The 72089-nt window shown below is 34.4% G+C and overlaps 3 protein-coding genes across 5 annotated transcripts; 1 reads left to right on the top strand and 2 right to left on the bottom strand.

The window, feature by feature from the left end:
• Positions 1–22285: 22285 nt before the first annotated feature.
• Positions 22286–23514, bottom strand: LOC126712995 (EG45-like domain containing protein). 2 transcript variants are annotated; one of them, XM_050412580.1, is made up of 4 exons: positions 23364–23514; positions 23117–23242; positions 22725–23025; positions 22286–22611 (listed from the first exon to the last, which is right to left on the bottom strand). In XM_050412580.1, the coding sequence occupies exons 2-4, from the start codon at positions 23238–23240 to the stop codon at positions 22605–22607; spliced, it is 432 nt and encodes a 143-aa protein (XP_050268537.1). In that variant the 5' UTR covers positions 23241–23242; positions 23364–23514; the 3' UTR covers positions 22286–22604. The 2 variants fall into 2 exon arrangements, with proteins under 2 accessions (XP_050268537.1, XP_050268538.1); XM_050412581.1 differs by having other exon boundaries at positions 23386–23514.
• A 19390-nt stretch (positions 23515–42904) lies between these two features.
• On the top strand, positions 42905–48868 carry LOC126712994 (probable boron transporter 7). Of its 2 annotated transcripts, none has more exons than XM_050412578.1 (14): positions 42905–43084; positions 44296–44408; positions 44712–44794; positions 44906–45098; positions 45200–45338; positions 45422–45587; positions 45690–45856; positions 46261–46434; positions 46548–46643; positions 46724–46840; positions 46957–47264; positions 47640–47919; positions 48073–48208; positions 48302–48868. In XM_050412578.1, exons 1-14 carry the CDS (start codon positions 43070–43072, stop codon positions 48313–48315), a joined length of 2001 nt encoding a protein of 666 aa, XP_050268535.1. In that variant the 5' UTR covers positions 42905–43069; the 3' UTR covers positions 48316–48868. The 2 variants fall into 2 exon arrangements, with proteins under 2 accessions (XP_050268535.1, XP_050268536.1); XM_050412579.1 differs by having other exon boundaries at positions 42909–43084; positions 44309–44408.
• A 1407-nt stretch (positions 48869–50275) lies between these two features.
• LOC126712993 (potassium channel AKT1-like) lies at positions 50276–61003 on the bottom strand. The gene is made up of 12 exons (XM_050412577.1): positions 60471–61003; positions 59882–60250; positions 59315–59372; positions 58903–59220; positions 58133–58378; positions 57605–57703; positions 57375–57407; positions 57075–57260; positions 54158–54352; positions 53988–54063; positions 51857–52438; positions 50276–51027 (listed from the first exon to the last, which is right to left on the bottom strand). The coding sequence occupies exons 1-12, from the start codon at positions 60719–60721 to the stop codon at positions 50744–50746; spliced, it is 2697 nt and encodes an 898-aa protein (XP_050268534.1). The 5' UTR covers positions 60722–61003; the 3' UTR covers positions 50276–50743.
• Positions 61004–72089: the final 11086 nt, after the last annotated feature.

Raw genomic sequence — 72089 nt, 5'->3', positions numbered from 1 at the left:
CTGTTTGAGCCAAGAAAGGGCATGTAGGGCATGAGAGGTATAAGGTTGGTTAGGGTATGTGTTATGAAATGCAACGGTTGTGAGAAAAACATGATAACTGAGTGTTGAACCTAGGATAGTATGGATAGGTTGTGGAGATCCAACTCCACTATCAGCTCCAGGACTAGTTGTCCTCCTGATATTGTAAATGAAGAAGATCACACAATTGATGATAATGAGTTGATCCCTAATTTTCGTAATTGGAATATTCCTAAAATTGATACTAAAACTGTTTATAAAACTAGTTTGGTTGAAAGTACTTTTTATTCTGCTTACAGAGCCAGAACTGTTGAACAAATATTCTCTATTTCTAAAGTTCATGAAAAATGCTGCTTGTTTACTAAAAGAAATATTAATGAATTCCTTGCTGCTAAAAAATTCAGTTATTTGCATATTGGTATGGTTCAAGTTGCTATTAAACCACTTACCCAAAAAGGTATTAATGCTTATGTTCTCATGTGTTTAAGAGATGCTAGATTTAAGATCTTTAAAGATAGCATTCTTGGTATGATTATTGCTTCTATGTATGATGGTCCTGTTTATTTTAACTGTTATCCTGATCTTACTCTTGCTTTGGATGATCCTAATATTGTTAAAGCTTTGACATTGAACATTGCTTCATCTGGTTATCATATGGAAGAAGGTAGTAAGCCTTTTGCTTTGATTTATCGCATTTATTATAGAGGCGAAAAGCACATTTTAGTCCCTACATTTTCAGGCAATTCCCATTTTAGTCCCTACATTTTATTTTTACCGCTTTTAGTCCCTATCCTGAAAAACGCTTTTTATTTTGGTCCCCGCCATTACATCAGAAACGGAAAAGGCTGATGTGGCAAACGGTATGAATAAATAATATTAAATTAATGTCCACGTGGCCTAAATTAATAATAAAAAATGTTTTTTGGCATTAAAAAATGCCACGTCAGGATTTAAATTAAAAAAATTAATTTATTAATTTTAACTAAATAAAAAAAAATTAAAAACAAAAAATCACATTGATTAAGATCTGAGTGGATTTTGAACCTAAAAAATTTGAAACCCAAAAAATTATCATTATTTTTTTCTCTTTTTTGGGAAGAATACAAAGAACTCTGAACAAAACATGAATTCATGTTCTTCAAGCTCTGGATAGCCCCAAATGGAAAAAATAAACAAAGCAAATATTATGTTGAAGAGCCCCATACTATCTCACCCGATTCAAACACAAACCAAATTTAAAGCCTCTCTCTCTCAGATCAAGACCCATGGCCTCCTCAAAGCCCCTCTCTCTTTAGATCAAGACCCAATCATCACCTTCATGGCCATGGTTTTCAGATCTCGTCTTTTCTTATCTCAAGCTCTCTTCTCACACAAACCCTCGGCTCTTTCTCTCTCTCTCTCTCTCTAGATTGATCTAAACCCTCGGCCACTGTTGTATGGTGTTTGGATTTGAAAACCATAAACCAAACCCAGAAAGGATCCACTGCCGTTTGTGGCTGTGGTGGTCAACAGTGAAGGATTAAAGCTTGAGGAGCTTCGGCCTGGGTTCCTCACGGTGAAACAAAAGTAGAAGATCGGATGGTTGTGATTGGTTTGAAGATCGGTGAAGGATTAAAGCTTGTGGATGTGGATGTGGTGGGTTTGAAGATTTTGGATCATTGGTTTGAGTTTAGTTTTGGATCGTTGGGTTTCAAATCACGGATCGTTGTGATTTTGTGTTTGGATTGTTGGGTTGTTGCTGAAGATGGATTGATGGGTTTGTGTTTGTATTTGTATTTGTTTTCTTGTTGATTTTTGGGTATGTGTTTTCTTTTTTGTGTTTGGTTGACAAGAGAGATTTACTGCTGGGTTTGTGTTTGTGTTCTTGCTTGAGACCAGTTTGTGTTTTTGTGTTTGGCTGACAAGAGAGATCTACTGCTGGGTTTGTGTTTGTGTTCTTGCTAGAGATCGGTTTGTCTTTTTGTGTTTGGTTGACAAGAAAGGGTAAGAAAATACTAGAAAATCTGGACATGTGTTCTTATATTTAAAATCTGGGTTTGTGGCCTTTAGTGTTCTTGTTAAAGATGAAAACAGATCTATGTTTATTTATTTATTTATTTAAATTTCTGGGTTTGTGTTCTTGGATCTAGGTTTGTATTCTTGTTGTTCTTGTTCAAGACACACTTAGATTTCAATTCATATGATTTTTAATTTTAATTTTTTTTATTTAGTTAAAATTAATAAATTAATTTTTTTTAATTTAAATGCTGACGTGGCATTTTTTAATATCAAAAAATATTTTTTATTATTAATTTAAGCCACGTGGACATTAATTTAATATTATTTATTCATGCCGTTTGTCACGTCAGCCTTTTCCGTTTCTGATGTAACGGCAGGGACCAAAATGGGAAGCGTTTTTCAGGATAGGGACTAAAAGTAGTAAAAATAAAATGTACGGACTAAAATGGGAATCGCCTGAAAATGTAGGGACTAAAATGTGCTTTTCGCTTATTATAGACTGTTGGGTACTCAAATAAACCCATGTGCTAAGATTCCTAGAGAACCTTCTGGTAAAACCATGTTAATTCCATGTTTAACTCCTAATGCTAAAATTCAAGTTCCAAAAATGATTCAATGGCAAGATGTTAAGCTTCCTAATGATTGGTTGTTGGAACAAGAATCCCCTCCTGCCAAACCTGTTTTTGGTGAACTTGATCTCACCCATATTCAATAATATCTTGATGGTACTGTTAAAATAAGTTTTTAAAACAATCCACCTTTGAGGATCAACGAAGGAAGACATTCCTTTGCTGGATCTGAAAGTATTTCAAAAAGAGATCAAGAGATCAATGATTTTTTGAAAAAGAATTTGGAAAAACCCTCTGATTTAAAGCTAAAAGGAGTTTCCAGTGGTAATTCACAAGTTAGCACTCCTTTCTATTCTACTAAAGCTGAATCTTCCTCTCCTTATGGCAATGTTGCTGTTAATGATGAAGAAGACTCTGTATCTGTTACTCCATCAGACTTTAATTCTCCTCCTATTGAAAATCCTCCTGTTTACCAAAATCAATTAAGAGTTTTGACTATTTTAAATGATGATTTTGAGATTGATTGGGATTCTTTATACAATGAGTTTATGCTTTCAAAAAACAGACCTAAAAGAAAATATTTCCAAAATAATTTTGCTTAGTCTGAAAAAGACCATGTTAAGAGAAAATGGTTGGAAAAGATGAATCAATTGAAAAGACATATTTTGTTTTTTGATTTTCTTGAAAACCATTATGTCTCAGAAGATGAAGTTTCAAAACAACATTTAAATGTAATAAAAAAAATCAAATTTTGTTAAAATAGATAAAACCATTATTAGGTCTATTCATCCTCCTCTTGAACCAATTTTGATAACTACTAAGAAGCATGAAGTGACAAAAGAGGAAGTAAAGGCCTCCCTTTTCAAAATTGCTGATGATCAAACTCTCATTGTTAGTCTTATTGAACAAAACAATTTTACTAATCAATCTTCGCATATTATTGGTCAACAGCTTGACCGTATTGAAGAAAAAATTGTTGAAAAACGTGTTTCTGAAAAATCTGTTTCTGTTAAAACTGAGAAACCTTTGATTGATTTATCCAGTCAAAGAGAAAAAGTTATGTTTAAAACTTCTCAGTCCAAGACTCTTGAAATTGTTGAAAAAATGCTTTCTAATTTAAAAGTTAAAATTGAGGGTACTTCTACAAGTACTCCAGCTGCTCGAACCACTACGAGTACTCCAGTTGCTCGAAATATTTCTAAAAAAGAAATTGTTTCTGAAGAAAATACAGATTCTGATACTGTTTCTTCTGTTTTTGCAAAAAGAATCTTTGATGATGATTTACCAGAAATTAAAAGATTTGTTGGAAACTCCAAACCCATGTCTTTCACTAAAAACTGGTATTCAAAACCCACTCCTCCTAATATGCAGTTTGAAGAGAGATCTTTTCAAACACAGTTTTCTGTTTCTGCTGATAAGCTTTATGAATGGAATATTGATGGTTTTTCTGAACAAGAAATCATTAATAAAATGAGTCATATGTCTATGGTTGGTATTGCTTATCAAAATAACCATGATCTTGATCAACCTGAAATTGTTAATTTACTTGTTACTGGTTTTTCTAGTACTCTTCGTGGATGGTGGGATTCATATACCACTGAAGAATCCAGAGAGTCTATTAAACATGCTATTAAAAAGAATGATGAAGGTTTGCCTATTTTTTATGAAAGTATTGGTCGTGGTATTCCTGATGGTGTTAATACCTTGATCTATACTATTCTCAAACATTTTGTTGTTACTCCATCCAATATTTCATCCAGTGTTTCTGATTATTTGAATAATTTGGGTTGTCCTACTATGTCTGATTACAGATGGTATCAAGATTTTTTTACTTCCAGAGTAATGCTCCGGAAAGATTGTCATAAGCCTTATTGGAAAGAAAAGTTTATTGACAGTCCGCCCCTTATCTTTGCTCATAAGGTAAAACAAGAATTAATGGGAAAAAATGATTCTATTGATTATGATAATTTAACCTATGGTGATATTTTCAGTACTATTAAAAAACTTGGTATCAATATGTGTAATGATGAAAAATTGTTATAACACCAATTAAAGAATAAAAAGAAAGCTAAATATATGAAATGGGAAAATTTTGTGAACAATATGGTTTGCCTCCTATCGCTCCTTCTAGGAAAAAAAGTAAAAAACATGATAAAAGCTATAAAAAAATATAAAAAAAATACAGAAATAACTTTGTTAAACCTAATGATTTCTATGCTAAGAAGGAAAATGTTTCTAAAAAATATGTTAAACAAAGATCAGGAAAGGGTAAATGCTTTAACTATGGTGAACCTGGACACTTCAGTAAAGACTGTAAAGAAAAACCTGGTAAGTGAAAAAACAAATTCAACATGTTAAATATTGATGATAAAGAGCAAGAAGAATTATTCAGAATCCTTGAATCAAACAACTCGTCTGATTCTTTGGAAAATGATTTTTCTTCTTTATCTGATTCTTGCTATCAATTTGCTGATGATTTTTCTGATTCTCCTAATATTAAAATTGGTTGTAGAGATTCTTGTTGTAATGTTGTTAAAACTATTAATGCTCTCACCAAGAGTGAAGAAGATGAAAAATTAATAATTCAACTTGTAAGGTTGAATTTATTCAACCATCTAATTGGCTTTATTCCGTGCCAAATTTGCTTGTAATTCAGCATTTAGTAACCCTGTATTTAGGTGGGATTGTTGTAAGGGTAGTGAGTGAGATAGTGTGAAGATTGTTCAAGAGTGTGCAAGAAAACAGAGTGTCGCGGCTGGGACTCGCGACTGGACTCGCGGCTTCAACCCGCCAGAAGATGCACACGTGCCAAGCATGCTGGAAGATGAACAGTCATGCTAGCTGGAGCACTACAGGACAAAACAGGACAACTGGCCATACGGTTAACTCGCGACTGGAACTCGCGACTTAGTCAAGCCGCGAGGTCAAGCCGCGAGCCACCCCTGTTTTGGAAAAACCTGACGTTTCGCATTCCACTCCTCTTCAGTATAAATACCCTTTTAACCCACGATTGAAAGAGAGCTTCCAGAGAGAATTTTGAGAGAGAAACCCTAAAGAAAAACCAGATTGTTTCACCCACAATCTCTACCTTAGAGTCTCATCAAATTCCCTCACTCTCTTCCTCTCCATTGTCAAATCCTTGAGAGGCCTTTATACCAAACCTGGTTCTCACCATTATCATCTCTGTGAGACAGTTGTTTGGAGTTCTGGGAAGCAGTTAGGAAGGAGCCAATATTCATTGGTTGATGCTACGGTGTAGTAGCGGAATCCGGAAAGCTAGAAAAGAAAAAGGTTCGGCGCAACCTCGTTGGAGCAAGAAGCTTGGAGGGCTTAGGTGCATTGGGTAGATTAGGCTTGGAGGGTCTATTGCTGTCCTTGTATCCCAACTGTATTTTCTAGTGGATTGATTACCGCTTGGAGGGCGGCGGAGAGGTTTTTCGCCGAGGTCTTCGGTTTCCTCTTCGATAACATATCTGGTGTTATCGCTGTGTTTGCATCTTCCTTCCTCTCTATCTCTGCCTTTACATTATCTGCTGTGGTTTATTTTGTTGTGGCTTAGATAGTTGTTTAATCAATTCCATGTTATAGCATATGTTAAGTTTCCGCACACTAGTTGTTTAACATATTGCTTGTGTTGATTAAATTGGTTTTTGGGGGTCTAAACGTTCAAAAGTGTTTTTGTACACGTTTTTGAACTTTCACAACTGATAAACCAAATTCAAAATCCTGAATTACAAAAAGAATATTTGGATAAGTTTAAGAAAAACTTGATAAAAGATGAAACTGGTAAAAAACTAAAATCAACTATAAGCTTTGAAGAAACATTGGAAAGATTTAATAAAAAGAAATCCAAAGAATTAACTGTTAATGATCTCCAACATGAAATTAATATTGTTAAACAAGAGATAAATGAATTAAAACATGATTTTAAAAGCATAAAAAGTGATAACAATAATCTCAAACAAGAATTGATAATGTTAAAAATCGATAAAAATCTTAATAAACAAGATGAGCACAACGATGGAGCTAAATCCAGTCAATAGGCTCTTCTTTCTGATAAAGATTTTGTTGATGATCCTCAACTTGCTCTTGTTAATAAAATAATTCCTCCAAAATGGTTTACAAAAGTTAAAATTGTTGTTTCTCCTGATTATCATTTTACTGTTGTTGCTATGATTGATTCTGGTGCGGATATGAACTGTATCCAAGAAAGATTGATTCCTTCAAAAAATTTTGAAAAATCCATTGAAAAATTGGTTTCTGCTAATGGTTCCCAAATGAAGATCAAATATGAATTGAATAATGCTCATGTTTGCCATGATAATGTCTGTTTCAAGATTCCTTCTGTTCTTGTTAAAAATATGACTGATAAAGTGATTCTTGGTCTACCATTTATTAATGCTTTGTATCCCTTTCTTGTTGAACATGATGGAATTACTACTGATCCATTTGGACAGAAAGTAAAATTCAAATTTGCTTCAAAGTTTGAAATTGATGTTGATACTTTAACTTTGATTCATACTAAAATCAAACATCTCAATTTCCTTCAACAAGAAGTAAAATACAAAAAAATAGCTGAACAAATTTCTGATAAACTGTTGCAATCCAAAATTGATAATTTTCAGAAAATGTTGATTGATGATGTTTGCTCTGATGTTCCTAATGCTTTTTGGCATAGGAAGAAGCATATTATTGACTTGCCTTATGTTAAAGATTTGATGAGAAAAACATCCCCACTAAAGCTTGTCCTATTCAAATGAATGCTGAAACTATTGAATTTTGTAAAAAAGAAATCCATGATTTGTTAGAGAAAAAATTGATTAGGAATAGTAAGTCTCCTTGGTCTTGTTCTGCTTTTTATGTCCAAAAAAATGCTGAGAATGAAAGAGGAACCCCTCGGTTGGTAATTAACTATAAACCCTTAAATAAGGTTTTGGAATGGATTAGGTATCCTATTCCTAATAAAAATGAACTTGTTCATAGGTTGAGTGAAGTTGTAGTGTTTTCCAAGTTTGACATGAAATCTGGATTCTGGCAAATTCAGATTAGTGAGCATGATAGATACAAAACAGCTTTTACCACTCCTTTTGGACATTATGAGTGGAATGTTATGCCATTTGGTCTTAAAAACGCCCCAAGTGAGTTACAAAACATCATGAATGACATTTTTAACTCTTTCGGTCATTTCACCATTGTTTATATTGATGATGTTCTTGTTTACTCTAGCTCCATTACTGAACACTGGAAACATTTGCATTCATTTCTAGGTACTATAAAAAGAAATGGTCTTGTTGTCTCTGTTAAGAAAATCAAGTTATTTCAAACAAAAGTTCGTTTCCTTGGGTATGACATCTCTGAAGGACAAATTTGTCCTATTGATAGAGCCATTCAATTTGCTGATAAATTTCCTGATGTTATCACTGATAAAACACAACTCCAAAGATTTCTTGGGTCATTAAATTATGTTGCTGATTTCTACAAGGATATGAGGAAACAATGCAAACCTTTGTTTGACCGGCTAAAAGCTAATCCCCCTCCTTGGACTATTGTTCATACTTCCCTTGTTAAACAAATCAAATCTCATGTTAAGACATTGCCTTGTCTTGGTATTCCTACTATTGGTGCTTTCAAAATTGTTGAAACCGATGCCTCTGACATTGGTTATGGTGGTATTCTAAAACAAAGAGTTTCTCTTGGGTCACCTGAACAAATTGTTCGTTTCTATTCAGGGATTTGGAATAATGCACAGTTAAATTATAGTACTATTAAAAAAGAAATTTTATCTATAGTACTATGTATTTCAAAATTTCAAAGTGATTTGTTAAACCAAAAGTTTTTGTTACGTATTGATTGCAAAAGTGCTAAATATGTTATTGAAAAGGATGTTGAAAATATTGCTTCAAAACATATTTTTGCTAGATGGCAAGCTATTTTAAGCGTTTTTTATTTTGATATTGAATATATTAAAGGATCTCAAAATACTATCCCTAATTTCCTTACCCGTGAATTTCTACAATGTCACAATGGCAAGTAGAAGACCCAAAGATAACCATCCTACTGAAACCTCCAAACAAATTGTTAAAAAAGAACCTGCTTCTCCCCTTGAAATTACTAATCGTTTCACCACACTAGAACCATCCCTAGGCCCAATTACTCCACTGTTCTTGCCTCGTCCTATGACCCTTATGCCATAACCCCTGTTAACCAGCCTATTAAAACTGCTTTTCCCAAAAATTCCTATAACCCTCAATACATCAAAAAAAAATATTTCCAACACTTGTTCTATATTGAACCCAACAGAGTCTCTATTTCTGATCCTCTTAAACTTGCTAAAAGCTATTTCCCTCCAATGTTTCACTGGATTCTTGAGCACAGAAAAAAGAATTTAAATTATTATTCTGATCTTCTGCGTCATGAAAAATCTATTATTATTAACACCATCTCTGACAGAGTTGATACCTCCAAAATTATTTACCACAGTGTTTACTTGGTCAATTTTATTTCTGAAGAAAAATGGGGCTCTTCCCTTACTTCTACCAGAACAATGCCAAGTTCCCCCATTCCCTATTCATATTACGATTATATCACTACTTGGTCAAGATTCATGCTGCACCAGAATAAAAACATGTCTCATTCCTGGTTTGTTAACTTTGACAAAAGTTTCACTAGTTATTTGCCTCTTTGGTTCAACCATTGGTGGACTCAATTTGGCCCTATTGTTGAAATATTTCCTGAGCCATTGCTTGTTGCTTTCGAATGTTTCAAGAAATGTTATCGGTGTGATGCTTATGGAGCTAAATTCCCTGCTTTGCTTCACTTTGTTAAAAAAACATAAAATACCTTGGATATTAAAATGGCAATATGAAAAAGAATGTGATGTTCTCTCAAGACATTGGTATGTAAAATGGTGGGGCAAATTCCCTCACACTCAACGTATTATTACTACTATTTCCAGAGAATTTTCATCTACTACTGCTTTACCCATTGCCCAGGATCATTCCCCAGTTCAAACCCCTGCCCCTGCTGATGCTCCCTCTTCTTCTTCCAGCAAGAATGTTAAGCCTCCAGCAAAGAATAAGAGCTCCCCTATTGACAATTTGAGAAAAAATCCTGATGCTCTTCTGGCTTTACTCAAATGGGTAGAAGAAGTTGTTGCCAATCAAGAAGAATCCAAAGCCTCTTCTGAGGAATTTGTTGCCCACAACCCTTATTTCCCATATGACCAGGGACTGTTTGGACATGATGAAGATAACACTCCAGATCTTCAAGAAGATTGATCTTATTTGTCTGGCCTGCACAAAGGCCAAAAATGCTACAATGTTTACTTACTGGTGAAATTTCACTGTTGTTTTCCACTACTGGTGATAATGTTCTGAAAAGAAAATTCTCCATGTTTCCTGTGACTTTTAGTCACACTGATTACTGCTAACTTTTACTTTTCACTGTTAACTTCTACTGTTCACAAGTACTGTTCACTTAGAATTTTGCCTATTTAAGGGGGGTTGTCCCTTAAGTTTTACTTAAGTTTTGCTTTAGAATTTCCTTTCCTTAGAACTCCTCCTTTTAGGAAGCCTTCTAAGAAAGAGAATTCTTTGTTTCTACTACTACTACCTTGTTCACTACAAACCTTGTAACTCTACAAACCTTGTAACTAGGACTAGTTCAAGCTTTGTAACTGTCAACCTATTCTGAGATCTTGTATTAACTACTACTACTGCTGTAAGTGTTTTGTACTACTTTCAATAACAAGTATTTTCAGTTTTTCATTGTTCTACTTGTTGCTACCGCCACCTTAGACGGATTACCGCCATAACGGACAGTTCTAAATTGCTTTCATTTACTTTGAACTATTACTTTCATTTATTTTGAATTATTTTAATATATATTGCTTGGCTAGTTCTACCGCCTTATTATTGTTCTAACTTATTACTTTACATTACTTCCATTATATTATATTGTGCTTCCGCCATCAGCTGTGCGTCCTTTCCCCCTTTATGGATGAGAAGCACAGTTATTACTTTACATTACTTTCATTATATTATACTGTGCTTCCGCCATCAGCTGTGCATCCTTTCCCCTATATATATATATATATATATATATATATATATATAATGAAAAACAATTACATATTTTAAAAAATGTATGGTTTTAAAAAAGTGTAAACTAATACCGTGTATAATTTGAACAACTTCAAAAGAATATGTATAATACATGGTATTAGTTTACACTTTTTTAAAACTATACATTTTTTAAAATATGTAATGGTTTCTCATTTATGTATATATAATTGATTTTAGATTCTTTGGTTTTTGCACCCAACAATTCACTTGCCACAAAATTTAAAAACTTAGATGAACACGTGATGGAAAATTAGACTTCAATTGTCTTAGGTTCTAAAGTTTAGGACTTTATGTATTTAGAACTCTAATTTGTATTGTTGGCAAACCATGATCAAAACAATGTGTTTAGAAGTGTTTAAAGCTAGCTCAAAGTTGTATGTCAGTGTAAAGTTGGAATCGAGTGTAAAGCAGAAAGCAGTGTGGCTTTCGGCCTGGCTCGATCGATCGAAGCTTAGGCTCGACCGATCGAACGTCGGGCAGATTGCTTTTCTGCAGAATTTTCCAACTCAGCCCTAGTTGTTTTAAAACGTTTTTAGGGTTTCTTATTTGTCCTAAGTATAAAAGGCAAACCCTAGCCACGTTTTAGTGTTGTTCATATTGCGGTTTGTGTAAATCTCTTGTGAGATTTAGAGGAGCTTTCCTTTACACAAACTTAGGGTTTTCAAGGAGGGGATATTCTCTACACCTTGATGATCAAAACAGTTGCTGCCATTAAAGCTTAAAGAATACATAAGCGGGGGTGCTTGTAGCTGGTGGGAATCCAAAGAAAGAAGGAGTCCGTGGATTCGGAGCTTGTACGTGGTCGTGTCAGTAAGTTCTACTAGTTGGTAGCATTAGGAAGTCAAGCGGGGGTGCTTGTAAGTCCTTTTGTATGAACTTCGATTCTTTCTGATAGTAATTCAAGTTTACCTTGAGGATAGTTAGGTCAAATCCTCCCCAGGTTTTTACCGGTTTGGTTTCCTGGGTGATCATATCGTGTGTTATTTATTTTCCGCTGCTTTGCATGATTTGATCTTTATTATTGTGATAACCTAGACTTGCTTAATTGGACTAAGTAACAACTTGGCTAATTACCTAGGTTAATCTAATTGTGTTTTAAGGGGTCTAAAAACCGTCAAGTGGTATCAGAACAGGTAGCTCTTTTGTTTTTGATCCTTTGATCTTTGAGCTGATCCTTGACCCCTGTTGTCATGGAACACGAACACTCTCTAGTTATTCCTCCTCACTTTGATGGGAATAATTATGCTTACTGGAAAGTAAGGATGAAAGCCTTCTTGAAATCCATTGATGAGAGGGTGTGGAACTCCGTTGAATACGGATGGGAGAAGCCCATTACTCCTGTTAGTGAGTGGCAAACTTCTCAGAAAGAAGCAGCTTCGTTCAATAGCAAGGCTATGAATGCGATTTTTAATGCTGTTTCTATGGAGGAATTTAAGAGAATCTCGAATGTTGAGATCGCTCATACTGCTTGGAATATCCTCCAGACTATGCATGAAGGCACGAAGGCTGTCAAAATAAATAAATTGCAACAATTGACTTCTAAATTTGAATGCATTAGGATGTCTGATGATGAATCTTTTGATGAATTCTATGCAAAACTGAATGATATTGTTAATTCTGCTTTTAACTTGGGTGAAATCTATGATCAACCTAAAATTGTTAGGAAGATTCTTAGATCTTTAACTGAAGACTTTAGACCCAAGGTGACTGCCATTACTGAAAGCAAGGATGTGGACTCCATCCCTGTTGATGAGCTTGTAGGATCTCTTCAATCCTATGAGTTGGATCTACCCAAAACTACCAAATCCAAATCAATGGCTCTTAAGTCAGTTGATGATGTTGAAAGTGGTGGATTTGATGATGAGCTCTTTGCTATAGAGATTGCCTATCTTGTCAAGAATTTTAGAAATTTTCTCAGGAATAACAATAGAAAGGCAAGAGGCACAAACACTGCTGAACCTAGAAATTTTAGGAAGCATGATCCCACTAAGGTTAATAACAATGATAAACTTAGAGAAAGAATAGGTCAAACTTCCAATAATTCTTTGGGCTTTCAATGTTTTGGATGTCAAGGGTATGGACACTTGAAATCTGAATGTCTAACCTATTTGAAGTCTATGGGTAAGGCTATGGCTGTAACCCTTAGTGATGGTGAAGTTTCTGATCATGATTCTAATTGTGATGAGGATGGAAACTTCATTGCTTTCACTGCTACTGCTGTAGTTGATGAGAGCATATCTGTTGAAGAGAACCCTTCTGATGGGGAACTCTCTGAAGATGCAGATCTTCAAGAGGCCTATAACAAACTTTGCAAAGTTGCTGCAAAGGATGCTATGAATGTTGAACTTGGCCTAAAGAAAATTGAATCTCTTGAGCTTGAAAAGAAAAATTTGCTTGTTAAATTGTTTGGTGCTAATGATCTTTTGAACAATGTAAAAACTGAAAACATGCTTTTGCTTGATAAAGTTAAATCTTTGGAACTTGATTTATTTGTTGCTAGATCTGCTAGTTCTAAACTTGATCAAATGCTAAGTGTTCAAAAGTCATCCTCTGACAAAACTGGTTTAGGTTATGTTGATAGCATCTGTGTGTCCGCTCCCCATTTCACTAAGTTTGTTCCTTCATCTTCGTCTTCTAAACCTTTAGTGAGTGAAACTGTCAAACCCCCTGTGAGTGAGGTTACTAAACCCTTAGAAGGTTCATCATCTAGGAAGATTAGGGTTGATCTGAAAGAATCTAAGCCTAAGAAGCCTACCCTATCTAAGGACAAGACACATGATAAACCTGCATGGGTTTGTCATTTTTGTGGAAAGACTGGACACATACGTCCAAATTGCTACAAGCTGCAAGCTGCAAAGAGAGCAAACAAACCAAAAGTACCTGTGCCTCAAGCACTTGATCCTATGGTACTTATTGGTGATTTGGTAAAGGCTTTAAACCTTTATTCCAATCCTGGAGTTGGCAATCATTCTCAAGTGAATAAGAACTCCAATGCTCGTGATGCATCTAAAAAGTTTTGGATGCAAAAGACTCGACCTAACTGAGTCTTTCTGACATGGTCCTTGTGCTTCATTTCTCTACCCTTTGTGACCATTGTTCTTTGGTTTTGTTTTTTTTTTTTTTTTTTTGTTGTCTCTAGGATTTGCATAGCATAACATTCATGCATTTCATTCTAGGTGTTTTTTTTTAATAAAATAAAAAAATAAAAAAAAAAAGGGGAAAAAGGAAGCACATTTTGTTTTTGCACTATTCTTCTTGGTTTTTAAGAACAAGGTTGGTCAATTTATTTTCACATAACATGTTTTTTGTACCTTGTTTAGCTTTGATGAGCTTAATTATTGCACTCTACTAGTTGAAGATTTGTAATGCATGTTGTGTGGGAAAGATGTGTATGGTTTTTGATTACTATGTCTTAATCTTGAAGTCACTTGTTTTTAAATGTTGGACTTGAACTTATAGAGAAAGGCATAAATAACCATCTCACCACTGTTCACTAGCCAATCATGAATACCTTAGTGCATATCATAAGATTTTGTGCTCGAGAAAGTGTAGCACATGCACAAAAAGAACATAAGGTGAAGCCTCGGTAAAAGTGCTTAATTCTTAAAATCTAATTGGTGTGTACTATTAGGCTTGATGCCAAACTCACATAAACTTAAAATTGGAATGTATATTATAAGGCATAAATATAAGAAACTTACATGATTGCAAGCTTATGATCTAGGAGATGTGGGAGTTATATGATGTAACTCTTTAGGTGATAGTCTCTTTTAAATTCTTTGTGATGAATTTTGTAGACTTTGTGTTTGATTGCTATTCACATATCACCTCACATGTATCTCATGTCTTTGCTAGTCGCACACACTACACGAGTTACTATTTGCTAAACATTGTACATGTTATTATGTGTGTTTATGGTCTGACCAACCAAGTTTTTGCAATCACCTTGAATTATGTGCAAACTATATTTGTTGCTTGAAAATTTGTGGAGAATGCAAAATTTTGTTTTTGGAAATATTGGTTTTAAAATTCTTGTTTGGAAAATCATATCATCTCATACTCATGCATTTTTGTTCTTGAATTTCAATTCTTTGAGTTAAATCAATTTGTTTCTCAAAAATTGTGTTTTTCCTAAAAAATATGGTGAACCTCTGCCTGATTCGATCGGTCCATTCTGTTTTTCGACCGATCGAAATTTTTAAAATTTTAAAATTTTTAAGAGAGGGAGCCTCTGTCTGTTTCGACCGGTCGAGACTGATTTTCGACCGATCGAGACTTGTATATCAGGTTTTTAAAAAAAAGCAGAATAGGACTTTTTCAAAGTCACTATTCAAACTTTTTCAAGCTTCTCTCTCTCTCTCCGCGTTGGCTCTTGGCTCCACCATCAATTTTTGTCGTTTTCCTTCAAGATTTTTGCAAGGTTTTTGTCCTTAGAAGCCGGTAAGACCCTTTTGCCCTTCTTTTTCAAGTTTATTTCTTGTTTTCATGCATTTTTCATGCATTCTCATGGCTATTTTCGGCATCTTGAAAATTATTGGGATTTTTGATGATTCAAGACTATTCTTGTGAAATTGATCAATGGGTTTTTGTGCCATGATGTTATATTGATGTTCCCTATAGTTTAATTTGATCAATTTGGTGGTTTTTGAAAAATTGAAAATTCTAGGGTTTTGAATTTGATCCGAATTAGGGATTTTGTCAAATTGACTTAAATTGATGAAATTGGCTTCTCCAATTGATGTAATTGGTCATTATTGTTGTTATTCTATCATGTGCAATGATCAATTCGTCAATTTTTTAAAAATTGATCAAGTGGTTTCTTTATTTTGGGGTTTTTGTGTTAAAAACCTTTATGTGCAAGCCAATTTTGTACTTTGAATCTTTCTGACTTAATTCACTGCATTAGCACATGCATCATGACATTTAAACTTGTTTATGCATCATATAGAATTTGATTCTATTTTTTTTTGTGCTAACTTGCAGTCTGCCCTTGTTTTTTTTGTTTTGTGGTTTTTGTTCTTTCGCTCTGTGTTTTGATCCTTATCTTAGCACCATGCCTAGGAAAACTAGAGCTCATAGGACCACTTCCACTTCCTTTGAGTCTCCACCTAGAGTAGAGCTGTTTAAGAATGATAAGTATAGAGAAGCCTATGACACCTTGAACTGTAGGCGTAAGATCTGGTCTGAGCGAGCTGTTGTGTTAGATGCGCTTAATCCGACCATTAGGGCTAATTTTGAGTCTAGGGGTTGGTTGCCTCTCGTACAGATAGATCATCCACCTCCGACCACCGTGATTAGAGAGTTCTACTCGAACCTCTCTTGCCACATCTATGATTCCAACACCCTTGTTAGGAGTTGGATACAAGGTGTAGAGTTCACCATTACCGCTCGGGTGGTGGCTGAGGCTCTTGGGGTGCCGGTAGTTCGGGATGCTGTCTATCCCTATGATGAGTCACCCTCTTTAGATGTAGTCATGTCTTACATCACTGGGTCATCTATCCAGTGGGGTTCTGATCCTCGGATCACGTCCGCTGAGCTTACCGAGACTGCCTATCTCTTCTTTAGGATTGTGTGTCATTCCTTGTGGCCTATCTCTCACTTTCACACCATCCCTTTAGAGCGATGTGTGTTTTTGTACGCCTTTACTTCTAGAGCATCTATCAGTTTTTCTCATTTGTTCCTTCGTTCTTTGAACGAGGTTCATAGGAGTTCTGTCGTAGGGCATGCGCTGATTCATCCTATTTTCATTCATAGGATTCTGCTCTATTTGGGTCTAGATGGTTTTCCGTCAGGTGAGCCTGTTCATGTGATAGCTCCTATAGGTGCCACCTTTCTTCGTCAGAGGGCTGCTCAGTTGAGAGTTTCTCCTTCTCGTCCTAGAGGTGCGTCATCTAGTAGTGTTCTCCCTCCGCCCTCTTCTACAGGTACAGCTGCTGCTGAGCTTTCAGGTGCTGCTGCTGATGCTGATGCTACTATTCCTCCACCGACTGCTACGGATGATTCAGACATTCGTCGCATGTTGGATGATGTCTTGACCGTTCAGGCGGCTTAAGGACAGATTTTGGTGGACGTGCTTGATGAGATCCGTGCCTTGCGTGCGGAGTTGGCGCAGTTTAGACCACCTCCCTTTTGATGATGGATATCTTGTGTGCCCTTTAGCATTCCGTCACAAAAAGGGGGAGTACTTGTAGAGTTTTTGCTTTCAGGGGGAGACTGTTTGTTTTTGGTTGGAGCTTGTGGAGTTTTAGATTGTATCTAGGTGCTTCACTGTGTACTTAACATTTTTAGCTCTTACCTTGTTTTTGATGGGATATTCATGTTAGGGGGAGTTTTATGTTTTTGTTGGTACTTTATTTGTTTCTTGTTTCAAACTGTTTATTGATTTATATTTATGAGTTATTCATTGATATATGTCTTTATTTGTGTGTTGTTTGAAATCAAGAAGTTATTTTGTTTACTTGTATTATTTCCACACATGCGGTTATGCATTTTGTTTAGTGTTTCAGGAAATATACAGGTTGATTCAATTGAGCTGCTGTCTACACTTGCAACTGACGGATAGTAGTTAGGATTGAATTTTTGTTTATGAGCATTATTTTGTAAAGGGCTTTTCATTTTGTAAACTTTGAGCTTATATGTTGTGTTTTGTCACGGATTGCCAAAGGGGGAGTTTGTTAGGTTCTAAAATTTAGGACTTTATGTATTTAGAACTCTAATTTGTATTGTTGGCAAACCATGATCAAAACAATGTGTTTAGAAGTGTTTAAAGCTAGCTCAAAGTTGTATGTCAGTGTAAAGTTGGAATCGAGTGTAAAGTAGAAAGCAGTGTGGCTTTCGGCCTGGCTCGATCGATTGAAGCTTAGGCTCGACCGATCGAACGTCGGGCAGATTGCTTTTCCGCAGAATTTTCCAACTCAGCCCTAGTTGTTTTAAAACGTTTTTAGGGTTTCTTATTTGTCTTAAGTATAAAAGGCAAACCCTAGCCACGTTTTAGTGTTGCTCATATTGCGGTTTGTGTAAATCTCTTGTGAGATCTAGAGGAGCTTTCCTTTACACAAACTTAGGGTTTTCAAGGAGGAGATATTCTCTACACCTTGATGATCAAAACAATTGCTGCCATTAAAGCTTAAAGAATACACAAGTGGGGGTGCTTGTAGCTGGTGGAAATCCAAAAAAAAAAGGAGTCCGTGGATTCGGAGCTTGCACGTGGTCGTGTCAGTAAGTTCTACTGGTTGATAGCATTAGGAAGTCAAGCGGGGGTGCTTGTAAGTCCTTTTGTATGAACTTCGATTCTTTCTGATAGTGGATTCAAGTTTACCTTGAGGATAGCTAGGTCAAATCCTCCCTAGGTTTTTACCGGTTTGGTTTCCTGGGTGATCATATCGTGTGTTATTTATTTTCCGCTGCTTTGCATGATTTGATCTTTATTATTGTGATAACCTAGACTTGCTTAATTGGACTAAGTAACAACTTGGCTAATTACCTAGGTTAATCCAATTGTGTTTTAAGGGGTCTAAAAACCATCAAATTGAAATCCAATTTAGAATCTAATTGGATTTGAACTCTTCGATTTTTACAATCAATAATTCACTTAATATAAATTTAAAAATTAAATAGGACACGTGTCTCAAAATTTAAAATCCAATTAAAATCTAGTTTTGGCTATTTAATATATATAGATTCCTTCAAAGGAAACTTAGGAAAGGCATTTGAAAAAATTGTACAGTTCTACAGCTTAAAATAAGGGATTTAGCTTACCTTCAGTATTTTTTTAACTAGGGGTGTTTTTTTATTTTAAATACACAATAGCAAGTGATAGTGAGTTTTAATCTTCACTTTTTATTTAGTTAGTAGTTGATGTGGCAGTTTTTCATTAAAATAAAAGGAGATTCTAGTTAAAAATGTACTGAAAATAAACCAAACCCTAAAATCAGTGGGGTATGCTGGTTATGTGGTTGATAATGAGACTAGATAATGTGACTGTATCATAAATGTTTTTTTTTTTTTTTTTTTTTTGAGATGACTGTATCTTAAATGTTAGTTTGTGAATATTAGCAATTATATTTTGAGATACACTAACAACAGGCAGGGTGTTAGGAAAAATAAAGAGGGGTCCATTTTTTTTTTTTTTTTTTTTTTAGGGTCCGATAATCAGCGTACAGCATTATTGAAGTCATGATGTTGCCAATAAGGAAGGCAAGGTGATAATAAATATAGGATTTCATCAATTCTGATTACTGTCTGTTGAAATTGCTAATGCAATTGACACTGCAAGTGCAAGACATCACAGCAGCAAGGTTGCAATTGACACTGCAAGTACAAGGCATCACAGCAAGTGTGATAGCGCAGGTGCAGGGCATCTTAACAAGCTTGAAGAGCATCATAACAGAATTGGGGAGTTGAGGAGCAATGGTCAAGTGACAGCAGAGCATACTTGGGCTAGCAAGGAGTTATTGGAAGTTATAGAAGCTATGCCATATCATGAGCTGTTCATCCATAGTTTAGAGGAGTTAATGCCACGTGGCTTAGGGAGTTAGGCAATGTAATTCAATTAGAACGTGTATACTCAGCTGAATCTTGTAACCGCTCTTCCCACCAAAATAGGGGAGTTTGTTATTTTGTTTTGCTTGGTTAGATCGTGTATATATAGAGTAGGTATTATCTATTTGCTCAGTTGCTTGGATTTTCACAATTCATTCAATAAAATCTGAGTTCTATTTAGCAAGAGAGTGTTCTAGAAGTTTTATACTGTTGCTGATAAGGCAAATGATGCGTTTTGTTTTTATGCTTCCGTTGCAAGGAAAATATATCTTAAATGTTGAAAGGTCGCTAAAATATTTGTTGAAAGGTCACTAAAAGAGATTAAAAGTGGTTGAATTATACTTTAGCTTTTTTATTTATTTTTAAGAGACAGTTTCAACTTATATAACGTCTACTTTTAATGATAGTTCTTTATCACCAGGTCGAGATACTAATTGATTTTTTTGGTGTAAGCAGAAATCAAACCATAGATCTCTAACTTAATCCGATACCAAAATTCAATACATTTTAATTGCCGTTTTCTCTCTCTCTCTCTCTCTCTCTCTATCAGAGAGATAATTTAACTATTCTACTTAAGTGTTTAGTTTTATTAGATGGTTCGAATTCCTGAACTGCGTGATTTCATTTTCAAGCATTAGAATCAACATGGTATTCAAAAGTCAGAACAAAATGACCTAGTAGAGAAGAGAGATGCCAAAAGAAAAATTAATGGGCTAATGGGTAAAGGAGAAAACGAAGAAAGACAATACAGACTGACATATTGCTGGAATTCTATGTTAATGGATATGGCTTAAGGGTTCGTAATTATTCCAAATGCGATTGTAGAAAGAACCATGGTAGCACCATCCCGTTGCTCAAAGGGAACTGTGCTGCATCATTATCATAATAGAGGCTTTAGTCGTAGAAAAGAAAATGAATAAACAATACAAAGTTTTGTAACAGTTATGGAAGGTATTTTTGGAGCCACATTTTTCTAGGGAGCAAATTACATATAATAAAATTCTTAAGTAAAAAATAAAATAAAATAAAATAAAATAAACGCTTAAAAGAAAATACTTTATTTCATAAATTAATCTTTAACTCAACAAAATTGTGCTCTATTTTTTTCATGGTACTAATTAAAATCATTTCTAATTGATTATAACCTAATTTTTTTAACAATCTCTCTCTCTCTCTCTCTCTCTCTCTCTCTCTCTCTATATATATATATATATATATTAAACAATCACTAAAAAGATTATCTTATGATAGTATTTGAACTGCAAACTTCGAGCGGCAAGATTGCTAAATTATCCAAACTTATGTTTCATTGAGGGCAACTGACTAGGTTGTTGGAGAACTTGGAGATGATTGGAAATGGTTCTAAAATTCGAAATCCTATTCATACAGTCCAGTTTCAGCTCAACTGCTCAGTTAAATTTAGGGGGGAAAAACATCTCGACCATGCATCAAACTAAGTAGCCCAAATGCTTAATGCAAGAGTGATTGAAACTCCTACAATATAGATTTTTGAAAGGGAAAAGTAAGTATCAATTTAATGGGAGGGAAAAGAAGCATTATCAAACAGAGAGTGGTAAGCACATAAAACATCATGCATGCAAATCATTCCTTTTCCAATCATATCCATTTGGTACTAAATAGTCGGATTTCAACAATACATGTGGAAAAAGAAAATGACATTTGAAGCCAAAGGTTCAGCTACCAATCACAGGATCTACTGACGAGCAACAACAGTCCTTGTCTACACAGACACACATCCATATCCAAACAGAGAGAGAGAGATGAATTGTAATTGCTGTGAGTAACTAACTTGAATTGAAAGTTGCGTAACTGCAACCACTTTGACAAAAATCATCATTACAAACTCTCAGAGGTTGGCTCTTTAGTTAGTTGGGTTGATGTAACCGCAACCATATGCATATACAATAATACATGCATGCACATTGCCCCATCCCAAAATTCAATTGATTTCTACCAGCAGCTATATACACAACCCCTTTTTCTTTTTTCTTCTTCAACAATAAAACCACGCTACCAACATTATTATTATTTTGGCTATAATTTTTTTTTTTTTTTTTGGGCTACTTTTTATTGTTGTAATTTAAGCTTTTTTTTGTTTATTTGTTTATGGAGTTAAAGATTATCTTTGGGAAGCCAAAATTATTTTTGTTGAATATGGAAGTCCATTTATAAACCTTGAAGCCTTTTCTTTGAAAAGGCACACTTTCAGATCACTTTGCTTGATTCAAACGCTCGAAAATGTTGCCTTGGTTGTAAGCAGCTGTTAGGGACTAAAAAAAAATCCTCTTTTTCCTCTTTATTCTGCAAAATTTTATAGAAGTTTTACTTTTTGCAATTCTCTCGATCGAGCAAGTATGACCTCGTTTGATTGGACTTACCATCTCTCTCCAACGGCTCTTGGTCAACAACTAAGCAACCTCTTCCAATGCTCAGCCCGAGATTTCACCCATATCTTGCTTGTACCCCATTCAAGCAAATGCCGATTTAGGAATTCTGTTTCCCTATCGTATTTTTGTGCATACACATCATATTCATTAAAGTGCTGATCACATCTATTACCACCGATACTTTTATATACCTATATATAAAAAAAGTCCTAGGTCCACACACATCATAAAAATAATCCTTTCGAACATAGAGCTACAATTAATGATGCATATAATTTGTCCTATTAGAGAGGCACTATTTTCTTCATTTCAAGATTTTACTAGCAAGGGCCAGGTACGTTCAAGGGTTGGGATTCAGTTTCTAAGAAGGAGTTTCATAAATATATATACTTAGATTCAGTTAGAGTAGATAGAAAGAAAAATGAATGCAATGAATAACATTATTTAGAGAGAAAAATGCATGGTTCTAAAATTAGACAACTTAAACTTCAACGCTCTAGATGGATAACCATAATTGAGGGCAATTCAATTAAGTTGTGTTTAAGAATATATATATATATATATATATATATATATATATAGAGAGAGAGAGAGAGAGAGAGAGAGAGAGAGAGAGAGAGAGAGAGAGAGAGAGAGAATATTATGTATATTGATATATATATTCTGTGTATGACACCGTACAATAAAGAGTTTTATATAGACATATTATGTGTGAAGTACAGGTAATATAATATGCTACAAATACAGTATATTGGGCCCAAACTCAGTGGGCTAGAATGACATATATACTAACACTTTATAAATGGATGTATAAAAATAAAATAAAATAAATTAAGGCTGATTAGCCAAACTGATTTTATAAAAAATAAAACCAAACACGTACATTGACTCTCTTCCCCTCCAACTTCTTCGAAGAACAATGATGGGATCTCAATTGCATCTCCACTTCAAACCCTACACGTTAATTAATAAAATTTTAGGAAAACTCTTAACCAGAAACCAGAAGAAAAATTAAAGGGTTGAGGGGGGCGAAAAGAGAAAATGAAGAAATGACAATAGAGACTCACTGCTGGAATTCTATGTTGATGTATGAGGTTGAAGGTCTGGCAATCATCCTAAATGCAGTTTTAGAAAGAACAATGGTAGCACCATGCCGGGAAGGCCTAGAAACTGAACTAAGTGCACGATCAACGATCCTTATTTGAATTGTCTGTCCTGGAATGCAAGTTCTAGGGTGAGCCGCGCTTATGCACCGAACCAAATACTGCCTCCCACATGCAGCACCATTGTCCCATATCCCCTCACCGGCTGACGCGAACAGGTTGCTCGAAGGAAACTGTGTTGCATCGTTTCCATAGCAGGCTGTGGCTGTGTAACAGGATAAAAAAAAAAAAAAAAAGAGCTCAAAGTTTTGAATAACAGTAATGCAAAGGAGTTACTTTTGTCCAGTGCCACTTACGTAAATATGGGGTTCTGTAGTGGGCAGCTGTGCCAACATCAGCATGAGAGAATTGAGAGAGATAAACAAGCTCAAATGTCAAAACTACAAATAGGCTTTGAATGAAAAGTTGAATCTTGTACATTCCTGCAAAATAAAGAGTGAGAGAATTAAGGAAATTTGAGGAAAATCATATCCTTTACATATAATTTGTTAATGCCAACAAGAATAGTCTCACAATTTGTTCAGAGGATGCAAAGTTAATTACTTGAGTATTACGAAGTACGAACCAATGAGTCTAGAATGAGGTACGAAACTGACCCTGTGAAACCGAGTTTATTTAGAGGATTTTTACTAATTTTTTTTTTAAATTATTGAATTAAATAGAGGAATTAATAGTTTGTAATTTATTTCAGCAAAAAACTAGTTGGTACGCAGTATTTATCCAAAACAAAAGAAGTTTCCTTGATGCACGTAAAACGCGTAGTCATTACTTGCAAACAACGTCTACATAGACTAAGAAGTTATGGGCATCGTAAACATTCCTTTAAAGGAAAGGTTTTTGAAAATTAACTGTATAGATCTACTGTTTAGAATTAGTGAAGTGTGCTGGTTATGTGGTTGATTTTATTTATTTTTATTTTTATGCTAAACAATAGGAATGAGTTAAGCAATTAAATTTTGAGATAAACAAAGGAGAGGCAGAGTGTTAGGAACAGCAATTAGGAGTTAGGACAATAATCTTTTTTCGTACTTCTGATACTTTCTCGAAGAGGTTCATCCGGTATTTATTTATTTATTTATTTTTGAGTATGATAATTAGGAGTACGAAATAGTGAAATACAACAATATTATTGGTATCATTGATGTTGCCATTAAGGAAATTTCCTTATCGGCAACATCAATGATTCCAAAACTAGATTTATACTCTTCTTCAAAGAAGAGTATAAATCTAGTTTTGGAATTATTTTGTTGACAACCGATAAGGCAAAGGATACGTTTTGTTTTTGATAGTTTACGCTTCGTTGCAAAAAAGATATATCTTAAATGCCAACCCAAGTTGCTCGATATTGACATGCGTAAGGGAAATAGGAATGGGTGGGTACAATATTTCTTGAAAAATTAGTAGCATGGGATATGATAAATATATTCTTATATATTTTTTAACTTAATATTTTTATTCTATGTTTTAGTTTTTTTTTTTTTTTTTAGAGAAGTAGGTTTTAAAATTAAGTAATAACAATAAAATGCTTGAAATAAACATATCTAAAATTAATTTAAAGACAGTCATAATTAGCAAAGAAGTACAATGACGCTCATAAAATGTTGTCTAATGTACAAATACTATAAAAAAGTTGGTTTTTTTCAAAGGTCCAAATCCTTGAAAAAGTATATGATTCCACATTTTTTTTATTAGCCAAATTGGGGAGAAATTCATTGAGTGATTAATATAACATATAGAGACACACTTAACCCAACCCAATAGGTATGAGCTCAACTATATTATATTAACCACTCATTTTTTTCATTATTATTCAATGTGAGATTTTACTCACATGTGTACACCCAACAATCTCTCTCTCATGTGTGAGTTTTTACCTCTTTGTGGGCTTCAAGACCTTTTCGTGAGCCATGAACAAGTCCTACTTGCTCCCCTTTTCCTTATGGGCATTTTCTTCATTAATGTGTCATCCATGGGCCTACATACACCATCCATGAGAACACTATGTTAACCCTACAAAAGAGACCTCGATAACCTTAACCTCTTTGCCCACACACTACCATGAGCTTTGGTACCACTTATTGGGGAGATGAATATCTTGGGGAGAGACTCCTTGAGTTGTTAATATAAAATATAGAAACACACGTAACTTAAAAGACCTAAGCCCAATGAGTTTAAGCTCAATTATATTATATTAACTACTTATTTTTCTCATCATTATTTAAAAAGTGGGACTTTACTTACACATATACACTCAACAATCTTCCCCTCACGTGTGGGTTTCTACCTTGTTGTGGGCTTCAAAACCTCTCCATCTGCCATTAACAAGTCTCACTCATTCCACCTTGACTTATGGGCTTTTTCTTTATCAACGCATCATCCATGAGCCTCTCATACACCATCCGTCAAAACCACATGTCAACCCTACAAAAGAGACCTTGATAACCTTGGCCTCTTTGCTTGCACACACTACAAAAAAATCGTCCTGTCCCAGCCTTTTTACAAACTGCCGTAATAGATAAGCCTGTACCAGCGCTTTTTGAAAACGCTAGTATAAGAAATCCTATTACGGTGGCTCAAAACCAGCGCTTTACAAAGTGCTGCCATAGGAGGCCTATAGCAGCGTTTTTCAAAAACGCTGGTACAAGAAGCCCAAAAGTGCTGGGATAGGGTTATTGATTTCCCTTATAGGGAAAGACCTATCCCGGCGCTTTTAATAGCACTGGAATAGGTTGACCTTATTCCAGCGCTTCAAAAAGCGCTGGGATAGGTCTTTCTCCATAAGGGAGTGGAGGGACCTATCCCAACACTTTTAAAAGAGCTGGGATAGGTTTCTCCGTTCCCTTATGAAGAGAGGCCTATCCCAGCGCTTTTGGAAGTGCTGGAATAGGATCAACCTATTCTAGCGCTTCAAAAAGCGTTGGGATAGCTCTTTCTCCATAACCCAACGCTTTTAAAAGCACTGGGACAGGTCTCTCCATTCCTCTTATGGAGAGAGGCCTATCCCAGCATTTTTGTAAGCTAGGATAGGTCACCTAAGAAATGACCAAAATACCCCCAAACCCAAAAAATGACCAAAATACCCCTGAAACCTAAAATTTACCAAAATAGGGGTTTAGGAGGTATTTTGGTCATTTGCTATGTTTAGGGAGTATTTTGATCATTTTTTAGTTTTAGGGGTATTATGGTAATTTTTTAGGTTTAGGGTGTATTTTTATCCACTTACAGGTTTAAGGGGGCATTTTGGTCATTTTTTAGGTTTCGAGGATATTTTGGTCATTTTAAGGTTTAGGGGTTATTTTGGTCATATATAGGTTTCAGAGGTACTTTGGTCATTTTGGAGGTTTCAGGGGGTATTTCAGTTAATTTCTAGGTTTTGAGGGTACTTCGATCATTTTTTAGGTTTCAAGGGTATTTCAATCATTTTTAGGTTTCTAGGTTATTTTGGTCAATTTTCAAGCTTGGGGGTTATTTTGGCCATTTTTAAGGTTTCAGCGGTATTTTGGTCATTTTTAGGTTTTGGAGTTATTTTGGTTAATTTTTAGGCTTCGAGGTTATTTTGGCCTTTTTTTTGGTACTATTCATGTATTTTGGTAATTTTTTATGTTTAAGGGGTATTTTGGACATTTGCTTTTGGGTTTTGGGGATAGTTTGGTCATTTTTAGGTTTTAGAGGTATTTTGGTCATTTTTAGGTTTCGGAGGTATTTTGGTCATTTTTTGGGTTTCATGGTCATTTTTTGGGTTTCATGGGTATTTTCGTCATTTTTGGGTTTCATGGGTATTTTTGTTATTTTTTATGTTTCGAGGGTATTTTGGTCAGTTTCTTGGTTTCGGGGGTATTTTTGGTAATTTTTTGGTTTTGGGGTTATTTTGGTCATTTTATAGGTTCTGGGGGTATTTTGGTAATTTTTAGATTTTAGAGGTATTTTGGTCATTTTTTGGGTTTTAATTGGTTATTTTGGTCATTTTTTGGGTTTTAGGGGATATTTTGGTCATTTTTAAGTTTTAGGGGTATTTCGGTCATTTTATGTGTTTTGGGGGGGTAATTTGGTCATTTTGTATGTTTCATTATTATTTTGGTAATGTTTTGGTTTCGGTGGTATTTTGGTTATTTTTCAGGTTTCAGGAGTATTTTGGTCATTTTATGGGTTTCAGGGGTATTTTGGTAATTTTTAGGTTTTGGGTATTTTGGTAATTTTTAGGTTTTGGGGCTATTTTGGTCATTTTTTGGGTTTTGGGAATATTTTGGTCATTTTTAAGTTTTGGAGATATTTTGGTCATTTTTTTTTGGGTTTCAGGGGTATTTTGGTCATTTTGTAGGTTTCGTGGTTATTTTGGTAATTTTGAGATTTTGGGGTATTTTGGTCATTTTTGAAGATTTTAGAGTACTTTGGTCATTTACACTTTAGGGACATTTTGGTAATTTTGATAATTGGGTAATTGGGTGGGTTGGGGTTTACCCATAATAATTGGGTTGGGTTTGGATTAGAAACAATTAGTTAAATAGGTTTTAATGGGTAAATGAGTTTTATATATGCAACCCAATTAAAATATTAAATTATATTTTAATATTGTTAGTCCTCGAGTCTTATCTTACATTTTTTTTAGCTATTACATTATATTTTACTAATTTTTAGTGAGGAATTATATTTTATTAATTTGAAGTATCAAATTAAAATATATTAAATTAGTTTGAAGTATTAAATTAAATTAAATTTTGTTAAATTGAATTATTAAAAAATATTTTTATTAATTAATATAATTTATTTTATTAATTTGTACTGTTAAATTAAATTTTATTAATTTGAAGTATTATATTCAATTTTATTAATTACTAAATTATACTCAATTAATTTTTAGTATTAAAATATATTTACATAATTGGAAGTATTAATTATATTTTATTGACAATTGTAGTATTAAATTTAATTTTAGTAGTTTCTACACAAAAAAAAAAATCTAGTAATTTGAAGTATTAAATTATATATTTGTTAATTTGTAGGATTAAATTATATTTTTTTAATTATTAAATTATGTTTTATTAATTTGAAGTATTAAATATTATTTTAGAGAAAGAGCATGCTAAAGTTTATTATGATGGGAATATAACTTGTTAGGTTGAAACTCAAGCCCGCCGTAATAGGACTGTACGGATTTTTTTAATAAAATAATATTTAATACTTCAAATTAATAAAATATAATTTTATCCTACAAATTAACAAATATATAATTTAATACTTTAAATTACTAAAATTAAATTTAATCCTACAATTGTCAATAAAATATAATTTACTAATGAATAACAATATAATTAATACTTCCAATTATGTAAATATATTTTAAAACTACAAATTAATTGAGTATAATTTAATAATTAATAAGATTGAATATAATACTTCAAATTAATAAAATATAATTTAACAGTACAAATTAATAAAATAAAATATTTTAATTACTAAAAATATTTTTTAATAATTCACTTTAACAAAATTTAATTTGATTTAATACTTCAAACTAATTTAATATATTTTAATATAATACTTCAAATTAATAAAATATAATTCCTCACTAAAAATTAGTAAAATATAATTTAATAGCTAAAAAAAAAAAGTGTAAGATGAGACTCGAGGATCAACAATATTAAAATATAATTTAATATTTTAATATTACCAAAAAATTACCAAAATCTAAAAATTACCAAAATAACCATGAAACCTACAAAATGTCCAAAATACCCTTGAAACTCAAATAAAATGACCAAAATATCTCCAAAACCTACAAATGACTAAAATATCCCCAAAACCTGAAAATGATTAAAATACCTCCAAAATCTAAAAATTACCAAAATAATTATGAAACCTCAAAATGACCAAAATACCCTTGAACCCAAAAAATGACCAAAATACCTCCCAAAACCCATAAAATGGCCAAAATACCTCTGAATTATTTAAAAACAAAGTTTTGAATGGGTTTATATCTATAATCATTTATAGCTATGAATTTATTTTCTCGTGCTCAACCTTTACCATTCTGATGTAAAGAACTATTGTAGTTCTTTGTTTTTATGGATCATAGTGTTTGAGTTTTGTGTTTTGGTTTATTATCATTTACTTCCTTTACAGTTTTGTGATTTGGTTTATTATCATTTACTGCTTTTGTAATTTTCTGTTACGCTTTGTGATTACTTAAGTAAAGCTATTACTAATCAAAATGTCATTACTTTATAAATCAGCTTGTTCATGAAGACTAGGAATCATCTTACATAGGAATACAAAAAATTTAAGGAGGGACATAGATTACTATATATACTATATAGACACACATATAATGTGTCTACATTACTGCTATGGTGGGTTGTTGTTTTGGAGCAAACGGGTGGCTTGCATGGAGAGAAAATGTGGAGTATTTTCTATTATGAGTGTTGTTTGTTTTGTGACTTACATTTTTGAAACTCAATGTGCAATGTTGAAATTGTAGTGTAGGTGCGCCTCATAATTCGACACATATCAATGGATAAGAGTTGGATGGACGCTAAAAAGGGTTTTGAAGAATACTTCCATGGGCTTGACTCATTTGTGGAGTTTGCTGCTTGCACGGCATGTCAAGGGAAGATCTCATGTCCTTGTAGGAATTGTAGGCATAGATATATGTTTGATGTAGAGGTCGTGCGTGATCACCTGTACTCATTTGGGATGGTGAAGAATTATAGAACTTGGGTGTTTAATGGGGAATTTGAGTCTACACCAACCACTACTGAAGGTGGAAGTAGTCGTGTGCATGAGACTTTGGATCAATATGGTGATTTCCATGGGATGCTGCATGACTTACACCCCATGCATGATATGGCACCGGATTCAATGGACGAAGGTCCTAGTGTGCAACAAGGTCCAGATGGTCCTTCTGTGCAACAACCGGTTAAAGGTCCCAATAATTATGCAAAAAAGTTTTACAAATGAATACAAGATGTGGAGAAACCTTTATACGAAGGGTGTACAAAATTTAGCATATTCTCAACCATTGTGGTTTTGTACCACTTAAAGACTCTTTGTGGTTGGACTAACAAATCATTCACTTTGTTGCTTCAAGTCTTGCAAGATATGTTTCCTTCGAATGCTAAGTTGTCAAAAGATTGTTACGAGGCTAAGAAGATAATTATGGATTTGGGTTTGGGTTATGAGAAGATTCATGCTTGTCCTAATGATTGCATGCTTTATTGGAAGGAGAAGAGTAACCTTGATGCTTGCCCACATTGTGAGGTATCAAGATGGAAACTGCCCGAGTCGCCTGTAGCTGATAAGACATAGGCTTCATCAAGCAAAAGCAAGAAGAAAGTTGCAAAGGTCCTACATTGGTTCCCTTTAAAGCCAAGATTGCAACGACTCTTTCTATCATCCAAGCTAGCCACTAATATGAAATGGCATGCTACTGGTTGAACAAATGGAGGGGTAATAAGGCATCCTGTTGATTCTGAAGCTTAGAAAGAATTTGATGATAAGCATGTAGAGTTCGCATCTGACCCCTGCAATGTCAAACTTGGGTTAGCAGCGGATGGGTTCAACCCGTATGGAAACATGAGTACCACGCATTGTACATGGCCGGTTGTGTTAGTTCCATACAACCTCCCTCCTTGGATGTGCATGAAAATGTCTTCCTTGATCTTGTCACTTGAAATTCCTAGTCCAACCTCACCTGGGATTGCTATAGATGTGTATCTCCAAACCTTGGTAGAAGAATTAAAAGAGTTGTAGGATGTTGGAGTCGAATCATTTGACGCATCTTCTAATACTAGATTCCAATTGCGTGCAGCACTGATGTGGACCATAAATGATTTTCCTACATACGCTGACATTTTTGGTTGGAGTATGAAGGGTTTGCTTGCATGTCCATGTTGCATGGATGATACCAAGTCCCGTTACCTTAAACATGGCCAGAAAGTTTGTTACATGGGACATAGGCAATGGTTGGATAACGATCACGAGTTCCATGAAGATGATATAAATTTTGATGGGACTAAGGAGTTTAGAGTGGCTCCAGTGACACCATCGGGCTTAGAGATCATGCAACAAACAGAGAAGTTAGTTGGACGTTGTCTTGGGAAGAAGTATCAGGATCTTTATAACAAAAGAAAGAGGGGGGGAGGATGCATGTGTCTGGAAAAAGAGAAGCATTTTGTTCACCTTGCCTTATTGGGCTGATCAGAAGTTGCGTCACAATATCAATGTGATGCATACGGAGAAGAATGTAACTAATAATATAATGGCAAGACAAAGGACACCTACTAGGCACGCCTTGACTTAAAGGTCATGGGTATACGGAGTGAACTTCATCTAGTCCACAAAGGGGTTGATACGGTTGAGATGCCAGCAGCTTGTTATAATATGACTACAAGTGAGAAAGAAAAGTTCCTACAAGTTTTGAAGGATGTAAGAGTGCCCGATGGGTATGCTTTGAATATCTCACGTCGTATCCATCTCAAAGAATGCAAGATTTCTGGTTTAAAGAGCCATGATGACCACATCTTGATGTAGCAACTCCTTCTAATAGTTTTGCATGGATTGTTGCCGTCAAGGCCTTTGATCAAGTTATCATGTTATTTCCGTGAAATCTATTCCAAAATACTGACTGTGCCGGATCTTGAAAACCTCGAGAAAGATATCACAGTCACGTTGTGTGAATTGGAGAAGATATTTCCTCCATCATTTTTCACAGTTATGGTACATGTAGTCATGCATTTGGCTAGGGAAGCGAAGCTTGGTGGACCAGTTCATTATTGTTGGATGTATCCTATTGAGAGGTAATCCTTATATTTGGCTTATGATTGATTTGGTATTTTAATGTATGGTACGTTGTTCAATTGGGGAGTTCGGTATTGTGCCTAGGTACCTATCCCAACTTAAGTCTTACGTGAGAAATAAAGTTGCTCCAGAAGGATCTATAGCTCAGGGGTACATAGTTGAAGAGTGCTTAACATTCTATTCAAGGTACATGCATGGCATTGAAACAATTTTCACGCGACCTATCAGAATGGTGGAAAATTCTACCGATGCGGTGTCTTACTTCTCACCAAGTCAAACAAAATTAATTCAAGCTCATCGTTACATTCTTTTCATCTATGCCGACGTTGGACATTTTCGCGAGTAAGTTATAGTTGATTCAATTAGTTTACAGTCATAGTCCATTACTAGAAATACTGTTTTATTATGACTAACACAAATGCATGCACAGTATGCACAAACATGTGATCGAGGATGAACTAGGAAAGGCCCGCCGTTGTATAACCGATGGTGTCATTCATAAGCACCACATGGAGAAGTTTTGTGGCTAGTTTAGAGATCTTGTAAGTATGAATGCTAGTGACTTTTTTCATGGCTGTATATGGGAAGTAAACTAACTTATAATATGTACGCATAAACGTGTTAGGTTATGTCCATAAGTGATGCTAACAGGTAGAAACTTAGCATTACTCTTAGTACAATTGGTGCATGTCCCTATTCTAGAGCCAAGCGAATGAAGCACTATGTGACCAACGGTTTAAAATTTCAAACTAAAGATTAGGAGAAGAATAAGAAAACTCAAAACAGTGGAGTAAGTGTCGTGACTGACGGTGGCGTTGCTTACTATGGTATTGTAACGGATATTATTGAGTTGAATTATTCAGATAAAATAAGACATGTGTTATTCAAAAGTAAATGGGTCAACGTTCTTAGTAGCCGGGGGTTCAAGATTGATGAGTTAGGGTTTCCACTTGTGAATTTTACCCGCTTGATACATGTGGGGGATGAATTGATAGATGAGCCATATGTATTGGCATCTGAAGCATCACAAGTGTTTTATGTAGATGACAAGAGGGACAAGGATTGGTTTGTAGTTGTTAAAACTAAAGTAAGGGATGTGTTTGACGCGAGCAGTGGTCCCTTGTGTGAGAATGATAATGGTGATACTTATTGCGAAAATGTTGCCTACAATATCATCGGTGACAATGCGACTTCTGACAACATTGGTTTGGCTCGACCTGATGTCCAAGGAACCACAATTGATGCAATGGTCATTGAGGAGAACAAGAAGCAAGATGGGGACTTCATAGATGATAATAACTTTATTGATGACGAAGTCAGTGATGAGGAGTATAGCGACAATGAGTTCAACGACGATTAGTAGTGTAATGTAGTAAGACCATCTTTTGAACTAATACATTCCTATTATAACACTTTAGATTAGAATATGTATTTTCATTGTCACCTATACTGTTTTTGGACTTAAGTAAATGGAAATTCAATTGCTTCCATATGTGTGGCTTGGTAGTGTGCTTGTGAAGTGCTGCATGTTTAAAACGTTTGTTAGAGATTATATACATACATACATACATATATATATATAGACATATGTATATGTAACATTATGTTTTTTATAACTAACAAGCTTGCATTGTTTAGGTACTACACACAAGAATAGGGAGGAAGCGGCGACTTCAATTCGTTAAGCCTGGTGAGAGCTCTTCACATGTGGGGTCGAATGAAGTACCATCACACCAACAAGCTCCTCCAGCTGATGATGATAGACGACAGTCTCAGGGGAGTGATGATGAGATACAACCACCAGGTTGGTGTATTTCTAAATTTGTACTCAATAGCAAGATTATGAAATTCCATTCCTTTTTTTTTTTTTTAATAATTATTTCGATATCTGTTGTAAATTTGTTTTGTTTTGAATAAATAAAATCTAATAATATGTTTCTAGGACAGTGCTCTATGCAGAAACATTTTGTTATGGCCATATCAATGAAGGGTTCACATATTTGAAGTTTCTCCCACCATAATAAACAATATCATTTCCAATAATTGATCCCATGTCTATTACTGACTTCTGTGCACTGAAATTCATTTCAAAAGTGCAATTCCTTATAAGGCAGTAGAGTATGTGTTGTCCACTGTAAATCATAGACTTCATTTGATTGGCAAGAAACCATTTGGCAAAAACAATCAACTCTATGGCTATAAATGGTAAAACTAAAACAGGTGGTCTACACTCCCTAAAGCCCAAGTAGAAGGGAATGTATTATTTACTTGCATGAGTGCCACATTTATGTCATATGTGAGTTCTAAGATCAAATATAGATTCTCTAATAACCTCTTTTGCACTTTTGCCGTGCATTTTGGACTTTTATATCTGTCAATCTCTAATCAGAATCATCTATGGTGAGCATGTTGGTCAAGAAAAAAGCAAAAATCCAAAAGAGGGTTTGTTAAATTATAACTCTGATAAAAAATTTTACAGGTAAAAGAATATTAGAATATGTTATACTTTGAGTTATTTTTTTATATTACCATGTTAATAACAAAAATATCCTCAGTATAACATATTTTATTTCATTCTATTAGAATATGTTATACTTTGTTGACATTTAATAGATACTGAGGACATACCCGTACCCGCATCTAGAGCAGTTGTTGTGCCCAATAAATGTGGGCCTAACCGATTCGATGATATATGGAATACGCCACTAAGCAAAAAATTATTCTTGGAAATAAATAAAACGGGCCAACCAGTCAGGGAGAATGCTGGACCTTGGGCAAAGTGGTTGGGAACAGTGGCAAGAAAGCCTTATATGTGCCCAATCAATTACCACTCATGGCATTCCATGCCACTACAATACAAGAATCAATGTTGGGAAGCCATTCAGGTATTAGGCAAAAAGCAATGGTAAAAGAAATGACCATGAATTTCCTTTAAACATACATCAATTGCTTCAATAGTCGTGATTTTCTTCTTCTTCTTTTTTCTTTTTTCTTTTGGTTCAAAATAAAATTCAATCTTTCTAAATAAAATTATATAAGGTTATGCAAACTACAAGAATAGGTTCTATCTCTCTTTCAATGGTAGGACTTTATTTAAAGTTTGAAATTAATTATCTTTAATTTGGAAACCCCTATTTGTTTATTTGGCTAGTAAGGACTGTTGATAATCTATTTTTGTTGAGTTTGCAAGTCATTTAATGTAGGAGACATGTCCTAATTGAGGAGATTTTGTCAAGCCCTAGAAATGATCTTTGTTAATGTATCTTCAAGTTACGAATGTCATTGCTTGTGGAAAAATTGTGTGACTTATGGCTTGATAACGGTGTATTGGATCTTTGATAGAACCAGAGTACCAAGTCCATTTGTATATATGTATTTGTAGATATGTGCTTCATTTGGGCTACTGAGTATTTGAAATGTCTTATAATATTTTCTTTTGCAAACTACAAGAATAGGTTCTATCTCTCTTTCAAAACTACACCATTTTGGTATCAAATTCTCTCTCTTTCAAATTCTTCACTCTTTATTACTTGTTTAAAGTCTTATGTCAATTTACTGTTATGTTAAAAATGTGGCATTTTAAAGTTAATTCAACTTTACACATGACAGGCACAATAGGTAATTCCTACAACCCGCATCCCACTTGCCGAGCAAAGGAAATGGGCACTCTCACGGATTGGGAAGTTGTGAAAGGGCCACAAATCAGAGTTGAAGGAGAAGCACTGCAACCTGCTTACAACTAAGGAAGATTTACTTCAACTATCACTGTCGAAGGTTGATGACACTCAATTTCATGGCTTGGTGGAGTACTGGTTCTCTGACAATTTTAAGGTAGTAATAGTTACAGTAGTATAAATGTTTTGCTTTTATAGGTTCCATGCTCAAGAGTATTATATTTTAGCTTGTTATTGTAATTGATAGTGACTTTCTTGAAATGTTTGTAGGAGCTGTTGAAAGATAACAAAGCGCACCGTGGGAAGCAAACGGAGTTGCACACGCTCGGATCCAAAAGCATGGCCCAGACAGCGGATATCATTGTAAGAACAATATTATATATATTAATAACATGCTTATATTATTTTGCGTTCTAAAGTAGGAGTAAATGTGATTCGACGCCATCAAATCGACACCCTCTCTTTAATATGCCGAATGTACTGACCATGTTGTAGGCAAAAAAGAAAGGCAGGCCACTAGAGAGAGATGAGATGTATGAAGTGACATATTCTCACCGTGATGGTACTGCTATGAATGCCACTGCGGAAGCAAACATTGTAAATTTGTAACAAATTATATTAGTAATTTGAATGTATTGTATTTTGATTTGGAAAGAAGTTCTTTTATTAATGTCACATGGTAGGGACTCCAATTAAAGGGAAGACTGGTTTCTCATTGCCCAACCTTGTTCTTGATTAGGTTGTTGGCATTATTAGATTAGATTAGATTAGGATCGTACAATGTTAGGAAACTTTTGTTTATAACATTATTATTTTTATTTATTAAAAGTTCTTTACTCTTTTATGATTATGATTGCAAAGAGGGTCACAAGTTTGAATACTTTACCTAACTTTACTCTTTTATGATTAAGATTGCAGGTTTTCATTTTCATAGTGAATATTTCTTGACTTAGTCTCCAATGTTTGAATAGTTTTATGGTGCGGCTATATAATTTCTTTAGGATTGGAAATGTAGTTTGTCTTGCAATTTTGACTTAAAGTTTAATGATTACAGTAAGCAATCTTGAAGGCTGGAGGCAATAATTTAATGTTGTTGGATTTGGGAAGTGTCTTACTAAGCTTAATAAGCCTAGACTCACATGTTTAACTTTGTTGCAACTTATAATATGATGCCTTGATACTTCATTATTTCTAGATATTATGGTGAAAGGGGCTTTGAGGTTGATAATGAGTTTCATTTCTATGATAATGACTACAATTTTTAAATTTTCCTGTCTGTTAATCCCCCTTTATAAATATTGCTACTTGTTTGAATTTGCTTGGTTGTGTTGGACAAAGCGCTCTCAGTCATAAGTTGCTTTATTACTTTTAGTTTAATTTCAATGATTACTTAAGTGCAAGTAACAGCAGCAAGTGCAAGGTGGTCCAACTTAACACTAACTTCTTTTTCCGATGCTGATTTACCTTTACCTGAACCTAATATGTGAAGACATTAATGCTTTAAAGTAAAAGCTTAAGTGGGATATCAAAAGCATTGGGTGTCCTTATACAAAAGGTCTTTAGTAAATATTGTTGTGACTATTCTTGAGGCCATTTCAAAGAACTAAGAATAATGTCAAATGTGTTAGTGGTTTGCGTGATAAGGTCCAACTAGTAATCATACTAGTAGTTTTCCTATGCATTTGAGTGTACACACCTATGGTTTTATTTAATTACATCAGTGAGGATGACATCTGTAACATCTAAAAACCAAATGAAAATATCCAAAAATTCCCCAAGCATAAATAGATTTTTGGTTTCAGGATAGGGTTGCATGTTTTGGGATAGTGTTGTTTTGACATATTTTAATAGTGCTCATTTTGGAGCAGTAAGACGATTAGATTTAGTCATTTTGAGATTATATGATTAATGAGCACAGTTCTGACATTGCAATGCATATCAAGGACACATGACATAGGTTCATCTACGGAAAAGATTACTTTGTAATAGTGCCATTGTTTGGGTATATAATTTCTTGTGATATCTAAAATAAAATGTTGTGGCAATTTGAACAGATTCTCATACTAATCTGTTTGAGGAATCAAACTAGACAACTCTGGTCCATCTTCAATGTTATTGTGAATTTTTTCTTGGCGATTATTGTGTTATTTGAACATTACTTGTTTATAATCCTTCCCATGCAAGCCTAATTTACAAGCAGATTGGGGTAGAGTTCAGGTATCTCAAGCTGTGCTTGTAAAACGGTTACGCAAGCTCACAATGATGAGCACTTTTGTAACCTAAAAGGATTACAAAACTTATGAACAATAACAAAATGAATCTATGAAGTCTATGGGTTTATACAACTGTTTCTTAAATGTGTTTGTATATGAACTAGGAAACTTCTAGGTTCAAAACATTGTAGTTCTTCACATGTTGGTTTAATTTCTGATATGCTTAGATATTTGATGGAAACTCTTAAGGACACAATATATATGGTTTGGGTTCTAAGTACGCATGGTATAACTCTAACCCAACTTTTTTTTCTTTTTTTCTTTTATAATAACTCCAACCTAACTTTTATATATATAAAAGCATATTACTCATGTTGGCATGTGTATTATTGCCCTCGTTGCTAGTATGTTGTTTTGTTTATTTGTGATTACTAGGCAAAGATGAAACAGCTTATGACAGAGTGGTCATAGTTGCGGGGAAACGACATTGAGGTAGGCATACTTTGGCAGCCCGATGATGCATTTGGACAGGTCATCGATGCAGAGAGAGGTGGCCGTGTCATAAGGGTAGGCTTCGGTCCAACCCCCTCTAGCAATTGTGCGAGGTCAATGGATGACAGTACGCCACCTCCAACATCTACTACAACCGACCAAAGGGTTATCGAGTTATCTACTCAAGTAGAAGCAATGAAGGAGAAATGTGCTCGTTATGATGCTGAAATGAGGTTAATGCGGAGGATGTTGACTTCACCGTGCCCATTGTTTCCCAGTATATCTATGGTAAGAAGTTTGAATACAAAGTATGTGCATTTTTGTTCATGTTTGTATGGTGATTGGTGAGTTGTCATGAAGTTTCTGTGATGCAAAATAATTAGATGAAATTTTGTTTGGAAATGGTTTATGGATAATTTATGAAGTTAATGGATTATTGGATAGTATATGATGCTTTTTTGTGTGTGCCTGTGTGTGTAGGTGATTGGTGAGTTTTGATCTGATGAATTTTGTTGTGAAATGGGTTAATTGGTTGGCCACGTCTTTGGAAAACTTTTTCAGTTTGCTAAATATTGTTGGTCACCTGCTCTATCCAAATAAAGATTCTTTTTAGTTATTTTACCAAAAAATAATAGTAATAAAGATTCTTTTTGTTTATAATTTATAATTACTTCTTTTACTGTCTAATTTAGATTGTATTAATGTTTATTTATTTATTAGTGGGAGGGTGTAATGTCAGGTAAGGTCTATTTTGCTTGATGTGTTATGACTTTCTAGACTGATTAGTAGTGTGATTGAAAATGAGAATCAAGAGCTGTAATGAGGTGTAGGAATATACCAAGGTTGTAAGTAAATGAGTGATCAGAGAGAGGAGAATATGCCCAAGTAGTGGCCTAGAATTTGACAAGAACTTGTAAAGAGAAAATATTTATGTGTAGCAGATAAAAACAACTAAGTTACCCATTGAGTAAATCTAGTAATTTTCAGGTTCATATGATCTAATGTCCTGAGTTTAAGTCTTTTAACCAACACTTTAAATCATCCCAAAACAAAACTTTCTTGTAATTACCCCATGTTTATAAGTATAAAATAAAAAAGGTTTAACAGCCAAGTAATCAACTGATCATTCAGGTGGTCTTACAGCACTTGATTATTACAACCACCTCAAATAGAGGAAAAACAAGATTATTTGTCCCTGAATTATTGCAAGCAGCAAAGCGAGGTAAACTCATTCATTCCAAAAATGAAAGTAAGCTTGTTTAGAGTTTAGACTCAGGCTTATTAATACAATAAGGTAAATTTATGGGTTTTTAGAAGTTATCTTGAATTTAAGGTCACCCCACAAGTATTTTTTTGTAAATATTTTTTTATGTTGTTTATTAAATCCTTATTTTAACATATTTTAGTTATTAACTGTATTGTGGTTTTGTGATTGGGAGCTTGGAAAACATTTTCCTTTTCTTTGTATTGATGGTTGTTTCAAGGTTATTTGTAAGTAATCACTTATTGAATCTTTTGCATAAATTGCTTACTAATCACTTTTTGAGAAATTTATTGAGACTAATACCCAATTGATATGCTTAATTGAAATCAGTTATTTTGAGTGTGTTTTAATTGCTAATGTGGCACTTGGTAGTAATACTAGTGATATTGTGTCATTCAGCTACTAACTTTATTGTTTAGTACAGTAATCCATTGTGTGCTTCTTAATTCGTAGGATGGTGATGGTGATGGTGATGGTGATTCTGGAGTGGATATCTAGTCTCCCAGTGCTCAACACTTATCATTTGATGATACGTAGGGCTATCCACAGAAAACCGATACCCGACCCACCCGCAAAAACCGTCCAATCCGGCCCGAGCACCGGCCGACCTGACGCCAGTGACAGTCGGCGGCGGGTTTCGGCCTCCAGAACCTGTAAACGACAGGTCGGTTGGTAGGTTTTCTCCCTCAAACTCGATTGAACTGAAATAATGAGCATTTTCCAACGAAATTTTTTAGATCCGGCGAGATCTCAGCCATTTCCGGTGAGATCTCAGCTAGATCCATGAAATCTCCACTGGATTTGGAGAGATCTCACTAGATCTAGCGAGATCTTGCTAAATCTGGTAAGATTTCGCCAAATCTGGCGAATTTCCAGCGATATTCTAGCGAAAATATCATCGAAATTTCGTCGTTGACTCATTGGATTTTGGTCGATTTTTCGATCTTGATCTCTGACCGAACCGACCGCCATCCGTTGAAGGTCGGATCAGCCCGATCCGATCAACACTCCGGTCGACGGTAGGTTGAAAATCTGAATATCTGATTTGGTTAGGTCGGTTCTGGGTTGGGCACAAACCCAACCCGGACCGACCCGTGGACAAGCCTAATGATACGCAGTAGGCGATACTTTGGGCATCTATTTTGGAGTAATTACTATGATATTTTGATATTTATAATAAAGGTTCAAACTTTGATATATATGTACACATCATAGTTGGAAACTTTATTATAACATTCTAGACAATTAGAATGTATTCTTTTGTGCAAGACATTCTATATAGTTAGAATGTATTTTTTTTGTGTAGGATATTGTACATAGTTGTTTAGAATGTATTATTTTGTTCATAACATTCTAGATACTTGGGGTGTATTATTTTGTGTATAAAATTCTAGACATTTGGGATGTAATTATTGATATCATGTAATTAAATATATTTAGTTTCTTGGTTTAATGTGGTATGGTATTTGTTATTGGAAAATATGAATTGCAATTCGTTATAGTTGCTATAAAATAGGTATTGGAAAATATGTATTTTAGATACATTACAGGTGCTAAAAAATTTTTAAATTAAAAAAAAAAAAAAAGACTTATACCAGCGCTTTTGAAAGCGCTGGCATAGGTCCTTTTAAATTATATTGATTCAAGACCTATACCAGCGCTTTGAGAACGCTGGAATAGGTATAGCCTATGCTAGCGCTTTCAAAAGTGCTAGTACAAGTCCGATGACCCTATACCGACATTCAAACCACGGCAGTTTGAAGTGCCGGGAAAAGAATGCCGGGATAGGAATTTTGACCCTATCCTAGTGCTTTTTGGGGCTAGCCCAGCGGTTTTCAAAACGCTGGGATAGCCCCGTTTTTTTGTAGTGACACACCATCATGAGCTATAAAACCACATATTGGGGAGATAAGTATCTTGAGAGAAACTAATTAATTAGGTAGTTAATATAACATATATAGACACATATAACCAAAAAGTATAAACCTTATGAGTATGAATTTTTTTTTTCATCAAGAATGTGTGTTTTGTTTTGTTTTTTTGTTTTTTTTCCATTTACTTTATCATATTTAACATATTATATAGTTGTTAGAGTGGAAACTCACTAATTAGCTTTTTTGTCTACGAGGTTTGAGATGGACAAACCCTGCAACAAAGAGCTATCAAGAGGTTTTTATAGTTGTCTATTTGAATGCAAGACTTTCTTGATTTTTTCTAATCTAACAATAATAATCTTATTAAGCCTGCATTACTTGATTCTAAGTTGATAAATGATATGGTACAGAACATTAAACTAGGATTTGAAGAGAATGGTACATCAAAATAGACGGTATCAAATTTTTTTTTTTTAAATAATTCAATAGTTACAGCGGTAATATAGGATTTGAACATTGAAAAAATGTTATGAACATATTAAAAAGTGTCAATCAATTAAACTACAAAACTCCTAATGATGATATCAAAATATTTATTTTCAATGGAGAAACAGAAACGGTCCGAATCTAATTCACAAAACATTGGTTGTTACGCAAAGTAATAATTCAGTTAAGGAATAATCATAATATTAATATGCTTGCTGTCTGTCGGCAGATGTTCACGCGTGACGTCGGTGCATGCGAGCTAGTAAAGCCAGAAACAAAACTCCAACAGTTGACAGTGAGCAAGTAATGAAAAGACAAACAGTCTTTATGCGGTTCGGCGGATCTCAAGTTAAGCAGCTCTGCCACTGCATGTCAACATACATTGAAATTAATCACATGCTGCGGGGGCCCTGCTGTGTTGAATGGGAATAAAAAGATTGGCAGTGGGTATCCACAGGTAGCCTATGATAAGCCCTCCCTAGCTAATACTGCATCTTCTTCATCTTTGTAGTGAGTACCTTTTACCCCAACTTAAACAATAAGCAAAAGAAGAGAAATCGACTTTCAGTTTAGGCAACTTTTATATATATTGGAATAGTCTGTATGAGGCTATGAGCCTCTTTTTTTTTTTTTTTTTTGGTGTGTTAAATTTATTATATTTAACTATATTGTTTGGTTTTTAATTAAACTATGGTCTTTGAACTATGTGTGAGGAATTATTCATCAGTTTTCTATTTCCTAAGGTCCATTTTAAATGCAACATAACATTACCCATGGCATTTTAAAGGCAGCTAGTTTTAATCACTCTGGTGGAACACATGACCAATTGGTACATTTGTTTTTCCAAAAAACAAGTCCATTCCCATCTAATAGCTAATAAAATGAAAATAAATGAAACATGCAGTAAACGCCAAAAACGCAAAGTGGACCGACATATAAAGACGAATGCAAAGCCATTTGACGGCCGAGATGAACTCAAAATCTGTCAAAGTCTTAATAGCCATTGACGTACCCAATCAAACGCTCTTTGAACTCCTCTTCATTACTTTACAACGATGTGCAGCGAAGACCGACATAGAAAAACAGACAAACAGACATTTACCTTTAACTGAAACCCACGTGACAATTACTTATAAAAAAGAAAAAGAAAAAAAGAAACCCACGTGACAACCCAATCAGATGTCGCCACGACATCATTCCAAATATTGGAGGACCCCACATTTAGACCACCGCGTATTTGGGTCCCACAAAACCCGCTTTTTAGTTTTTGAACTCGCCTCTCTTGCCCTCTCAGCTTCCAAGTTCCAACTCCCCCAACCCCTCTCAGTTTTTGAGTCTCTTATCTCTGTCTCCTCATTCTCTCAGAGAGAGACAGAGAGAGCCATTTGTAATTGAAACCCACCCAGCTCCTCACATTGTGGTCTCTTTGTTTCTCTATCTTTCTGGGATTTTCATGCGAGTATCCCAGGTACGTGCGTGCGTGTGTGTGTGTGTGTGTGTGTGTGTGTGTGAGTGTCTTGTGTATTCATTATTTACGTTCCTTTAATATGATGTGTGTTTTAGTTTGGTTTTAATTTAATTAAAGGAACATAATACCAATGCAAAACAGCACAGTTTTTACGTCTTTCTGAGTTTTGTTTAATGGAAACATAAAAATCTCATGGTTGTTACATTTTTCTTTTGCATTTCTTTCTCTTGAATCTGATGCAAAACAAAACCTTAAGACTTCAATTTCTTTTTCTTCCGTGCTTTCCCCTCAGCAATGTGTCTTCTTTTTTTCTTATTGGTTTCTTCTCAACCAAAGGCTGCATTGAAGTTCTTCTTGATGTACATTATTTGGTTTGTACGCATGAGTTTTCTTATTATCCTTAGTAAAGCATTCATTTCCCCTTTTAAAAAAAATGTCAGCTTATATTTGGAACCATTTTTAATAGTTTATGTACTATGTTATCATCAATCATCAATGGTAATAAAAAGGGTAGTTAAGAGCCTTGTCACTCAACTGACATCTCATGTTTTCAAAATTATTGAATTATTAATAAATAATTAGATAATGGTAATAAAAAGGGTGCTTTTTCAGAGTATGTTTGGGTTCAGAACATTTGCAGGAGGATTTTTCCTCAAAATTTGTACGAGTAATATTATTGACTATTAAGCTTTAAATCTAGTTTGGTTTCTTTTTATATGCTATGCAGTCTCTGTGCATACTGTGAGTTTACTTGTATTAATGTAACTTTAGAACATCATCCATGATTTTTGGAATTCTTAATTATATAATGCTTTGTATTATGAACTATGGATCATGTCTCTCCTGCTAGTATTTTTGTACATATGTATTTACTTAGAAAGATCATCAATACCACTGACCAGATTTTCATTTTCTTCTTCTTCTTCATTTTTCTTTCTCCCGGGGGAGGGGTTTAAAAGATTGTTGTTGAAGTATGAACTTTTAATTTGTTCTTAGTTTCTTTTACAGTTGGATCATGAAGATCTCACAGGGGATGTTGGTTTATTAACTTCTCCCCTTTCCCCCTTAGTTAGTCTGTTTGCAACTATTTGAACTTGGTTATGTTCACTGATTCAGTTTGTATAGCTTCTATGTATTCTAATGAATAGATCTCTAGAAACTTGTGTAGTATGTCTTTGTAAGTTACCAAATGATCATTCTAAGTTCTATAGTTTCCTGCATCAGCAATGGGAAACATCAGAACTCCATTCAAGGGGATAATTAAAGATATCAAAGGAAGGGCTGCATGCTATAAGGAAGACTGGGAACTTTGCTCAGGCATTAGGTAATCGTTTGTTTGTTTGTTTGTTTTTTTTTTTTTTTTTTTTTTGAAACAGATCATATAGTGGGAATTCCATATACCAACAATAAGCCTGCTTTCACAATAAATTTCACTGTTTATTTTTATGACCACTGAGTTAGCAGGTTGTAATTGGTGTACAGTAAAAATTGTGTCAATGGTGAACTCATATAAAAGTGATAGTACACCAACTATAATTTGTCACCTTTAATAGGTTGTAAAAAATAGCTGTGAAATTTGTTTGCATTACTCATATTTTTTATACATAAATCATGTAATCTATGTCAGGATATTGGCTCCAACGACCTATATCTTCTTTGCTTCTGCTCTCCCAGTTATTGCCTTTGGGGAACAACTGAGTAGGGATACAGGTACATTACTTTTTTTCTCTCCTTAAATTGAACTTCTAAAGAGGTACAGAGGAATTTTATTGCAATGTCTAAAAACTTCATTGGTTTACTTGAATTTGAGCCCTATCTTAGATGGAAGCTTAAGCACAGTGGAAACATTAGCTTCTACTGCTCTTTGTGGAATCATCCACTCAATTATTGGTGGACAGCCTTTGTTGATTTTAGGAGTTGCAGAACCCACGGTTATAATGTACACTTATTTGTACAAGTTCTGTAAAGGACGGCCAGAGTTGGGGAGCAAGCTGTATTTAGCTTGGGCTGGGTGGTATGGGAATCAATGTCATATTTTCTGGATTATTCAGTGTTTAACAAAATTCTGAATTAGCATAAGTGTTACAAATCTTTACTAGTGTACCTATATTACAGGGTTTGTGTCTGGACAGCACTCCTGCTGTTTCTTCTTGCAATATTCAATGCATGTTCCATCATCACTAGATTTACAAGGATAGTGGCGGAACTTTTTGGAATGTTAATTGCTGTTCTTTTCATGCAAGAGGCTGTCAAGGTATCAATTGATTTTGCAGAGAAAAAAAAAAATTGTGGATTTAGCAAAAGCAGATACTAATTGTGACAATTGTCAAATCACAGGGATTGATCAGTGAATTCAGTATTCCCAAAGCTGAAAATACCGCATTGGAAAAGTACAAATTCCAGTGGCTGTATTTAAATGGGTTACTTGCCATCCTTTTCTCATTTGGTCTACTCTTCACTGCACTTAAGAGCAGAAGAGCAAGATCATGGAGATACGGCACAGGTAAATAAACTAAAATTCAGTGACTTTGTCAATTTACAAAAGCTTGTCCACGTTGGGGCTAATTTTGTTCCCTCTTTTACTATTTTATGGTTTCGGATACAGGGTGGTTGAGAGGAATCATTGCAGACTATGGGGTTCTCCTTATGGTCTTGTTCTGGTCAGCATTGGCTTTTGCTGTACCCGGTAAAGTTCCGGATGGAGTTCCTAGAAGGCTCTTTTGTCCACTTCCCTGGGAATCTGCATCATTGTACCATTGGACAGTGATCAAGGTACTAAATTTCGGATGAATAGTTTGTTTTTTCTATTCTACTTCCAATGATTACATGCCACTCCATAGTATCTCTTACACTGCATCCTAGAATTGTTAGGTTGGGATGTGAGATTTTTTTTTTTTTTTAGTGTTCTATGGTTGCTTGGAATGGTTTTAAACAACTCTCCTATTAGGTAAGCACTCTGCTCTCCCCGAAATTATTGTATGGGGGATCTATTTCCAATCCATTCATGGGTCAGATTTGAATCCAGTAGAGGCCTAACATAAGCCAGGTCTATGACTTATAGGTCAAATTTATCTGATACATTTAACAATTTAGCATGTTAATAAATTGAACTAACTATACACTCAAGTTGCAGGATATATGACCTAATTTATCTACTTCATACACTGAAATTTCAGGATATGGGAAAGGTCCCACTTTCGTACATTTTTGCCGCCTTTGTACCAGCAATTATGATAGCAGGTCTATACTTCTTTGACCACAGCGTAGCTTCTCAGATGGCACAACAGAAGGAGTTTAACCTCCAAAAACCTTCTGCATACCATTATGATATCTTATTGCTTGGACTAATGGTATGTCCCTGGATTTAGAACTTTTTTTTGGGCTTAATTTTCTCTTTGTAATTCATGTTGCCAACCTATAAGTTATTCATTCGTAAGATTTGATGCTCAATGTTGTTGTTCAGACTTTGATTTGTGGGTTGCTTGGACTTCCTCCTTCGAATGGAGTGCTCCCGCAGTCCCCAATGCACACTAAGAGTCTGGCAGTTCTCAAGAGGCAGGTAGGTTATGCAATGTATTTGACTGCTATTATCAAGACCACTGATTTAGATTTGTAAATGATATGGGCCATGATTTGCAGGGGATCCGAAAGAAGATGGTGAAAAATGCCAAGGAATGTATCAAACATCATGCGAGCAACTCTGAAATCTATGGAAAGATGGAAGCTGTATTCATGGAAATGGAAACAGCTCCAACTGTAATCTCTCTCTCTCTCTCTCTCTCTCTCTCTCTCTCTCTCTCTCTCTCTCTCTCTCTCTCTGTGCGCAACGCACTCTCTTAACTCTGATAAGCATATTGTAAATTTTCTTGCAGACCAAAGAGTTGGAAAACTTGAAGGAGGCAGTAATGAAAGCTGATGATGGGGGAGATGCAAAGGGCAAATTTGATCCAGAGAAAGACATTGATGCTTATTTGCCTGTCCGGGTTAATGAACAAAGAATGAGCAACTTGTTTCAGTCCCTCCTTGTGGGCGTATCAATATGTGCTATCTCTGTAATCAAAATGGTACCTACCTCAGTTCTTTGGGGATACTTTGCCTACATGGCCATTGATAGTCTCCCAGGAAATCAGTTCTGGGAAAGGATCTTGCTCCTCTTCATCACTCCCGAACGTCGTTACAAGTAAGTCATCTTATCAGTGGTTCAGAACTTTGGTTAAACAAAATGTTGTGGTTTAGTCTATTTCATTTTTGGAGACAGCCGGATGCCTCTTGGAAATTTTATGTGCCAATTTCTTATACATAGCAATACATGCTAGTTTGTCAGAGAAGGTGACTCCATTCCCTGTCAGCTAAACTGAAACCAAAGAAACAGATATTATAATCTCTCTCATGTGAACTAATAAACTTGTAAGAAACACAAAGTGTGATGGTGGTATAAACTCCCATGTGGTGTCTGAGCACCTTTGAGTGAAATAAATTGTGCCTTTCTTAAAAGTGTATGTTGCCTATACTTTTGTTTAGTATCATAATCTTGTGATGATATTGTGTTGGGCAGAGTCTTGGAAGGCTCTCATGCTTCATTTGTGGAGTCGGTACCATTCAAGTGCATTGCTACATTTACACTCTTCCAAATTGTATATTTTCTGGTCTGTTTCGGTGTGACATGGATACCTATAGCTGGAATTTTGTTTCCATTGCCATTCTTCCTTCTCGTAAGCATAAGACAATACCTACTTCCCAAGCTGTTCGAGCCTTACTATCTTCAGGAACTAGATGCTTCTGAGTACGAGGAAATTGCTGGTGCCCCACAGCGTACCCGAAGTCTCTCAATTGTGGTATGCATATTAATACTCTCATGGTTTATTTATCTGTGGACCAGCTTACTGATCCATTCTAGCTTTGGAATGATGATAAAATTACTACAAAATGTTAATCAATGAGTTTAAAATTTAGCAAGCAATATGGTATCTGACAAAAAATGTGAGCAGGGAAAGGAACTACCTGATTCTGGTAGCGAGGCTGGGGAGAGTTCAGAAGAATTCTATGATTCTGAGATTTTGGATAAGATAACAACCAATAGAGGGGAGGTCAAACTTAGAACTGTAAGCTTCAGTGAACTTTCAGGTAACTAACCAAAACATACTCTTTAAGGTTTCAACATATTTATGGTAAATCTAGTTTCATCCCTTATTAAGTTACAAATGGCATGGTTTACAGGTTTACCCAGATGATGTCCGAGTATAATGAGAGCTGCTATTTTTTGATATACTCTGCTTGTACAATGATGATCTTGAGTATGATCCTCTGAAGAAGTGACGACATTTGCTTGTCTTCTTGTTTAGAAACAGCTAAGGACAAATGATATCATATCATATAATATAAGAGAGAGAGAGAGAGAGAGAGACCAAAAAAGAATGGAAAATATGTGGAAAAAATAGAGAAAAGCTAGAAAGTTGGGGAAGCCATTAGAATGTATACTGTGAGAAGTCATAGCCCTTCATTCATTTGCTCATAATTATACTAGCAAAATTATAGCAAATTTCCCTCTTCTTTATGTAATTTGGTTTGTGACTACTAGATTTTTTATTGGTTCTTTTATTAAATTTTGTTATTTACTCCCAGTGTGTATAGAGATAGTTAAGCTAGAAATCAAATCAGGTGTTAGAGAATTTAGCACTATGCAGTGTGCTCCAATATTTTTTAGTTATTCCTGTGTCATTTCAATGTATCAGACTTGAAACTTGATAATAAATTAATCTTTGCCATGAGTGCAGTTATGGGGTATTTTGGTTTTGCCCTGCATTAAATTTCTTAATGGTGTAATTGCTTTGTTTTGGTGAAAGCTAAAGAAAATCAGGACAGAGGAAGGAAGAAAGAATACCGAATTGTAACAAAATGAATTCAGTCACATTGATACTTTACAGTTCTGGTATTCTTACGTGAAAATAGAGCAAAACTACCCTAATCACTCAACCAGCTGTAGTAACACTCCTCAACAAACCAGTAACAAACTTAACTTACAGCTACTGATATAACTAATGACATTGACAAACTCGTGTTTGGTATAACTTAATTTTCAGATTTTAAAAAATAGGCCGTTTTAAAAAGTTGTACATTGAAAAAAGTGAGATTAAAAAAAGCCATACTTGAAAAAGAGTGATTTCAAAACAGGACACCAAATGATGGGTTAATAAAATACAGATACGAAATACAGCTTGTAGTACAATACAATTGTTGAATATGATTGAATATGACTTGTAGCTTATCTCTATACAACCTGTAGTATAACAGTACTGCTTCATATCCACCTTCAAACGAATGGGGACAAAGGAAGCCATGAGTTTGTTTCTTAACTCCAAAAACGAGTACATGGAAGAGCTTTTGTGCATATTAGCAAGCTGATCTGTGCTTGAGAGTTGAGACAAATAGCACCTGTAAATCCTTGAGAAGCACGCGTTCACAAACAAAATGGAAGACCTCCTTGATGTGTTTTGTGCAAGCATGAAACATGGAGTTAGAGGCAATGGCTAAGGCAGATAAATATCACATTATAACTAGGGAACATGATGAAGATAGACTCAATAACCTTTCAAAAGCATTCAAAGCTAGCATTGTTCAATTGCAGAGGAGGCCAACACACAGTATTCAGCCTCTGTAGAAAGGCTGAGAAACTATTGGTTGTTTTCTAGCAGACCAGGTGACTTATTGCAAAGAACTACAACAAACTCAGAGGTAGATCAATAATTGGACAGTAGAGACTAACTCGATAGTAAGTTAAAAATAATATGAACCAAATTTACTATTGGGAAAATGTGAGGAACAAATCAAAAGTAATTCCAAAATATAGAAACTAAAATGGTATTTCCCCTATACAGACATAATATAATTATTCTCTTTAGAACTTGATAAAAGCAGAACCCTACCCAGCCCTGGGTTTGCTGTAAATTGTAAAAATCACGTTTCCTTTAAGAATGAATATAACAATTTTAAATAACTATTGAGTATTGATCATGCAAACCTATTCTTATTTTTTTTGGAAAATTACATAAAATACCAGAATTTTTTATATCAAGTTTCATTTACGTCTCAGATTTATAATTTTTCCAATTGAAGTTCTAAATTTGTGTAATCATTCAATTTTAAGCCTAATATGTCCTTTATTCATGTTTGTTATTTTGGGTAGTAACGGAGTGAAGAAAAAAAGGAAATCATTCAATTTTAAGCCTAATCCATCTCTCCTGATGGCACAGAACACGCAATCAGGGAGATTATTAGACAAAGAACCTCAAAAAGAATTACAGAAGAAGCCCCAGTTGGCAAGGCAGTGGGCTGACTAGTTCCAAGTTCCAATTCCTAATCCAAAACAAAAATGAATTTGCACAACAAACCTCTTCTTTGTAATCATCTCTGTCACCTCCAAGTTCTTTCCATACAGTTCATTCACATTCTCTAGCAGAAAAGAGGTTTTGTGTTTGAGTGTGTGTGTGTATGTTCTTCTTTTGTGTGTGTTAGTATATACATATTTCTTATGATATCACTCTTAATATCTATCCCAAAAGCTCAAAATGCTCACGCGGTATTGTGGAACCACTTTTTATAAGTCCAGTTGCCAGTATCACTCTTAGAGGCCTAACCCAACAGAAAAAAAGTCTGGCTTTTTCAACTGCCAATTCCATCATCACTAACAAGAACAAGATGATCGCCATCTCTAATAAGTTCTATATCTTCAACTTGAGCTCCTTCTTTTGTTAAAACTTTGTTTGGTAAGAACCCAAATTTTTTGGCACCAATATCAAGTAGTTCTTGAAGTGAATCAGGCAGAAGCACAAGCTTTCCAGCAACTTCACCTTTCTCGGGGCAACTAAGAGTCACCCTAGCCGGGTAGCTGCTCACACTCTGAGTACTACGAAAACTGCCTCCTGATGGGATAGGGTCTCCTCCACCTGCATTTTTTTTAAGATTTTGACTAAAAGTCAGTAAAAGTGTGATTACTAAAATCGAAAGTTAAGTTTTTCCAATATACTAATTATCAGAAACATCAACTGCAGGTGTTCAAGGTTAAGAAATGAACTGCTAGGGCTAAGAAATGCCCTCTAGTTCCCCAAGCTGAGTAGGACTATATTCATACAGTAAGCCTTGGATAAAAATCTAGCACTTGCATATGACACTATAGAAAAAGGTGACATTGCACTTTTTTTTTTTTTTCTTGTTGGGAAGGGGAGGGGGGAGTTGGATTTGAACCTGCAACATGGGAATTGAAATGTAAAGGGTGCGGGAAAATGTGCCAATCGGACTACAAGCCTGTTCTATAGAAGTGCATTCTTAAGGATATGGTTATTGATTACTATTATTGCTGAAACCCAAAAAAAAAATTGAGTGTGCTGAAATTGAATCAGAAATCAAACAAAATGACTATTTTGTATCTTTGTAAATCAAATTTGACTCAGTTCATTTTACCATAAAGTGCATCATTTAGTTATTGCTATTAAATAAAATTAAAAAAACAAAAAGCTAGAAGGCATTCTAATACATTCTCTATTGATTAATTACCAAAAAGGAAAAATTTTAATTGACAGTTTATACTTGTAATTTCAAGCATGCAATTCTTCTTTCCTCATCACTTTTTAGTTTTGCATATAATCTTGACATGTTCACAGCTGCCTAACTTAATCACACCAATGTATGACTGCCAAATCATCAAATTTGGAAGTTGAATAAAAATTTCCGAGGTATCTTAAAAAGAATATATGCAAAATAGAGATGCATGCTCACCAGCGTTAGCAGCTGACATGACCCCAATAAGTGAATTGTGAAAATTGTTAGGCCTTCGCCTTGGACGATTTTCTGACCATCTCACTTCCCTGGGAGGTGGAGTGCTTTCATGGAGATATGGGGGCATCATGGGCTCACTCTGGTACTTATTAGGGAATGACACATTTGGCTTCATTCTAACCGGGATAGTTGGTGGTTTCTTGACCTCTTCTGGCTTGGTCTGGAATAAGTCCTTTATGTCTTCATGACCTTGATGATCTGCCAAAGCCCTAGGGGTCCATCCATTGAAATCTGGCTTATCGATTTCAGCTCCTTGGTCCAACAGGAACTTAACTATTTCAGTATTTCCTTCACATACTGCCGCATGAAGAGCTGTGCTCCCATTGCTCCTAGGCACTGTTACGTCCCCACGGTATTTGACAATGTCCTTGAGCAATTCTAAGTTGTTTTGCTCCACAGCAGTGCATGCAAAAAGACCCACATCACCAGAAGATATCTCTGCCCTGTTGTCCATGAGAATTTTAATCAAGGATTCATGCCCCCCCAACATTGCTTCCCATAAGGGAACATTTCCTTCTGAATCTGCAAAGATAGCAGTTAACAATTAAAGCCAATTTATGAAGCAAATACGCAATGTTTGCATTGATATGAACTCAACTCAATTAGACCTTGCTTCCATGTAATTAATTGAAGTCAGCTACAGGTATTCTTTTGTCTAGGTTCTACATTCATCCATATTCTGTATAAAGATCAGCTAATAACATCACTCACTCAAATGATTAGTAGTAAAATTAAGTTTTGGCTCGCTTCTATCTCTTGACCATGAAAACTTTTAATTTATATTCTTGAGTACTACAACACATCAATGTGCCCTTCCCATCAACATCCAATAGAATTTTTCCGTTAACTCATCCAAAAACAATGTCGTTTTGAATAGAAAAATAGAGAGGAAAAAAACACACACATCGTTGTTGAGCAGGTTAATAGTGAAAACGTGACAGACTATATCCAAAGGGGCACATTGACATCATTGTAATAGTTGATGGTGTTAATTGAAAGTTCTAACAGTTGAAGGACCAATTTAAAAATAAACCCTAAACTTGAAGGTGTAGGTGCATTTTAGTCTAAACTTAACCATGTTAAAGACCTTGATTATGGCTTTAAATGAGCAGAACTGAATGGAGTATTAAAAGTCTAGAATTAATTTTAATTTTGAACAGAAGCAGAGTTTGATTTTATCACTGAGTAAGATGACATGTTCAAGTTTGATTCATTTTCGTTTATGAGCTACTTGATTAACTTATTATTTTCCCAAATATAGTAAATACCACGGCTAAAATATTTTACTGTTTCACAAATCTAAACTAATTATTAATAACTAAAATTATAATTGAAATTATAGTGTTAATTATATAGAATGATTTTTTTATGAACTTATAATAATTAGATTCACTATCTTGTATTATTATAAAAATTTTACTACGAAATGAACTATTTATTTTATCAATAATATACAAATAATAATTTGATATCTTAGGAACTTATATACAACTTTTTCTACAATCCAATCTCAAGTCAATATAATTATGTTTGAAAAATAAATCAGATGCAACCTGGTTAACAACCCTCCATCCATGACACAATATTAAAAACTTAGCGACGGTACATGTTATGTACAATTTTCAAAACATGCATTTTTCTTTTAAAAGTCTAACTAGTGAAACTTATAAATGTGCCAAGAGGACAGCATCTAAATGCTTTGAACAATATGCAAAAAATAAAAGAGAGGGTAAAAAAAACATAAATTCAGGTTTCTATTTATAGCCACTTCCAAGTGTGCTCAAATGGGAATTTGCCTGTTATACTCTTGCTAGAGCAAAAGTCACCCCTGTAAGAAAGAGAGAAATCTGTGCTTCTCCAACAAATACAAATTAAAACAGAATTCTGGCCTTCCCAATTTCCAAAATAAATATTAACAAAGTATAACATCAACGAACCTAGAAAGAACTCAGAGGTAATTTACAATTAAAGATAAGAAGAGCTGTGGAGACTGCAGCAGAAGATAAAGGGATACAAAAAGTTCACACAATAGTGTTGGTTGATTCATATTTCGTCATGCAATAAAAATTACCTGTGATGTTAGGATCTGCTCCATACTCTAGAAGTAGAACTACACAATGCTCACTTCCTTTAGATGCTGCAATATGCTGTTGCAACAAAAAGCAAAGTAACCTCAGAGTCTCTAATTCAAATATTATCTCTAGCAGAAAATATGTGTATCAAAAAAGATTCTTTGCACACCAGTGCCGTCCGTCCACCATCTTCCACTTCATTTGGATCTGAACCACGCTTCAGCAACTGATGCAACAATAAATCATCATCTCTATTTGCTGCAAAGCATAAACTAAGGGGCAAATCCATTCTGCCCCGAGCCAGCATGTTCTCTGTATCTGTCAGAACTTCTTCCATAAATGGATTCCGTATATCTTTCAAATGCTGCATCAATGACAAATTAGTCTATGAATAAGACATATATTCCTCTACTTGAACCATATAGCTATAACTTATTTAGACATAAATTATTTTATATATTTTTTGTGACTAAATCTTAGAAAATAGCTGTTCTTTATTGTTAAAAACAAACTATTACAATGTTATGTGCTATAAGTAACCATGCATAATGGGAGGAACAACGTGTCCAACTCAACCTAATTCCAATAAATAATATACTGTAAACATTTAACTTTCTTCTTTTTTTTTTTTTTTTTGAGATAGTTTCAACATTTAACTTCATAACAAAGAACTACAACTACTATATAACTACAAAGTGTTGACTTTTTGATATCTATGAGTAAACTTACCCCTGATTTTCCACTTAAATTTTAGTTTGATAGAGATGGTTTTGTGATTAAGAACAGGTCAACCAATCAAGTAGTGCAAAGGGCACTAAGAAGGATGGGCTGTATGCACTTGTTAGAGAATTGAAAAATGGTTTGTGAGGAGGAGTATTTGCGAATGTTGAATTCACTTGGTATTTAGCCAACCTTGGGAATCACGAACAATCTGCCTGCCCCTGAATGCCAAAGCAAAATGGTTCTACAGAACGTAAGTATCGAGACATCACAGAACTAGGACTCACAATGATGTTCCATGCACACCAACCATCAAAATTATGGACTAAGTAATCAATCACCTACCCTATCGAAAACTTGGTATGGACTTCCATTTCAAAGACTCTATGGCAAACAACCTAACTATTCATCATAGCGTATGTTAGGCTACAAATGCTTCCCCTATCTTGGGGATTACAGAAATAACAAACTGGAGCCCAAGTCTCTCCCATGTGCCTTCATTGGTCACAGTATTGAACACAAAGGTTACAAATGCTACCATCTGCCTAGAGGATGCATCTACATTCTGACCATGTTGTGTTTGATAAAACAACCTTGCCATTTTTTGCGCCGACACGACTGTATGGCAATAATAAAATTGATGGGAAGCTCATTACATTCACAGATTGGGAGGCAACCTCAATCAACAAAACTATTGCCTTCTGCTTCCCTTATTTCAGGATTCGTACCTGCCACAAATATTATACCAAGTCTCTCACCAACAGTTGACCCGCCTCCTACTATGACAACTCCAAGGTACCTTAATTTTCATGTAGCAAGGGTTACTCATGATATACCTATTGTACCAAAATCCATCATCTTTGCCAAATGTCAGCCTAGATGGGTTGCTGCTATGGATGAAAAAGGTTGCTGCCCTACATGCAAATCTGGACCTCATGGCACTGGCACATCACCCTGACATGAATGCCATTGGGCATATATGGGTTTGCAAAGCAAAATTGAAACAAGATGGCTCCTTGGATCGTATCAAACCTTAGTTGGTGGCTAAGAGGTTTAGCCAAGTTGATGGTATTGATTTCTTAGAAACATTTCTCCTTGTACTGGAAGTTGTCAAAGGCAGGGATATCCAGAATTCGTCTTGTCCTCAACTCGCATCAACTGGTTCATCTCTCAGTTGGGACATGAGTTCTTCATCAAGGTCTTGTGTTTTCTTCATCACTTTCTAGGCGTTACCCAACATAGCCTGTTTTTATGTCAAACCAGTATGCTGAGGATATCTTGGAGCTTGCTTCCATGCAGATGTGCAAACCCATTATTACTCCAACGCCTGAGAAAGGCAGACATTTCCCATCTACTGATGAGCCTTATCCTGATCCTTCTCGTTATCAAATCCTTGTGGGAGCACTTCAATACCCCAAGTTCACTGGACCTGATCTATCCTATGGTGTCAACTTAGCTTTCTAATTCATTCATGACCCTATAGTGGCTCACTACAAGATAGTTGAGTGCATACTGTGCTAATCATACATTGTGATAATCTCAATGCCTTACAAATGATTATCAATCCTGTCTTCCATGGTCACACAAAGCATGTTGAATTAGATTATCACTTTGGTCGTGAAAGTGTCTCTTGGTGCCCTTGAAACATGATATGTCCTTTCCAAACTCCAAAGCAGACATATTCACAAAGCCTCTGTCCAAGGTTTTATTTTGTGAATTTACGTACCAAACTAGGCCTTATCCTTGATCCTTGACCCCGTTTGAGGGGGAGTGAAAACATAGAAGACATATCTGTTGCAAATCCCATGTCTGCCACAGATATCTATAACAAATGCCACATGTGATGCAGATTCTCCTCAACTCTCGGCAATGCACAAATGAAAGCCTCCATGACTCTTGCTCATGATTTTTGGTTTAACAGCTATTATCCTCAGTAATAGCTACCACAACATGTGCCTAAATTAGTGCTTAGATTACTCCATAATTTACAATACTGCTCATGCACCTATTCAAAATGCAGTCGTAGTGCATTGTAAATAACCCACTGTTTGGCTTGTAATCCATCTATAAATGCAATATACAAAGTTCTCTCTACCTTACCTTGAGATAAAGTTCCTCAATTTGTCTTTAGAAATTTCAAAAAATGATCAATATTCTAAAAAGATTATTTTCATCCAAACTAAAATCAGGGGAAAAAATTAAAGATTTCTGAAGAGATAAAGAAAACCTTAATAAATAAAATGAGCCAAAGATTACAACTGAAATAATCCCCTCCCCCCCACCCCCCCCCCCCCCCCCCAAAATAAAAAAGAAAAGAAAAGAGAGAGAAGGAAAGGGAAGTTACTAGTGGAACAACTTTTACAGACCTGAAGAAGATTGTTCATGATTATTGTCCCATCTCCAACATGTGCCTGAACAATATTTAAAAAAGCAGTACGGTTCAAACGCAGCAGCTGACACAATCGTTTGGTCCGAACTGTAAACAGTTGAGGCCTGTAACAGAGCATGCCTATCTCACCAACAATATCTCCTGTCCTAGCCTCACCAACAGTCTGTAATCATCCATTTCAAAGAGCATATTCAGCTCCTAGCACCCCAGTGAAGAGCAATAGTGAAAAGAATATATAAAAATTAAAAAAAAAAAAGATTTCTATCATTATACTTACCTGCTCTAATCCATTATTTTGCACAATTAATTCCTGAGAGAAAGAAAATTTAATGACAAAGTCAACTGAAGGATAGAGAAAGGAAAAAAAAAAATTAAAAGAGTGGTCTGTTTTCCTAGAGGAATCAATTATCCAGTTACACTGAAAATATTGTGCACCAGAATCAAATTCATATAAGTTTAGCAATTCCACTATGCATGTAGAACAATAATTCATTAAAAAGTTCTTACCACAGCACCAGTAACCAGTAAATAAAAGTCTGTGGGTGCTTCATTCTGCAAAATTACATCTTCCTTGGGAGGAAAATATTCAGCCTTCATCTCAGAGACCTTCAATAGGAAAGTTCAAAAAGATGGATGTAAAACAAGTGTGAAAATTATAAAAGCGACCTGTTGGCTGTAGGTGTTTGGATATGCATGCTTTAAAGTCTTGAAGCAAGATATTGTTTTCTTGTTAAATCTGAAAACATTAAGAGGAAAAAGAAAAAAAGAGCTCAGTTTTATCTTCTTAATGCTGTTTAATTCACAACAGGCATTTTTTGCATCATAAAGACACCATACAAAACTCATGTTTCTCAACCTTCAGCTCCAACAAACATAAAATTCCATGATCTTTTTCTTAATTTTATATGCAAAAATGAAGACCGTAAAAAAACTATTAACACTCGTTTTCCATCTAACAGAGGAAACACAGGGAAAGGCCTATTGATGCTCCATCCAAATACAACCAAGGATTATGAAATAAAGTTAAAGTATTACCAGTTGGAAAAGTAAGTCATGTGATACCCCACGGAACAAGTAGAGGTTGTCAACAAGTGGATAGAAGAGAAAGTGTGAGATACTAGATTGAATGGCTTTAGGAAGGGAATCAAGAATCTCTTGCTGATGCAGCCCTTCTGAATTCGTTCTGTACTTCAAACACAAATTATCAATCATCTGCTCTTGTAGGCGGATAGGTAGGTGGTTCCTTTGTGCAAAACTCGAGGCTGCTTGAATAGTGTCTCTCTGGAATTGCATGCAATTTGTAAATAAGACAAAGAAAACAAACAAAATGAAAAATTCGAAAGTGCTCTAGTATGGATGGTCAAGTAATTGAAAAGTCCAAAAGAGTGACTTAATTTCATTATATGAGAAGCGCATAATGCTCTGGAATTTCAAAACAAACTTATACGCCCCTCCTAGTGTCACAATCAAAGTTACAAGACAATGCAATAGAAACTAGAAAGTAGAAGCAGCAGATATAATTATATAAACAATTTGTCTATGGTATTTATTGGAATTTTTGAATGACATCAAGTAGCTTTAATTTGTAAATCAAAGATGGGTACTATTCAGTTTCTAGATGAAGACAGAAGCTGACCAGATACACATTTAAGGTAATCAAGAGAATCGCTTGTCTAATTTAAGCACATCCCAGAAATCCAAATTTCTGACAAACACCATCCAAAAAGGAAGTCCAAGTTCCTAGGAAAAATGGCATGCAAATGAAGGGGAATGCTGAAATAAGTATTAAGACAGCATTTACTCACAAATTTCCTTGTTCGACTGGTCCCATGGACAACCAAGTTTGTCATATTTCCAATTAAATATGATGTTAGACCAAGGTTAAAGAGCATGTAGAAGATGTCGAATACCATCTCCTTGGAATTTGTGGCATGCAAATCACCATAGCCTGTGGTTGAAAGAGTGGTTATGGACCAGTACATTGAGGTCACATATCGAATCCATATACTCTGGTCATGAAAGTTATCCAGAGAAAGTGCAATCCATGTATGACTTGGGTTTGAATTACGCGCAGCAATAAGATAGAAGCAGCAGGCAGCAGCATGAACTGCGAAGAGAGTAACCTACAATGCATCACAAGCATGATAAGATGCATCAGAAATTGAAAAGTATCCACTCTTTAATGACAATTACAAAATGTTATTGACAGATACTCACAAATATAAGTTTTGAGCATCGAACCCAAAAGTAGTTAAAGTTCCTGTCTTTTTCCAATCTGAAATGACAAAAGAAAAGTAGAATTTCATGATAAATGACTATGAATACAAAATTTGGAGAAGACAAAGAAGGGAAAGAAATTTATAATAATGACATGAGTTAATTGTTTTTCTTTTTGGAAAAGAGGTGAAGACAAAATTGTTTCCGCTTATTTTATGATTTGCTGGCATTGCTTTGCACTGGCGATACATAATATGTAAGATAACAGGAAATGTATTACAAGAGCAACTTCAGACAAACTAAATGCATAAATACATAATTATGAAGGAAGTTGTGTCTGAGCTTATTAGCCATCATGGAATTTGTTCTCAAAGGAAACGAACAATGCTGTATCCTCCATACATTTAACAAAATGAGATGAAATAAATTATACTAATTTTTTAAGAAGTTAGTGCATTAGAAACATTATTACAATATATATATATGTACATACATATATTCATTTTGAAATTGATTGCAAATGAAAACAGCTAAAACAGATTGAATAATAAAAATGAGCTTATTTACCTGGAAAACATTTTGCTGACTCTACGGAGACGCCATAGGCGGAGCAAATTGAAGTAACCATATGCCTCAAGAGAAGAGGGCAATATACTCCGAGCAAGTTCATAAGGAATTGTAGAGATGACATCAAACAGCAACCATGTCCTTGTGTACCTCCATGCAATCTGCTTTGGGTTGTCGACGAGAAGATAAGATGTTTTGTCAAGGTATGCAACAAAGAAGGTCAATACAATGTCAATGGCGAAAAACCCATTCACAACATTATCGGTTATAGCCAGAGGTCCCTTTATTTTTTGCTCAAGGAATCCAAATTCAAATGGAGATACCCAAGCCGTGTAAAACACTAGCAACACCAGATATGTCTCCCAAAGCCTGCAATATTTAAATCATCAAACAAACAAACATGACGTGAAACATAACTTATATTCAATAAAAACACACATATGATATGGGGCGGGCATTGGTGCCTTCCGCCCAAAGCAACCGGTCGTAAATAAGACTGTTTATCAATCACCTCTCTCTCAGAGCCCGCAAAAGCGGAATCTTATATGATATGATAGCTTTAATAAAAGAGAGGAGAATGAACCTGTACCTGTAGTGGGGATCAAAAGGGGAGATGATGAAGCGGCGGAGTTTGACACGACGGGTGGTGCGGGCGATGTTGCCAAGAGGAGGAAGAATACCGGCATTGAGGCTGTAATGGCTGATATCAACCTCTCTGGGAGTGGGAACTGGCTGATCCTCTGCCTCTGCTCTGCTATCTCTTCCTTGTTCCATCACGCAAATTGATGGTCCTAACGCCTCGTCAAACTTCTTCCTATGTATCAGCGTCCACATTTTCATCAATGTTCATGTATTGAATCCTCTTTTTGATTCTTAATTCTACCTCCCTCTTCCTCTCTCTCTCGCTCCAAACATCACATCGCCATTTGTTGTGTTGCAACAATAAAAATCAAATCTATTTTAACTCTCTCTCTCTCTCTCTCTCTCTCTCTCTCTCTCCAGAATCCTTTTTTCGAACTTAACACTGTTTTACACTAATACCTTATGTTTAGGAGTTCAACAAATTAGTGGAATGCGGAAGGGAACGAGAACTTCTAGTACCGCGTAAAATTCTATAACTTTTGCTACAATTAATTTACGTAGCAGATTATAATGAGCTGTAAGTAATTTTCATATAAACCTATTACTTTTTCTCTTTCTCCTCTAATAGTTTTGGTATTTTATGCGGCCTTAAAAATTTTGAAAAGGGAAATGGGTTAGGCTTTTTTTTTTTTTCTTTTTTTTTAAATATCTTTAAAAAAAAAAAGATTAGAAGATAAAGGCCTTTTTGTTTTTTGTTTTTTTTATAAGATAAAAGGTCTGGTTTCTGATTTGTGGTTTAAGAAATCATACTCATTTATTTTCACTTGAGATAAAGGAGCCAATTCAAGTGGAAGGATTTCTTTTTTCTTTTTCTTTTTTCACTTGAAATAAATAAAATTTATTTAATAGATCTAATTAGGGGGTGTTCACCAAACTGCATAAACCGCACCAAAGCCGCCCGCAAAATGGCATAACCGCACCGCACCGCACCTCAAGTAATAGTGCACCGTACCGCACCACACCACATGGTACAATGCAGTTTGCGGTTTTATAATAAGAAAACTGCACAACACCGCACCCTCTCTATATATTAATATATTTATTTATTTTTAATATTAAATATATTATTAATAGTTTAACAACCCTAGTTTTCAAAAAAAAAAAAGTATAATAACCCTAGCAAGTGTTGACTAGAAATGCCAACCCAAAATAAAATAAAAATAAATAAATAAAAACTAGTTCAATAATTTAAAACTTGGCCGACAAAAAGGGAAAAATTAGTTTTGGACTGAGTAGGAAAAGCCCAAAATTTGAAAAATATACCGACTTCAAACCGCATCTTATACATAGTATCGCACATGTGACTACAAAAATGAGGTGCGGCACAGTTATGGTTTTGGCTAAACTCTAAACCACACCACACCACACCAAACCACACCACACCACACCGCACTGCACATGTAACCACAAAAACAAGGTGTGATGCAGTTATGGTTTTAACTAAACCGCACCGCAAAGTGCGGTGCTAAAAAGGGTCCAAAACCGCACCGCACTGCACCGCAAACACCCCTAAATCTAATCGTGTATAAAATGTTACACTTACACCATTTAAAATTTTAAGTAATGTGACATGACAATAAATATATGGGTAAATTGCAAATTACACCCCTAAAATTTGAGGTATTTAGATTTTACACCCTAAAGTTTTAGAATTTGGAATTTATCCTCTAAATCTTAGGAGTGTTTGGATTTTACTCCTAAAACTTGGGAGTTTTTGGATTTTACATCCTAAAGTTTCAAAATTTGTAGGTGTAAAATCCAAATAATACCAAACTTTAGGGAGTAAAATCCTAATTCTAAAACGTCAGGGTAAAAAATCTAAACATTCCAAACTTTAGGAGGTAAAATCCAAATTCTGAAACTTTAAGGCGTAAAATTCAAACACCCCCAAACTTTAGGGATGTAATTTACAATTTACACTAAATATATTATTAAATTTGTAATATATATCAGAAAAATTAAATGAATCAATTTCATCGGAGAGATCTCGAAATCTTTTCTCCCAATTTTAAAAGAATGGATACAAATGAATGGGATGGATTAGCCCAACTTCATTCTGTTTCTCACAAAAAATAAATAATAAATAATAAAATAATAAAAATAATAATTATAAATAAAAAAATAAAATAAAAAAGAGAGAGGAGGGAATTGTTTGTTTCTATCTTTTCACTTCGGCAAGTAACTCTCCTTTGGCCTCTACAGTTTGCCTTGCGAATTTGGAGATTTTCGTATTTGGTTGTTTGAAATTTGAAATTTGAAGTATTAGATTAGGCTAATTAGCTCCTTATTTTAAGGCAAACAATTAACGGGACAAATAAACTGTAAATGGATATGTTTTACAATTAAAAGGAAGAAAAAAATAGTTAATTAAAAGAAAATTTTCATTATAACAGATAAAAAAGGCTACATGATGATACAAATATCCATTAGCACCTTCTCAAAAAAAAAAAAAAAAAAAAAACCATTAGCATGCATAGTTTTTACTACATAACCAAAATATACATCATATCATATATTTATCTCATATATTATCGTATATTATATACTATATAATAAAAGTTGAGTCTTCAAAGCGGTATTGTTGCCATATGTATGTCCTAGCTAATTATCACATGAAATGCAACTTTTATTATTAGTAGTAACTAGTAATAGTAAAAGTTGTTATCAAAAAAAAAAAAAAAAAAAAAAAAAAAAAAAAAAAAAAAACCAAGAACAAAAACAAAAACTAGTTTAAAACCTCCGGCACAACAAACACACACACACATCATTTACTTATAGAAGTTGCTACCTAAAAGTAACAAACTATTCATAATGTTATGTAAATTGTTAATAAATTTGAATTATTTTAGCTAGAAAAACAAATGACATTAGAAAGGAAAAAAAATTCAAACTCTCTTTTCTTCTAATTTTAGATATAGAATTAGATATATAATTGAATTTTTATTGTTTATTTATATTGGATTTCTAGTATTTTGCATTCAAGTAACTCACTTGATATAAAATTTTCAAAAATTAGATGAGACATATAACACAAAATAACAACTCAGTTTTAGAATCTAATTGAATTTACTCTCAACTTTGGCTTTAAATATAAATATAAACACACACACACACACACATATATATATATATGATAGGCTTGTGCATTGCACACTTAATTTTTTTTAAATGTTTTTTTTATATTAATATTAGGATAAAGTTTAGTTACAAAATTAGTTGTAACTTAAGGCTACAATCTTACTCAATATCTTCTTATTGGAGGTAAATTTTGACAAATTCATCATTAGATTACATTTTCTTCTTATATCCTCTATGGGGTTATTTCCCGCCATTAGCAGTTTGTCCGCTTTGGGGAGTCAAGCCTGCACGGTTTTGTTCTCAGCCCCGAGTGTGGTGTTTGGGATTTTTGGGGTGCTTTGACCCTGTGACACCCTAGTCCCACATCCGTTGGAGATGCGTCCCACTCATGGTTTATAAGCCCTTGGAGCAACCATGAGTGTACTGTGTATACACTCATGGTTGCTCCAAGCACAGTACACTCATGGTTGCTCCAAGGGCTTATAAACCATGAGTGGGACGCATCTCCAACGGATGTGGGACTAGGGTGTCACAGGGTCAAAGCACCCCAAAAATCCCAAACACCACACTCGAGGCCGAGAACAAAACCATGCGGGCTTGACTCCCAAAAGCGGACAAACTACTAATGGCGGGAAATAACCTCACATCCTCCATACTTTGCAAAATTTCTATAAAATTAAAAATCAATAGCTATGTCATCAATAAATTGACTAGATTGCAAGTTTTTTGTAGTTTAAAGTTATATATAAAATATAATATTATAAATCTTATAGTAAATAATATCTAATTACCACAAAATTTGACACATGTATTAAGAGCGTATAGAATATGCAATCCAACAGTTAAATTTTCGAAATATGTAGTAATATTAATGATATTGAATAAGGTTGTAACTTTGTTACAACTAATTTTGTAGCTAAACTTTATTCTTAATATTATTATTATTATTATGATGCATGAAAACTCATAACTCATAAGTATTGATATTTTAAATATTGGATAAAAGTAATAATTTAACAAAAACATAATCATAATCAAGGAAAAAAAATTATTTTTGCTTCCAATTGTTGCTAATCAATAAATATTATTAGTGAAACAATGAATAAATTTTTATTTATATTATTTGAGTGAATAGTATTACATAAATGGTCCATGAAAATATTTCAATATATTAACATTATTTATGTAACACTCAAGATTTTATGTAAAATATGAGAATATACTTTTGCTTTATTAAAAAAATCTTATAACTATAATATATATTATTTTTTAAAGATATTACGATATATAAAATTTTAGTATTACAACATTTATATCATTCTTAATGTGAAGGGAAAAAAAAGACAAAATAGTAAAATTTCTTTGATAATAAAATACAAATTATGGAAAATGAAACATTAAAAAAATTACTTTAAAATGTATATCGTTAAATTTTTTTTATCATCGTGTATGTTAGTTGCAAGTTTCAAAAATAATATTTAAAACAATATATAACTATTTTTTAGGAGAATGCACTTGCATAAAATGGAAATAAAACTTCTTATTCGAAACATGAAAGGAAATGGTTGTAGATAATTTAAGGATGAACAAAAAAATTATAACCCAAATATTGGATACAAAAACGTTGATAGAACTATTAGATACTTTCATATGCACAATAAATTCTACAATCATGTAAATACTGATAAATAAAAGTTCACAACATTTTTTTTAATTTGACCTTGTGGTGGGCCCATATATAAAGTGGTGGATTATTTTAGGAATGTTATAAAATTGTTGTGAACTTTTATTATGTCCCAAATTTTATTGCTCACTTTAGTATCCTTAAATTGATATATACTTATATTAAAATATTTAAAATAAACACTTAGTAATACATAAAAAATATATTTGATAATTAATTAATATATGTATCCCACTATTTCGTAACCTAATTTTTCAAGAATTGCTGTATTTTATTTTGTATCGTACCATATATTTGTACCTATGCTTTTTAGTCTGAAACCATGAAACACTTTCCTCTCTCCAATTACCAATTCCAATAATAAAACTTACAGTAATAAAGACCCTTAAAAAATCCACCGTTTCAAGAAATTTGAATCAACTAAGCAATTGTATGCCATGGGCGCGGGAATCTACTTTCCTTTACCAATATATTAAGGTACGACAACCCACCCAAAAAAAAAAAAAAAAGAGTTTCAATCACCATACCAAGAAACTAACAAGCTTCAATCTCCTCAAAAAGCAACCCACAAATCAGCATATATCCTATCCTCCATCGAAAGCTAAAGAATCAAATTGACAACATGTTAATTTATATGTTATAAAATTTATTGTCTTACTAACATCGCTCAAATAAATTAGTCATATTAAAAAGTAAAAATAATAAAGTTAAAAAAAAAAATATACGTATAATAATACATCAACTAAATTGATGGTTAATAAAATAAATATTATTAAGATATGTAAAAATATAAAAAAGACTCATTTAAAGATTTCGCCTTAAGTCTCAAATTGTATTGAGCCAACCCTGACCATCGCTAACAGTTAGCCAACTATACGTGAGTTAAATTTAACTTATCCATTATCTGTCATATAAAACTTTGCCTTAAACATGTTTGGATGGTCCATACGTTGAATTTTTTTACTTGTTTTATAAGCCTTCATGAACTGTTCACAATTTCACAAACACCACAATTACAATCATACATGTACAAATCAATCATGAGTTCTCACTTCTCACTATTACCCCTTATATTATTCTAATTCAAACCCACGAACCTCTTATTTGAATGTTCCATATATGGGTCATGGACTGGGAATAATCCGACCCAATTACTAACAGTTCCTTTCATTTATTTATTTCTTTTAGGGAATCAAATTTTTTAAAAAGTAATTAGATTGATTTGAGACCAACGCTTGGCAAACTATAACTATTAGATCTAATAGTTATAGTTTGCCAATTAAGCATTGGTCTCAAATCGATCTAATTCAAATCAGGTCTACTTTTGGTGATCTCGCCTTTAATTAATATCTGCCCTATTTTGTCTTTCATTTGCAAAATTATACAGTGAAAAGATTATCTTGTCCTCTTAACAAAAGTGAGGATCCAAACATACCTTGTGATTATACGAAGCAAGGGATTTTAAACATGAAAAGCAGCACAAAATTTGATTAATGACCAGTGTAATGCTCATCTTTCTTCTTGTTTTAAGCATTTCAAAAAGTACTCAAGATTGATTTTTTTTTTCTTTAGTGAAAGCGTATCAATTTAAACGTTTTTCCTTTGAATCAGGTCTCTTTTTAAAGTAGATATAGATCTCCAAATCTTAGAAATGCATTTCTTAGCAGTTTCAGTAAAATTAAGAGGTGCACATGCACCTTGCACATCAATGCAAATTATAATTACGTCTCATTTTCATGATTTAAACATAAAGATGTGTTTTTTTTTTTTTTTTTTCTTTCTTTCACATTTAGACACTAGAAATGTGTAACATGGCAATGTGATGAACCCCACCCAAAATTTAGTGTTATCGATCACCTTGTGGTTAAGGTTTAAAGGAAAATAATAATTACCATTAGGAGATTAAAATCTCATAATTGAGCAGAAAATGAGGTAGTTAGATTTTTATTTGCTATACCAACAACAATCTGCAGAACCACCACTCTGCCGACAATCTCTTTGTCATGTGATTTTTATTTGCTGTCGGCTCTATGATGAGGAAGTTGGAAACTTGTAAGTGGAAGTCTTGTCTATTATCTTTTAGGACTTACAAATGTCACGTATCATGTATATATGCAATGCATGTACTTTTTGTTTGAAACGGGTGCCTCTTTCCCTCTCTCGTCACATATTGCAGATATTTGCACCCTTTGTTTCCTCTCCTAGGGCCCAAAAGTTTGGATTTCAATTTAGGGATGGTAAAATTTAAAAATAAGATAAAAAATAATCTAAAATAATAAATGTGGGTACCTAATGCATGCCTAGGCATGCTTGGCAACGTCCTAGGCAGTCAAGCAACGTCCTTGACCGTCCTCGACATGCTTTGCAACGTCCTCGGCATGCTTGCAACGTCCTTGGCCGACCTCGGCATGCTTTGCAACCTAGGCGTCCCACATCGAAGGAAAACCCCCCCCCCCCCACTTTCTGCCTTATAAGATGTGAAGCAAAGGGAATAGTGTACCACCAAACATCTCTGATCAGAGGCTTGGTGGTACACTACTTTTTGTGTGTGTTCCTCGGATGAACGGATCTTTGGGCCAAGGGCGTTTTTTGCCTTGTAGCCTTTTACACCGCACCCTTTAGAATCCCACATCGAATGAAAACCCCCCCGATCAGAGGCTTGGTGGTACACTACTCCCTTTGCTTCACAGCTTTTAAGGCAGAAAGTGGGGGGGGGGGGGGGGGGGGTTTTCTTTCGATGTGGGATTCCAAAGGGTGCGGTGTAAAAGGCTACAAGGCAAAAAAAGCCCTTGGCCCAAAGATCCGTCCATCCGAGGAACACACACAAAAAAGTAGTGTACCACCAAGCATCTGAGAGACTTGGTGGTACACTACTCCCTTTGCTTCACAACTTATAAGGCAGAAAGTGGGAGGGGGGGGTTCCTTCGATGTGGGACGCCTAGGTTGCAAAGCATGCCGAGGTCGGCCGAAGACGTTGCAAAGCATGTCGAGGACGTTGCAAAAGACGTTACTTGAATGCCTAGGACGTTGCCAAGCATGCCTAGGCATGCCTTAGGTACCCACAATAAACAAATCGACAATAACAAAGATAAATAAACAATAATATAATAATGTACTTGTCAATCATATAATTTGATTTCTCAAAATAAATTGAGAAAACTAATTAAAATAAAAGTGTTAAAAGTATAGGAATATATCTATGTATAAAAATATATATATTGCTTCACTTCCTTGATTGCTTTTTAAAAATATGTAGAATTCCAATTTCTTTCTCTAGTCATGTTATTATTTAATATTTGAGTTTATAGCAAAAATCCAGAGTTTAAATCTATAAAAAGTCAAGTGATTGAAAAAAAAAAATTTATGAAAGGATGGAGGTAATAAGAATTTAGTGTTGCATTTTTTTTTTAAAGTTTAAAATATGGAATCCGTTATTTTGATTTATAGTACAGTAAAAATGATTGAACTTAAAAACTGTAATGATATAAGAAAATTTAATTTCAATGTTTTTTATTTCGAAACTTATACATTAGAGTGGGCAGAGTATGTATCAAGTCCCCAAGCCTCACACTCATGGTTCTCTCCACATGCCTGGTTATGTGGCAAAACAAAACTTATGCTATTACACTACACAATTCACTATATCAAGCAACTTCCTCGCAATTTCCTCAGTTCATGTTCTCATGGCTGAATCTTCTATTTATCTATTTATCGGTCCGATTAACATGTGCCCTGAGGGCACACATTAACAAATTCGTTTTTGGAAAAAATTTAATGGAAATTGAAAAAGCTGTCAAAACTTTTTCAATTTTCAATAAAACTTTTTCCAAAAATGGTATATTATTATGTGCTTTTAGGACACAAATAAGTAAAATCCTTTTTTTTCATATTGTAATCTTAGTAAAAGAGGACTAGCTAATCAAGCAAGAGGGGGCAAACTTATCTTGAATTCCTATATTAAAGGAGTTTTTGGGTAACGTGAGGAGAAATTATTAGATGTACTAGAGGACTGCTTACATGGTCCACCAAGAAAATAATTTCTCGAAGGTGAGAGAATCAATTGCCACCTCTCGTTCGTTGGCTCCACCAATGTATGCATGTGTCCAATTTTTTTTCTTTTTTTCTTTTTGTTTGGAGCCTTGAACTATTTGTGAACTAGGGAAGCATTGCTATTTTGATCCGTACACGATTTTTGGGGAGGGAAAAAGAAAATAGAATTTTAGTTGCTTGAGGGATCAATCATTAGTGCCTCCGATATGATGAAATAGACCACTTTGAAGGAGTCCAACCTCCAATAACACAAATGTGTTCTAATTTTTTGGACTAAAAATGTGGATAGCTTTATTTGAATCAAGTTATATATCCACATTTCACATAATACAACCTCCTCCTAAGTCCTAACATTCAAGAGTTGCAAAATAGTAACTAAGAGCATTCACATTAAGAATGTTAAAAATATAACTTTTAGCAACTCAAAAACACTACTTTATTTATTTTAACACCCCACTTTATAATACACCCAACATCAAAGGTTTTATTTTTTTACCACTTCATTAAAATATTATTTATTTATTCTTTTTAATTCTTTTTTATTCTCACCACCCACTCAATGTCATCACCCACACCACCCAAGCCACCACAACCAACACCCTTAATCCACCGGCACAACCAACCTCAACCCATGGCACAACCAACTACCGAACCCACCATCGTTACCCAACAACCCAAGCAAAAAAAAAAAAAAAAAAAAAAAACCCATCATTGTTACCCAGCGAGACAAAACCACCGCCAAGACACCACTGAGACCTATTGAGCAACCTAACAACCCACCATCGCTGAGAAACACCACCAAGACAAAACCAACCAAGACAAAATGGGCACCACTAAGATGAGAAAGAACCAGCACCACCGAAAAAAAACAACCAAGACCTAGTAGCCACCAAGACCCACCAAATCAAACCCACATTACCACCATGTCTCATGACCTCACCCACCAAATCAAACCCACGAACTGCCAAACCACAACTGCCGAACACCAAGAACAAACAAAGGCACGAGAGAGAGAGAGAGAGAAGTGAGGCACAGGTCAGAGAGAGAAAGAAAGAAATTAATTTAAAAACATAGCAACTTGCTACATTAGTAGTTTGGTGCTAAAATACTAATGTAGCATTGATGTAGCAAGTTGCTAAAAACTTTTAGGTTTAGCAACATTGATGTAGAGGGTTTTTTTGGTGGTTTGGTGCTAAAATACTTTTAGCATTTTTCACACCTTTGATATGAATGCTCTATCAACCTTTAAAAAGTAGTAACAAATCGGGCATTTGAGCAAGCGCGTGGCTATATATTTTTTTGTAAAAGTTAATAATTTTCAATTATCATAAAATCTCTCTCTTTTTTTTTTGTTTCTTTCTCAATTTTTTTTCTTTTTTGCCCATGTTGAACTCTATTGAAAATAAACCCAAGTTGATATAATCTCAAAAAAGAAAAAGCAAAGTTAGAAAGAGTAAGGAGATGTGGTGCCTAATTTTATGGGATATGGGGAAATGTGGTGGAAATTTTTTTTTGTTTCAAAATTTATCTAAAAATCAGGAGTTTCAATTAGAGTTCACGGCTTACATGGCTTAAAAACCCCTTAAATCTATTTATACTATACATAAGAGGATTTCACTCTTTCAACTGGACTTTTATGTGGTTCAAAAATACCCTCGTTAATAAAGGGTAACTTCATTTAGAAATAGGGTTATAAATATCAAATAACAAATTTCATTTTAAATTCAAAAAGAGAACTCCTAAAATTTAGGATTTTTTCCCCTCACGTTCAAAAAAAAAAAAAATACAGTTACTGTTTATCTCTAAAGTTTATCATTTTTATTTGTTTGAAAAATAAAAATTATATATTTCTAAATTATAATAAATGCAAATTATCAACATTTATCCAAAAAAAAATAAAAAAGCCTTTAAGCACATGCTCAGAGGCTAGTACTATATATAAGAGGATTTTTCCCTTTCAATTGAACTTTTAGGTTTAAAAGTACCCTCATTAATGAAGGGTAGTTTCATTTAGAAATAGTACTATATATAAGAGGATTTTTCCCTTTCAATTGAACTTTTATATGGTTTAAAAGTACCCTCATTAATGAAGGGTAATTTCATTTAGAAATAGAGTCATAAATGTCAAATAACAAATTTCATTTTAAATTCAAAAAGAGAATTCCTAAAATTTAAATTTTTTTTTACCCTTCATGTTTCAAAAAGAAATTACAGTTATAGCTTATCTCTAAAGTTTATCATTTTTATTTGTTTGAAAAAAAAAATTTAATTATAATAGATGTAAATTATTAACTTTTACCCAAAAAAATAAAAGAACTTCTAAACACGCTCGTGAGCAGCTAGTAGTATAGATAGATAACAATTACACTCACCAACTACTAATCATGGGACTCACATTTCACATAATCTTCTCCTAAAAAGTAGGACCCAACTAAACTAACATGAACTATTGGACTCCTCCACTACCAAGAACTACAAACACTCTTACTCAGACACCGTTAAAATAACGAACTTCCATAGCACATGGACTCAACACAATTAAAGGTTACGTTATCCTACTTCGACACGATATCCCAGGTCCTTTGATCTTTTATCTCATATTGAAATAATTATCTTATGAAACCGGTTTATATAGTAACAAACTTTAAGAGAAAATGTGGAAAAACTAATTCTGTATTAAGTTAATTAAAGAAGATTACATTACAAGAGCTTTGTTCTTTCTCTGTTCTTTATATACTAAATGAAAGAATTGCA

This window comes from Quercus robur, chromosome 2 (assembly GCF_932294415.1).
Source record: "Quercus robur chromosome 2, dhQueRobu3.1, whole genome shotgun sequence".
NCBI classification, from domain to species: domain Eukaryota; kingdom Viridiplantae; phylum Streptophyta; class Magnoliopsida; order Fagales; family Fagaceae; genus Quercus; species Quercus robur.
Note: the sequence above shows the minus strand (reverse complement) of the source record. Positions and strands in the feature narration are given on the sequence as shown.

Excerpts from the sequence above, each read along its gene's own strand:
- LOC126712995 (XM_050412580.1), bottom strand. The coding sequence starts at position 23,240 with ATGTACAAGATTCAACTTTTCATTCAAAGCCTATTTGTAGTTTTGACA. Across the intron at positions 23,026-23,116 it reads CTACAGAACCCCATATTTAC|CCACAGCCTGCTATGGAAAC; the intron begins GTAAGTGGCACT and ends CCTGTTACACAG.
- LOC126712994 (XM_050412578.1), top strand. Across the intron at positions 45,339-45,421 it reads TCATGCAAGAGGCTGTCAAG|GGATTGATCAGTGAATTCAG; the intron begins GTATCAATTGAT and ends GTCAAATCACAG. Across the intron at positions 45,588-45,689 it reads ATCATGGAGATACGGCACAG|GGTGGTTGAGAGGAATCATT; the intron begins GTAAATAAACTA and ends TTTCGGATACAG.
- LOC126712993 (XM_050412577.1), bottom strand. The coding sequence starts at position 60,721 with ATGAAAATGTGGACGCTGATACATAGGAAGAAGTTTGACGAGGCGTTA. Across the intron at positions 54,064-54,157 it reads ATGGTGGACGGACGGCACTG|CATATTGCAGCATCTAAAGG; the intron begins GTGTGCAAAGAA and ends TTGTTGCAACAG. Across the intron at positions 51,028-51,856 it reads CATGTCAGCTGCTAACGCTG|GTGGAGGAGACCCTATCCCA; the intron begins GTGAGCATGCAT and ends AAAAAAATGCAG.